This window comes from Physeter macrocephalus, chromosome 9 (genome assembly GCF_002837175.3).
Source record: "Physeter macrocephalus isolate SW-GA chromosome 9, ASM283717v5, whole genome shotgun sequence".
NCBI lineage: Eukaryota > Metazoa > Chordata > Mammalia > Artiodactyla > Physeteridae > Physeter > Physeter macrocephalus.
Window position 1 is genome coordinate 90,468,570 of NC_041222.1, and position 72,089 is coordinate 90,540,658.

Here is a 72,089-nt window from a genome sequence, read left to right on the forward strand (position 1 = left end):
AAAAGCAGAAAACAAAAACAAACTGATGAAAAAAATGGGCTTCCCTGGTGGCGCAGTGGTTGAGAATCTGCCTGCCAATGCAGGGGACACGAGTTCGAGCCCTGGTCTGGGAAGATCCCACATGCCATGGAGCAACTAGGCCCATGAGCCACAACTATTGAGCCTGCATGTCTGGAGCCTGTGCTCTGCAACAAGAGAGGCCGCGACAGTGAGAGGCCCGCGCACCGCGATGAAGAGTGGCCCCTGCTCGCTGCAACTAGAGAAAGCCCTCGCACAGAAACGAAGACCCAACACAGCCAAAAATAATAAATAAATAAATTAATTAATGTTTAAAAAAATAAGCAGAGGATCTGAATAGACATTTTTCCAAAGAAAACACACAGATGATCAATAGGCCCATGAAAAGATGCTCAACACCACTAAATATCAGGGAAATGAAAATCAAAACCACAATGAGATATCACCTTATAACTGTCAGAATGGCTATCATCCAAAAAACAAATAACATGTGTTGACAAGGATGTTGAGAAAAGTGAAACCTCATGCACTGTTGGTGAGAATATGAATCGGTGCGGCCACTATGGAATACATTATGTAGATTTCTCAAAAATTTAAAAATAGAACTACCATAGTATCCAGCAATTCCACTTTTGCATATTTATCTGAAGAAAATGAAAACACTAATTGGAAAAGATATAAGAACTCCTATGTTCATTGCAGCATTATTTACAATAGCTAAGATATGGAAGCAACCTAAGTGCACATCAATAGATGAATGGAAAAACATATATATATATATACGCACATACACATACACACACACAAATGCTGGAATATTACCCACCCATAAATAGGAATGAAATCTTGCTATTTGTGACACATGATGGACTTGAAAATAAGTGAAATAAGTCACACAGAGAAAGACAAATACTGTATGGTTTCACTTACATGTGGAATCTAAAAAACAAACAAGTGAACACATATAACTAAACAGAAACAGAGTCATAGATACAGAGAACAAATAGGTGGTTGTCAGAGGGGAGGAGGTGGGGGAAGAGAGAAATAGGTGAGGGAGATTAAGAGGTATAACTTTCAGGTAGAAAATAAATGTCACAGGTATGAAATGTACAGTGTGGGGAATAGAGTCAATAATTATGCAATATCGTTGTATGGTGACAGATGAAAACTAGACTGATCATGGTGATCATTGCGATTGCCTGAACTTGGCCTTGGGCACTGGGCTCTCAGGGTAACAAACTATCTACCCTGGGTGTCCCATACTTGGCCTTCAGCAACAGGTTGCAGAGTCAACCAGCTGCTCAACTGTGACATCCCATACTTTACCTCAAAGACAGGCTGCCAGGGCAACCAGCCATCCCTCCCGTGCATCCTGAGTGTCCTAGAATTGGCCTTGGTGTCAGGCTTCCTAGTTGACTAGCTGACCATCCAGGGTGTCCTAGGCACCTTGGACTTTGCCTTAGGTGCTGGGCTTCCAGGTCAACCAGATGTCCTTCAGGGGTACCCAGGATTTGGCCTCTGGCACCAGGCTGCCAGGTTGACCAGCTGCCCATTCTAAACATCCCAGACTTGGCCTTTGGTGCTGGGCTGCCCAGCTGACTAGCTATCTATCTTGAGCATCCTGGATTTGGCCTCACGTACTATCCTGCCACGTAAACCAGCTGTTTTGTCTGGGGAGTCCAGACTTTGCCTTCTGAGTTTGGCTGCTGGATCTACCAGTTGTCCATCCCAGAGTGTTCTGAATTTGCACTGGGCTGCTGGATTGACTAGCTGTTCATCTTGGGCATCTCTGACTTAGCCTCCAGCATCAGGCTACTGGATTGACCAGCTGTCTATTATTGATATATATACATATACATCTATAAAAAAGAAGGAAATCCTGCCATTGAAACAACATGGATGAACTATAGGGCATTATGCCAAAGCAAGTTAGAGAAAGATAAACACTGTATCATCTCAGTTATACGTGGAATCTAAAATTTAAAAAACGCAAAGCTATAGTTACAGAGAACAGATAGGTGATTGCGAGAGGCAAAGGAGTGATGAAGTACATGAAAAAAAAAGGTTGAATATTAAATTTTTAGTCAAATCTGACATTCACAATAGAAGAAAAGAGCAATATAAGTTACACCTATAGTAACTACAGTACTACTACATTATAGTAATCCTATAATGCAGGGCATCTGGGAGGAATTTGTCCTCTGTGGTTGTCACACTGGATGTCAAAGGAGGGACTTGCTAATGACATCTAGTGGATAGAGGCCAGGATGCTGCTAAATATACTACAAAGGGACAAGACAGCCTCCACAACAAAAATTATCCAGACTAAAATGTCAACAGCACCAAGGGTGAGGAATCACTGTTGTAGATTTAAAAAAAACAAAAAAACAAAATACAAAAACTCGTAATTTATAAATCGAACTTCTCAATACAATTACAATTAATTTCAATTTTAAGAGTTATTCCTATACGTTTCTTTTGAAGGAAACACTAATTCAGATTTTCCAAGCGTCTAAACTACCTACTTTTTAAAAAGAATTAAAAAAAATAAAGCTGAGATCTTTTTCCATTCTCAATTTTAATTATGTTTTTACCTCCCTCAGCCCACTCTTGACCCAAAATTAAGTATAACTTTATATGAAGATTTCTAAAGGTACACAGGAACTTCTCCCTTTCCCTTTTGTGATTATATCTTCTGAAAGGAGGGAAATGAAAAGGTTTCTGAAATGGAATGAAAGATATTTGAATCTAAACTAATAATACACAATGGTATTCCCATATATAATAAGCATTCTTTGAAAAATATTTATACATGTGATCTTACAGTGTATTCTGTGTACCACCATGTGGTAAACACATTCTTTAAAACATATAACACTACCTGGATGCATCAAATTTAGCACACATGGAAACAATTTTTATATGTGTGCCTTAACAGAGAATATATACACCAGTGTTTGGTAAACACATTCTTTCACTGTAATAAGATAAAGATAGATAGCATTTCTAGAAACATCTTTTTTTTTTTAAGTAGTTTTGTATTCAGTATTATTTATTTATTTATTTATTTTTGGCTGTGTTGGGTCTTCGTTTCTGTGCGAGGGCTTTCTCTAGTTGCGGCAAGCGGAGACCACTCTTCATCGCGGTGCGCGGGCCTCTCACTATCGCGGACTCTCTTGTTGTGGAGCACAGGCTCCAGACGCGCAGGCTCAGTACTTGTGGCTCACGGGCCTAGTTGCTCCGCGGCATGTGGGATCTTCCCAGACCAGGGCTCGAACCCGTGTCCCCTGCGTTGGCAGGCAGATTCTCAACCACTGCGCCACCAGGGAAGCCCTAGAAACATCTTTTATACACGTGTCTTTATATAGTACTACATACACAACAACTTGGGGAATACATCGTTTCAATAAAACAGCACCATTCTTATTCACATAAACAACTGTCATTCTTTGAAACATCTTTTATGCATGACTTTAAATAATATTATACTTGAACCACAGTGTGGTCAACAAAGCTTTTCCTTATAACACTTATTATTCACATATAAAACTAGTATTCTTTGAAACGTCTTTTGTACATGTGTCTTTACATAGTATATTTCATGCAGAACAGTGTGGTGACAACATAATTTCCAGGAAGTAACAATACCTGGATGAAAAAAATAAGTGTATGCATCTTAGAAACATCTCATTTACATGGTTCTTTAAGTGTATTTCATTCACCACATTGTGGTGAAATTATCTTTCATTGAAATAACACAATGCATATTCACATGTATAATTTTCTTCATTATAAACATTTTTTTATATACATGTCTTTACATAGTGTACTCCTTGTAATGTAATGTGTTAATTACATTTTCACTAAATAACAGGGTACTTGTTCACATATACAACTAGCATTCTCACACATCTTTTATACGTGTCGATAGTGTATATAATATGCAGCATTGTTCTGAACACATTGTTTCTTTGAAATAACACTACTTAGATGCTACTAAACACTAGCACACTTAGAAACATCTTTTATAATATGTTTGAGCATTATATTCATATCATGCACCATACTTTGCTGTACATATGTTATTCATCGAAACATCGCTTTAGTCACACATATACTTAGCATTCTTAGAAACATCTCTTATACGTGTGACTTTATATAGTATATTATCTGCACCACAGTGATTCAATCTCCTTACTATACTTGGTCTAGTAGTTCATATTTTTATTTTTCATGCTTCATAATTGGTAAGCTATGTGTTTCTAAATATTTATCTATTTTTTCTATATTGCCTAATTTGTTGGCATATTATTTCTTCATAGTGTTTTCATATGACCTTTAGTTTTTCTAATATATCATTACTTTGAACTAATTTCCGTGGTAATACACTGTTCTTTTTCCCATAAACAACTAGCTTTATGAGGAACATCTTTTATTTAAACGTTTCTTTAAATAATGGATTCCATGCACTACAGTTTGGTGAATACATTATGTCAGTGAAATGTCACTCTGCTCTTTCATATATATAAATAACTTTCTGAGAAACATCTCCTATACATGTGTGTTTACATAGTGTATAGCAAATATCACAGTGTGTTGAAAACATCTTTAGTGAGCTAATACTCTCCTCATTCATATATACAACTAGAATTTTTTGAAACTTATTTTATACAGGTATTTTTACATAGCATATTCCAACAACAGTATGCTGAACATATTTTTTCACTGAGAAAAAAATGCTATCATTTTATATCTTCACATATAAAACTAGCATTTTAGAGTAATCATTTATACATGTGATTTTCACAATATATTCCATGACCATTCTTCCAGTGATCACATTCTTCCACTTCACACTGACATATTCAGAAGTACAACCACAGTAACTGGAAGCATCCTTTATATATGTATCTTAATTAGAGTAACCTTAAGACCACATTGTAGTCATTCTTTCCTTCACTGAAATAACTTTACCATATTCATTTAGACAATTAGCATTCTTTGAAACAATTTTATACATGAGTTTTACCATAATGTATTACATTATTAATAGTGGTGAACACATTCTATCACTGAATTTACACCCCCTTCATATGCATAAACATTAGCATTCAAAGAAACATGGTTTCCAAACCTATAATGTTTTCCATGTACTACTTTGTGGTGAATTATTCATTCAGTAAAATAACACTATCCTTATTCACACATACAATTACCATTCTGTAAAACGTGTCTGTATATCTTTCATTATAGTGAATTTAATGTACCACAGTTTACTGAACACATTCTTTCATTGAAAGAACACTACAGAAATGCAACAAAATTCTCTTAGGACCATCTTTTATACATGTTCGTTTAGAATGTATAACACATATTGTATTTGGTGAACACATTTTTTCATTGAAATAACACGGTCCTTTATTTATATATACAACTAGGTTTCTTGAAAGATTTTCCATACATGTGACTTTTCATAGTGTATTCAATGCACCACAGTACTGTAATCATATTCTCTCACTAAAATACACAGATCTTATTCACATATACAACAAGCATTCTAAGATACGTTTTTTTAAAATAAATTATTTATTTATTTAGTTTTGGCTGCGTTGGGTCTTCATTGCTGCACATGGGCTTTCTCTAGCTGTGGTGAGAGGGGGCTACTCTTCATTGCAGTGCACGGTCTTCTCATTGCGGTGGCTTCTCTTGGTGTGGAGCATGGGCTCTAGGTGTGCGGGCTTCAGTAGTTGTGGCTCGTGGGCTCTGGAGTGCAGGCTCAGTAGTTGTGGCGCACAAACTTAGTTGCTCTGTGGCATGTGGGATCTTCCCAGACCAGGGATCGGATGTGTGCCCCATGCTTTGGCAGGGGGATTCTTAACCACTGTGCCACCAAGCTCAGTAGTTGTGGCGCACAAACTTAGTTGCTCTGTGGCATGTGGGATCTTCCCAGACCAGGGATCGGATCTGTGCCCCATGCTTTGGCAGGGGGATTCTTAACCACTGTGCCACCAAGGAAGTCCCTCTAAGATGTTTTATGCACAGGTTTTTACATACATTATACTATGCTCCCCAGTATGGTGACCACATTTTTTCACTCTAATAACACTGTCATTATTTCAAATATACAACTAGCTTTATTAGGAAAAACTCTATACATGTAAATTCATAATGTGTTTTCATGCTCCACAGAATGTTGAACTCAGTCTTGCACTAGAATAACTGTCATTTTTACAAGTACAACTGCCTTATTTGTAATCTTCTTTTTTTTTTTTTTTGTGGTACGCGGGCCTCTCACTGCTGTGGCCTCTCCCGCTGCGGAGCACAGGCTCCGGACGCGCAGGCCCAGCGGCCATGGCCCACGGGCCCAGCCGCTCCGCGGCACATGGGATCCTCCCAGACCAGGGCGCGAACCCGGCTCCCCTGCATCGGCAGGCGGACGCGCAACCACTGCGCTACCAGGGAAGCCCCTGTAATCTTCTTTTATACATGTGTCTTAGCAAGTTTTTTTTCCATGTGCCACAGTGTGATGAACTAATTATTTCACTGAAAGAAGATGGTTCCTTATTGACATATACCACTGGCACTCTATACTTTCATACCTGTGCCTTTACACAGTATATTCCATTGATCTGGGATTTTCTGCTGGGAGGATTTTGATTACTGATTTAATCTCATTACTTTTTCTTTGTCTGTTCAGACTTGCTGTTTCTCCCGGTTCAGTTTGGTAGGTTGTACGATTCTAGGAAGTTACCCATTTCTTTTAGGTTATTAAATTTGTTGCTGTATAATTATTCATAATAATCTCTTTTGATCCTATGTAATTCTGTAGTGTCAGTTATTATTTCTCTTCTTTCATTTTATTGAGTTTTCTCACTTTTTTTTCTTAGTCTAGCTAAAAGCTTTTCAATTTTATCTCTTAGAAAAATCAGCTCTTAGTTTCATTATCTTTTCTATTGTTATTCTGAACTCTATTTTATTTATTTCTGCTCTGACTTATGTCCTTCCATCTGCTACTTTGGTTTAATTTGATTTTCTTTTCTAAACATGCAACTTTGGTTGTTTATTTGCAATCTTTCTAACTTCTTACTATATGCATTTACTGCTATAAGCTTCCCTCTCAGAACTGCTATAGCAGCTCCCAGGGGTTTGGTAAGTTGTGTTCTATTTTTTATTTCAAATATCCTTTGGTTTTTCATTTGATATTTTATTTGACACACTGGTTATTCAGGAGTGTGGTGTTTAATTTTTACAATTTTCCAGCTTTCCTCAAGTTGTTGATTTCTAATTTTATACCACGGTATTAAAAAAGTCACTTGGTATTGTTACCAAAACAAACTTGGGTCCACTTGCACAATGCACTGTAAAACCAATCTACTAACACTGAGATTGTAGTGAAGGAAAGTACACTGTTTATTACACCCAGTGTGGAGCAAAGCAAGGAGAATGGGCCACTTATGCTCAAAAGAGATTCAACTCTACCAGGCCTGGAATGAGCCTGAGTTGTTTTGCTAATATATTTGCATGAGAGTGAACTCTGAACAAGGAGGGAAACATACTAATTAAGAGTTTTGCTTTGGGTCTATAGAATTTAAGAGTGTATTGTACCAACCATAAACACTGTGTATTGAAAACAGGACCATAGGTAACTGCACATGGTATTGGAGAGACACCTGAAAGCCTCTACCATTGAGGCTCAATATGTAGCAGTAATATGCCTCAATGATTAGCAAAATTTTAAAATAATACATCTCAACCAACATTCCATTTGAGGCTCCCTGATTTCAAGGGGTCATTGCATATGTTGGTGGTTTCTGATCTAAGACAAAGTATATTCTGTCACAGCACTTACAGAAATAAGATAATTAGAGCCCAAATTTGGCCTCTATAGACCCCTTGCTATGACACAGGTTTCAATGTGGTTCATATCATTACTCAGATGTGTAATTACGTTGTATACTTTTTGTTCACTGAACTGTAGATTTCTAAGTATAGTCATTGTGGGTCCTATGAATCTTCTTTAGCAATTGAACCCCTGTTATCTGACATATTTTGTGCCATTATGTTTCAAAGAAGAAAAAAAAAACAAAACAGAGTGAGAGAAGGAAAACAGGGAGCAGTATTTTATACATAATGGTAAACTTAGCTTTTCTGGTGCTCTTCAATTTCTTCCCATGGATACAAGTTTGCATCTGATATGAATTTACTACAGCCTGAACAATTTATCATTTCTTCCAGGGCATATCCGCTGTAACAAAACATCTCAGTTGTCATTTTTCTGAAAATGTCTTTATGTCAACCTCAGTTTTGAAATACAATTCCCTTGATATAGAATACTGGGTTACCTTTTTCTGATGAGAAGGATGTCATTCACAAGGTTGTTTCAAATGTGTAATGTCTTTACATTCCCTCCAGAAGCTTTCTTACATTAAAAAATCATCTCTGTTGTAATATGTTGTATTGACTCAGCCTATTGATACCTTTGTTCTCTGCCAGGAATGCCTGGGCAAGTACATTTACTGTATTGACTCAAAGTGAACCCCACAGACATTTTCCACCATCATCCCTAGGGAAAATGTTATGACTGGGCCAGCCCTTGTGGTTCTCATGATTACAGGATGCAGCTCAGCAAGAAACTATCAGGGAAATTTGAAGAACAAGATTTGTTACTCACAGGTCCTTGAGAGTACATGGCACACATGGGGCCACTCAGTGAAGTTGTGGGGAGAGAGGGAGGGAGGGACAGAGGACCAGAGTACACACCTGGGGCTCTCCATTTATTAGGATTAGTGGGGTGGGGTGTCTATGGTTTCATGGGTTCACAATTTTTGGGTGAATTTAAAGCATAGGTGTGAGAATTAGGGTATGGGAAAGAAGTGACCCAAGGGGTCGCTTATAAGCTTACCCAGAACTTTCGAGAAGGGAAATTTTATGAGTGGTTCCTTCTTTAGTACTTTTGTTAATAGCTGTGTCACACAGTTGGCAATTCCTTTATTTGAGATGTATGTCTTTGAAACTGATGCCAGGGCAATCAAAAGCTTAATGTCAGGCACTTACACTACAATCCACCCTATGATGCCAAGGCATCAGATTTAATGGTGAGGACACTAACAGCCAGGGTGGCAGATATGTCAAAAGTCAGGGGTAGGTACCAAGAAAATATGCATCTGATTTCAGTTATGATAAAAAAATCCTATAATAATTACACAAACAATGGTTGGAAATTCAGTCAGTAGCCTTTGTCCCAAACTTGAAAAGTCCAGCCATGAAAATACATCAGTGATCTTGGAGGCCCAGGGAATATGTTCAAAGATTTGTACAGTACTACTGAATATTTTAACATCTTGGGCCATCTTATATCAGTAGTTTTGAACTTGTCCTGAGTGAGTGATGAACATGCAGCAAGTGGTCCCAGGGAGCACACGAACTGCTCTTTCCTTGACAAGAAGATAAACTAAGGCCAGGTGGTTTTCTGAAACCACTGGAGCAAGAGACTCATGACTGTTGCACAAGGGACAGGGTGTCATGGAGGCTTTGTATATGTTGGGTTACGATTGCCAATAATTATTTCTTGGCACTAAATACTGAATTTTGTGTGGCCAGGGCCAGTGCACTGGTGCCCAGTCTAGTCAGTCCTAGTAGAACTGAAATGCCCAGGACTAAAGCAATGAAAATGGCTTTTCGTCAGTAGAAGGCAAGCAGAGTAGGAAACTCAGTGATTTTGTGTCCCATGGTTTATACCTCCACAGGCAGGATGAGAGAAACAATGATGCACTTAGTATGTAGCCCAGAGAAAGTCAGTCAGAGGGCTGGGAAAGAGAGTAATGTACTGGGTGAGTATCTTACTCTGTCGCATAGAGTAGAATCCAAAGTTGGCCGTTTTTACTGTAAGATATTCATTGGGGCTGAAAAGCAGGAATTTGGGCCCATTCATGGTTATCTGTGCTATAGGAGTGGTGTGATTAACAGGGTACGTGGACCAAGATTTGTTTGTTTCTGGGCACAAAATCACCAAGGTGGCTTGAAGGCTACCTCAAAATGACCCTTGGAGGAGCTGCTGGAGTAGAAAAATGGATGAGGCATCTAATTGAAGGGAAGCCCAGGGCAAAGACATTATTGTTAAGTGGAGTCGACTGAAATTGAATATGTCAGCAGGGTAAGCATTTAAGGTAGAGTACAAGTGATTGGAGGCCAAACGATACGCCTGGCAATTTCTGACTTCAAAGTATGGGCAGACCTCTCAGCATATTGGCCAAAAATATTGCTGGTGTTTGTGAAGCATCTTGCCAGTATAGGAGGAAGTGTAGTGGACGTGGTTATGAAAGTGTCAGGGGTAGTCCTGGTAGGGGATGGTGGCGGCCCGCAGAAGTCATGGCTGGGAATTCCTATGTAAGCACAGAAAATTGGAAGATCAAGGAGAACAGGTAGGGCAAGGAGTCTATATGAGTAATATTTCTAGGCAGGGAAGCCATATGATGCTGAATGCATATTTTTGACTGCCACGATAGGGAAGATAGGAGGCAAGGCTGCCCTGCACTTGAAAGAGGATGTACTCACAGTCTGACAAGCATGTTGGTATTAGGAAGGGTCAGCAGGCAAACACCAGGCAAATTCAGGAAAATAATATTCCAGTGGGTCCCCTGATTCTATTAAGGCAATATATTTAAACCACTCTTCTCACAAACGCTTAGACCCTGTTGCAGTATTTCAGAGACGTCACAGTAAACTGGGGAGCAGAGCAATCTGGGCAAGTTTCAAGGTCTCTGACACAGTGATATGCCCCTGGTGTGTCCTCTCTACTGTATGGGGCATAGTCATCTCCAGCAGTGACCTCTTGGGCTGGGGCAAATCATCTGAGATGATGTCCTCTCCAATTCTGAGTTCACCTCACTCAGGGGTAAGGTCCAAGGTCCTCTAGAATGGTGCCACCCAGGGGGCAAGTGACCCTCCAATGCGGCTATCTGGTTGGGATACTGGTCCTGGGCTGGGATAGACTAGCCTGATACAGCTTGGAAGCTTTCCTGAAGACTGACTTTCATATTTGGTGCCTCCAGCTGCTGGAACAAATTATTAACACCTCCCTGGCATCATCAGGGACACATTCCCCAAAGGAACAGGTGGCTGCCCTATCATTCCATGGTCAGTGCATCCAAGGCACATAAAGATTCTGCGCACATTTACATCCCAGGCTAAAGAAGATCTTCTGGATACTATTTAGGTGTTCTTGGGACTGACCCATGAGGGTGACGGACAAATCATGGGAGCACAGTGCCTGTAACCAGATGGGTTTTGTGTATGGTCACTCAGAGGGCCAATTAGTTTGTAACAATATTTGATATAAAGAATTGGTGGTTAAGTATCATTTAGACATCACCTCCAGAGAACCCATTTCCTGTGAAGGGATTCAGTCCCTTTGCTCCCAGATTTGGTGTCATGCTAGCCTAAACCCTTCCAACACAGCTCTCCAACATTCCCCATTTATCCACCCTGTGGTGCAGCTGTGGACAGGAGCAGTATTATTCTAATATTGTCCCTGAGTGATGGTTAGGCCCCAGGGGATCTACCAGTAACTCAGTTATCCAGACTGCATAATGCAGTAGCCATACAGAGCACCAACATTTGATGGGCTTCGATGGGGTTCCTTCTGGATGAGCTACTTGAATATCGATTAACAGCTGACTGCAGTTGCTTTTGACAAGAAAGCCATGGGATACCTCTTGCAGTGTGGGAAAGTTACATTCTCCTGTAATATGGAAAGGCGTTTGATGTCAAGTTGAGCCCTTCCTGTATGCCAAAAACCCAAAAGAAACTCAGTAGACTCAGGTTTGGTGCAGAGACTCCAGGAAGCACAGTCAGGTGTGGCCACAGACTATACTCAGAATGTGGAGTAGGTGGTTGTTGGACTTTCTGTTGGACGGCTTCCAAAGCACACTGTCGGGCCTCACCCTAATGGAAGGTGGCAAATTTGCATGTGGTTGCATAGATAGGGCAAATAACCAGTGAGAGATGAGGAATGTGTTGCCTCCAGAACCGAAAAGGCCTGAAGCCTGAATGTGTTGTGCCTGTCTGAGCGTAGTGGGTGATTCAATAGTGAGCAATGGATGTTTGGCAGTTGGGGGAATTTCTCAGCCCTTAAAGTCCCAGGTGATGCTTAGAAACGTAAAGATAACCCTGGGCATTAGATGTCCTGAGGGGCATTTTCCCAGTCACACTGGTGTAGGTGGTGTGGAAGGGTGTGCAACTCTGCCCATATCATTTCCTCAGAGGGACACCTCAGCATAATGCCATCAAAATAATGCCTCAAAAGTGCAATTTTCCAATTGCAATTTATCTAAATCCCAGGAGCACAGGTCCGTGCAATTGCAGTATTGTTTAAATATGCCATTGGGAGCCATATCAATGTGTTTAACCCCTTCAAAAGTGAAAGCAAATTGAATCTGGGATTCCTTTGAGATGGGAACTGATATATTAGCCAGGTCAGTGATGGCAAAGGACACTCCTTGGGTCCCTTGTATCTCCCCAATCTTTCTATAATACTAGAAATTGGGGTCTTAATTGGGAAAACCTGAGAACTGAGGCTTAGCTAGTCCATGGGGGGGCACCACTCTTTAGTGGCTAGCTTAAGTACCAGATAAACACTGCTATTGAAAGGGGAGGTTGGGGGCTTAATGACTCCCATTTCTGTCATAACAGGGCACAGGAATTCAGTGCCCTGTTTAAGTCAGTATTGGGGGTGCTCACCATCTTGACCTGAAGAAGAAGAGTCATTGGCAGCCAGCTGGCCACTCCCAGCAGGAAGGCCAGGAAACTGGGCTTCCTCCATGTGGCACAGATTCATGTAAGTGCATCCATGCCAATAAATAAAGAACCAAGGGGGCCACCATAAGAGGAAGCCATTTGATGTGAGTGGTCCCAATAGTTACATCTGAATGGATTTGACGGTTTTACCAGCAATTCCCTGTAAGTAGTAGGGCTCCCACACTAGGAATTTAGAGGGACTGCCTGGAATAATAGTGACATTGTTTCCAATAGGGCCAAAAAAACCCCTGCATATTTTTATTGTCCAAATTGCCCATCAGAATGGTACAGGAGTGACTGTCCCCAGCGGATGGGAAAAGCACTCAGGAGCCACCAATTTTCCAGGATAGGGGCTTAGGTGGCTGGAAGTCCTGGAGGTTAGGGAAGAACACAGAGGGAGCACTGAGGACTGAGCTGGGCCAAAGAGGTTAGAGGGGGTTTTGTGGCAAGAGGATGGATAGTAGAAAGGGGCTGTAGCTGGAGAATGCTAGTTCTATAGACTGAAATTTTGAGACTGGCTGTTCAGAGATCAAGTGGCCATGACTCCCAGCAGAGGTTTGCTGTGTATTCCCTTGAGGAGCAAAATTAGGATGGGAATTCATTGGGGAGGAAATCGGGAGCCTTTTCAATGGAGGGAAATTTGCTTTAGGGCAGTCTCTCTAGGGCAGTGGGGTAGAGGGGCATAAGCCTCAAGTATTTGGGTGTCTGGGTGCAAATCTCTCCTCCATGTCTAACGACCGGGTTCATGTCCTTCAGTGCCTTTTGAATGGTTTCAAAAGTCTCAATAAAATGGAAGAGTGCCACTCTGTAATTAGGGGGAGTGCCTTGTAAAAATCCTCTGGACTCAAGAGTTAAATGGGCCCTCTTCAGGGTTGGAAATAGAGAGGTGTTCATTTGGGTCACTATAGTCATAGAAATGGTACACCCACGGGGTTATGCCAATTTTGTGCAGCAGGAGACGGGCTTCATCTAATGTTTTCCATTCACTGAGCTTAGCAGCAATCACCATGATGAAAGCTGGGCATGGTGCCAGGCAATAAACACCCAGGTGAGGAGAGGGAGGGCTCTGGTGAGAATATCAGTGGTTCTTGCCTTCTCTTGTCCTCCCCTCCTCGTCACTAGAGGCGTTAATAACCTTATCTGCTTTTTCCTTGGTGGCAGGGGTATCTCATGAGGCGTGTTTTTTGGTTCTGCCCTCATTCGGGGAAAGCCAAGAGGGCTTAGGATGTGTTATCTCAGAGGAAATGAGCACACAGCCCAGATGGATCTTTACGGTCTTTAAGAGATACTGGCTAGTTGGTACATTTCAGCAGCTGAGAGTAACCATCCAGAGCCCATTCCAAAAACCCGCAACAGTCAATCAGCTCCCTTCTCTCCCCTCTGCTGCACCAAATTTTTAAGTTTTCAATTTAAGATATAATTTCAGATCTCAGTCTGACTTTCTGAGTTTTCTCCTGTTACCTGAACCTTATGTGTTGGTATTGGAAATTTTGTGGAGGACTTCTCGTAAGCCCTCTTAGTAAGTGGCTGCCTCCCCTTCCTGGGCGTCCCAGTGAAGCACCCAAGAATTAGGGTCTGCCTCCACTAGTGTCTTACACACAGGGTCTTCGGAAAAAGCCCTGAGGCCTCTGGAGGGTAATAACAGAGCCCTGGCCTGCTGGCGTGCTGTGCTACCAAGCCACGCCCAGGAAGTTCCTATAGGGATTTTACATTTATGGAGGAGTTACTGAATCTCCTCCGGAGTTTCAGAAGGCAATGGCACAAGATGCTCAGAACACTTACAGTTGTCCATTAAGTTTTTGTGCAACACTGTGTTAGGGACTGGACCCACTGTTTTGTCACAGGGCCCAGCAGTAAGGCCAGGTAAGAATCATGTGACTGGAGATACATGAAACAAGTCACTTGGTTTATTGCACACAATTAGCACACATCACAGATTGGTCAAAATAGTTAACGTTCAAAGGGGATAACGAAGCACACCAAGGAGAAGTCTGAGAAAGAAATGTGTCAGCACCAGCAGCAATCTCTCTGGTCCAGCAACGGGTCTTGAGACAAGCATGAGTGGGCAGTTGCTCTCTGCTCCCACAGAGGCTCCAGCAGCATCAGTCGGGAACAGCTCTCAGCAGGGTGGAGTCGGTCCTCCAGCAAAGTGCCTTCAAGTTGCTGGGTTCAGTGGTCTCATTTGAAGGAGTCTGCCGGTAGGGTATAGTAGTTACACCCCAGGGGCACTCCTCTCTCATTAGTTGCTCCTTCTGTTCTGGTGAAGTATTATTTCCTTGGATGTCATCGAATACCTAATCTATACTTTCTTTTTTAATTCAAGTATAGTTGATTTACAGTGTTGTGTTAGTTTCTGGCGTACATCAAAGTGATTCAGTTGTACATATATACACATATTCTTTTCCATTATGGTTCATTATAGATAATGAATATAGTTCCCTGTGCGATACAGTAGGACCTTGTTGTTTATCTATTCTATAGATAATAGTTTGCATCTGCTAATCCCAAACTCCCAATTCATCCCTACCCTTGGCAACCATGTCTGTTCTCTTTATCTGTGAGTCTGCTTCTTTTTCGTATATGTCATATTTGTGTCATATTTTTCATTCCATATGTAAGTGATATCATATGGTATTTGTCTTTCTTTTTGACTTATTTCACTTAGTATGATAATCTCCAGGTCCATCCATGTAGGTGCAAATGGCATCATTTCATTCTTTTTTTATGGCTGGGTAGTATTTGTTTTATATATATATATATATATATATATATATATATATATATACAACATCTTCTTTATCTACTCATCTATAGATGGACATTTATATAGGTTGTTTCCATATCTTGGCTATTGTAAATAGTGCTGCTATGAACATAGGGGTGCATGTATCTTGTAGAATTAGTGTTTTGTCTGGGTATATGCCCAGGAATAGAATTGCTGGATGATATAGCAACTCTATATTTAGCTTTTTGAGGAACCCCCATACTGTCTTCCATAGTGGCTACACTAACTTACAGGTCCACCAACAGTGTAGGAGGGTTGCGTTTTCTCCATACTCCCTTCAACATTTGTTATTTGTAAACTTTTAATGATGGCCATTCTGACAAGTGTGAGGTGGTACCTCATTTTACTTTTGATTTGCATTTCTCTGATAATTAGGGATGATGAGCATCTTTTCGTGTGCTATTGGCCACCTGTATGTCTTCTTCGGAGAAATTTCTATTTAGGTCTTCTGCCCACTTTTTGACTGGGTTGTTTGTGTTTTTGTTATTGAGTTGTATGAGCTGTTTGTATATTTTGGAAATTAAGCCCCTGTCACTTGCATCATTTGCAAATACTTCCTCCCAGTCCATAGGTTGTCTTTTTGTTCTGTTTATGGTTTTCTTTGCTGTGCAAAAGCTTGTAAGTTTGATTAGGTCCCATTTGTTTATTTTTACTTTTATTTCTATTGCCTTGGTAGAGTGACCCAGGAAAACACTGTCACGATTTATGTCACAGAATGTTTTGTCTATGTTCTGTTCCAGGAGTTTTATGGTGTCATGTCTTATAGTTAAGTCTTTAAGCCATCTTGAGATTATTTTTGTGTATGGTGTAAGAGTGTGTTCTAACTTCACTGATTTACATGCAGCTGGGCAGCTTTCCCAGCACGACTTGCTAAGGAGACTCTTTCCTCCACTGTATATTCTTGCCTCCTTTGTTGAAGATTAATTGACCATACGTGTTTGGGTTTATTTCTAAGCTCTCTTTTCTGTTCCATTGATCCATATGTCTGTCTTTGTGCTTAAAGTAACACTCTTAATTCATCACACTAAGACATCCACAGTCATATACCGGACATTTCAAAACAACCAATATGTAGGTTCACATTTGCCACTATGACTCCATTTAAAATTACTTAATATACTTAAGTCCTATGATTTCACACAAGATGAATCATGACACAAAAGAAATCACATCCCGACACCCACAGTATCCCATTAGGTTGGGGGACAAAGAGTTACAGCAGGAAGTGGGGCAGCCACTTAGAGAAAGCAAATCTTGGTTGAATTTCCCCTTTCTTGGTGCCATGAGTTTCTGTTGCAAGGATATTTCACTCATCTAGGTTAGGACACAATAGTCCTGGCACCCTACTGCCTCAGTGGTTTCAGGGGTAAGTTTCCCTCCACCTTACCTATGGGAATATCCTTTCATTGTGCCTTTGCCAGAGCTCCACCTTGGGCAGTGCTAATAGCATTATGATTCAATCCACCCTCCTTAGCTCTCCTTGGCGTGAGGTGTGGAAGACAGTTGATTATATTAACAGTTAATTAAGACCTTTATAATTAGTGGTCTAATCATTTTATTAGATCATATGGCCTTGACCATGCAGCTCTGGGAAAACTGTTCAATTATTATGGCAGTTGTGACACTTAGGGATGGGTACTGCTGACAACACATGGCAGAGGAATATGCAAAAACACAAAGCAGTGTCATGGACCTCCAGCACGTGGTTGCTGCCTTCTCAAAGGGTGTTACCCAGCGGGGTTAGCCAGTCACTAAGCCAGTCACTGATAAAGGAAACTCCCGTTGGTTAGCTGCAAGTACAATCATGCAATCCTTCTGGCTACACCAGCAGGATGTACTGGTCTCCTTCTATTGATGGTGAGGTTATTGAGTAGGAATCCCTGAGGCACTCACCTAGGATGTATTACTGGTGGTGAGAAACCACAGACACTTCTCCTACCAGAGCCAATGTTGTGGCTGGACCAGCCTGTGGTTATAATCACAGGATGCACCTGAGCAAGAAATCATTAGAGAGCTCTGAAGAACAACAGGTCCTGGAAGGTACAGGGCATACCTGAGGGCCACACAGTGAGTTAGATATATAGGCATGGAGCACGGACCTGGGGTTCTGTCTTTATTAGGGTCTGGGGGTGGGGGTGTGTCTATGGTTCTGTGAGTTCACTCTTTCTTGGCAAATTTAAAGTATAAGAGCAGGAATTAGGGTGCAGAAGGGGAGAAGCAGGGTCATTCAAATGGAGAGTCATCTAGGTTACCCAAAGCTTTCTAAAGGGAAACTTCAAGGGTTTTTTTTGTATTTCTAATGTGTTTCAGTGAAATATCTATCTAGAACTGGCTGTGCAAATCTTAATTCTATAATCCGTATATTGTCTGCCTTTGTGATTTGTATGATGGAGTCCCAAATCGTATGCTCTGACTTATCCAGCGTTGGTACATGACACACATTGGAGAGCATGGATTTGTCTCCAGACTCCATGTGCTCAAGTCTCAGGTCTCCTATGGGATATTGGGTAGGACACTTAACCTCACTTAAACCATTGTATGTTCATCTGCAAAATGTATATAATATATTGACAGCCTCATGGGGCTATTAAGAAGTGTGAAGACGTTAATCTATATAAAAGGAGTGGCAATGTGCCACTGCAAGTGTTTCACAAGTGTTAGGTGGTGGTGGTGTTACTATCATCAAATTTACATGGAAGATAAAATAGGAAGTTTTAACAGATTCAGTTCACTGGCTGTCCAGGACCCAATCCCTGCTTATTCTTTGGGGGGCAGACAAACATCTGCCCCAGAAGATATAGAGTTAAGGCCTATTAGCTGGATTAACCTGGGAATACACATCAAGCCTGTGGGCATCATAGTTTCTCTCCTGGGTTTATTCCAGCCACCCCCAAATGGTCCACTCGCCTCTAATGTTAGCATCTTTAATCCATTTTCTGCAAAACAGCCACAATGATCTTTTAAAAAATGCAATGTCTTTAGATTTCTGGGCTGCTAGTGACAGAGTACTTAGTACCCAACTGGTACTAATTCAGCCAAAAACAAGTATAATAATGAACAAAATATGTCACGCCAGTATTTTCAGTCATGCACAACCAGGCAGTTGCTTTTTGTTATGGGGGCACATTCTTGATCCATAGATATTATCTAAACTAAAGATCAGAGAGAGAAATAGGCTGAGAAACAAGTGAACACTGTATCAGTGATCTGTGAGAAAATACTAGTGATCGAATGTGTGTGGTTAAGACATGGAGAAAAATGGTAAAATATCTGAAGAAATAATTATTGAAAATTTCCAAAATTTGGTGACAAAATTACTTTTTGTATCCAAGAATCTCAAAATCAAAGCAACATAAATATGAAGAAAATATGTAGGTACACAACAGAAAAACTTCAAAACCCAAACATAAGAAGAAAAATTTTAAAGTGGCCAAAGTGTTTTCTGAGGCTAACCACTGAGGTGTGGTGGATCATCTACTCACTCATATAAAAAACAAACAAAAAAAACCAACAACAACAGCAAAAAAACTGATTTAACTGGAGAAAACTGTCTTTAAAATATTATTAAAAGTTTCTGGATATTGTCTGTAGTGCATATCGTAAAGGGAAAAACATAGATTTGAGAACATCTAAATTTTACTAAGAACAGCCAGAGTCTGAAATACGAATGCACTACTTTCCCCTTCCCCCACCCCACAGATCTTTGCTGTGGGCACGCTAATCTGAGCAAATTCAAACCAGCAAGTGGGCTCCATTCCCCCATTTCAGAATTTTGCATTTTTCCCTCAGGAGGGGCAGGACATGAAATTTCTCATTTCTGCCCACCCAGGGTTGCAGAAGCTCTTTCTTGCAGACATGGCAGTGAATATCCCCACCCAGACAGTACACATGGGACGGAAGCTCTACTCCAGGTATAGTAAGTCAAAATTATTTGAGTCCTAATAAACCTCACAGTAGCTCACAGGGTGGAGTATCCACACAGGGAAGGGCAATCCAAGAAGACTAGCCATTACAGCCCCTATCCAGCATGTTTGCAGAGCACGCATGTCATTCCAGGAGAAGCAGGATACTGCCTGAACCCAGTTCCAGAGCAGTGATGCAGAGATTTTACCTGGGAAGGAGAGGCAGTTGGAACAGCTCCTCAGTTTTGCCTTGAGGAAGTGCATCAGAGCAGGGATACTTCAAGCCTAGCAGCATTATCAAAAGCCATGGAGACTGCATGTTCATGTTTCCACTCCAACATGCAAAGAGCCTTGAAATTGTCAGTCTCATCTTCACAACAATGAAGAAAATCTAACAAATAAAGTGAACAACTACACTTCTTGGATCTATCAGACAACTGAGGTTGCTAGGGGAAAACAGTGATTAAAACTGCCCACCCTGGCCAGGCACCACAGTAACCATTTGCATGAGTTATTTTATGACAGGAGATCCTGGTAAGGAACATGGAGCTAACAAGCTACCACCAACCGGAAGTATTAGGGAAAGGTCAAAAGGAGAGAGGAGACTCCAGTTCATTATGTCCTACCAACCTCCCAGAATCAGCCTCGCTGGAATCCATCTGGACTAAGCGATGCACACGCCACCAGGAAGGGCCCTGAGTCAGAATATTTGGCTAGAGACAACCCGGAAAATAATCCTATCACCATAAAACCCGAGACTGTGAGCCACGTGGCAGAGCAGTTCTTCTGGGTTCCCTTACCCTGCTGCTCTCCGCCCAGGCGCCCCTTCCCAATAAAGTCTCTTGCTTTGTCAGCATGTGTGTCTCCTCGGACAATTCATTTCCGAGTGTTAGACTAAGAGCCCGCTCTCGGGCCCTGGAAGGGGTCCCCCCTTGCTGCAACAAGGTCACTGGGAAAACAACTGCCCCAAAAAAGGTGAATATAGAGAAACACAGCTTGCCAAGAGAAGAAGCTGCTAGAGCCAGAAACTGGTAGGTAAAATATAATCAAACTGCTGGAGCTTGAGTATGGACTAGCTTGAGATTTAGAAACTCCCGTGAGCCTATTCTTAGGGGAAATGCCACACATTCATGAGTTTTACCTCAAGGAGCCCCACCAAGTTCTCCTGATGACGGTCAGAGAAAAATCCCCTCGTGTTTCCAGCAGGGAGGGGGAAAAGGAGCCATTTTTAATATATCCAGAGCGTTCTGTTCTGTGCCTGTTCTTAAGAGAAATTACTCTGAGTTAATCTAACTGATGTGGGGGAAGGAAAACACTCAACTCCAAGCCTCCCTGTTTCTCACACCAATGGGAAACAAAAAGCTGAGAAGCACTTGAGAAGGATACATCCCAGGGGCACAGGTCAAGTAAAAGACTGATATGTAATCACAGAATCATAGAATGCTTCCCCTCCCCCCACACCTATCAACTCATCAACAGGATTCTTGCATAAAAGAGGATTACAGCTGGAAGAACTGCAAGATTCAGACTCTGAGGAGGAAATTCTAGGGAAACTCCAAGACAACCAAGAACAGAAAAACAAGCATATTAGAGGAAATTGATTTAGACACCTACAGGTATAGCAAACAGTGAACATGCAGTGAACACGCTAGCGTAAGTCCTACCAAGATAAACATAAACCCTCCCACTGAAGTCCCAATAAATTAAGTCTGCCTTTCAGCAAAAAATTACAATGTATTACAAGACAAGCAAAAATACGGTATGTAGAGACAAAGCAAGCAGGAGAACCAGACTTAAATATGACAGATTTTGGAATTATCAGACTGGAATTTTAAAATATGATTAATAGGCTAAAGGCTCTATTGCAAAAAAAAAGAACAACACGCAAATACAAATGGACATTAGGAGAACAGAGATTAAAACTGTAGGAAAGGGACTTCCCTGGTGGTCCAGGGGTAAAGAATCCTCCTTCCAATCAGGGGACGAGGGTTTGATCCTTGGTCAGGGAACTAAGACCCCACATGCCGCAGGGCAACTAAGCCTGTGTGCCACAAATAATGAGCTCGTGCGCCTCAACTAGAGCCCACATGCCGAAAACTATAGAGCCCATGCGTTCTGGAACCTCCACGCCACAACTACAGAGCCCATGTGCCCTGGAGCCTATGCTCCACAACTAGAGAAGAGAAAACCCACATGCCACAACTAGAGAGAAGCCCGCACACCACAACAAAGAGCCCATGCGCCGAAATGAAAGATCGCACGTGCCACAAACTGATGCAGCCAAAAATAAATAAATAAATTAAAAATATATATATATTTAAAAACCTCTAGGAAAGAACCTAAAGGAAAAGTTAGTAATTAAAAACACTACAGCAGGGACTTCCCTGGTGGCGCAGTGCTTGGGCATCTGCCTGCCAAAGCAAGGGACACAGGTTCAATCCCTGGTCCGGGAAGATCCTACATGCCACGGAGCAACTAAGCCAGTGTGCCACGACTACTGAGCCTGCACTCTAGAGTCCACGAGCCACAACTACTGAAGCCTGCATGCCTAGAGCCCGTGCTCTGCAACAAGAGAAGCCACTGTGATGAGAAGCCCACACACCACAACAAGGAGCAGCCCCTGCTCACCACAAATAGAGGAAGCCCGTGCGCAGCAACAAAGACCCAATGCAGCCAAAAATAAATAAATAAAAAGTAAATTTATATATTAAAAAAAAGAACACTACAGCAGAAATGAAAATACCTTTGATGGGCTACCATGTAGCCTGGACACAGTAGAGGAACAATCAATGAACTTCAAGATGGAAACAGCAAATTGAAATGCAAGAGGAAAAAAAGGAAAAAAAACGGACAGAACACCCAAGGGATGTGTGGACAGTTACAAAGGATGTAATGTATGTATAATGAGGATACCAGAAGGAGAAGGCAAAAACAAATGAAATACTTTAAATAATAATGGCTGAGTTTTTCAAAATTAGTGACAGACTCCCACCACAGATCCAGGAAGCCAGAGGATACCAAGCCATATATAAATAAAACTATCTAGGAATATGCTGTTCAAACCTCCAGCATATAGAGTATTATTTGAAAGCTACCTGAATTACCTTTAAGTGTATAGTGTACTCTGGGGCAACCACTAAAGGTTTAAAAATGATAATCGATATAACAAGAGGAAAGAAAATGTAATCACATAAAATGCACAGTTAAAATTACACAAGGCAGAAAAAGAGAAGAATGAAAAAGTACAATGAATAAATATTTTAAAACAGGGCAGATATATGTGAATTATCTGAATGTACCAATGAAAAAACAATCTCAGAGTGGATTAAAAAAAGACCCAAATATATGCTATCTATACAAAACCCCTTTGAATGTAAAAAGATATATTAAAAGTAAAGGGATGAAGGGACTTCCTGGTGGTTCAGCGGTTAAAATTCCACCTTCCAATGCAGGGGACATGGGTTTGACCCCTGGTTGGGGAACTAAGATCTCACATGCCACAGGGCAACTAAGCCTGCGCACCGCAACTACTGAGCCCGCATGCTCTGGAGCCTGTGCGCCACAACTAGAGAGAAGCCCGTGAGCCGCAATGAAGAGAACACACACCGCAACAAAGGGTCTGGTGTGCCACAACTAAGCCAAATAAATAAATAAATAAATAAATAAAATTTTAAAAGCCATTAAAAAAAAAAAACAAAAGAAAACTACAGTAGCTTTATTACTTTCAGACAAAGCTGAATTAACAAAAGGAAAATTATCAGGAATAAAGAGGAGCATTACATAATGATAAAGGGGTAGATTCAGCAGAAGACAGAACAAGCCTTAAGAGAATGTGTCTAAAAACAGATCAAAATAGGAGGCAAGAACTGGGACTTCCCTGGTGACGCAGTGGTTAAGAATCTGCCTGCCAATGTAGAGGATACGGGTTTGAGCCCTGGTCCAGGAAGATCCCACATGCTGCAGAATGACTAAGCCCATGCGGTACAACTACTGAGCCTGCTTCGCAACAAGAGAAGCCACAGCAATGAGAAGCCTGAGCACTGCAATGCTGAGTAGCCCCCACTTGCCGCAACAAGAGAGAGTCCAGGCGCAGCAACAGACCCAACACAACCAAAATTCAATAATTTAAAAAAAAAAGAACTGAAAACAATTAGTTTGAGATTTCAACCATCTTCGATTCATCAGTCGAAACACGGACACAGTTGAACTGAGCAGCACCATCAGTCAATGGGGTCTAATCAACATTTATAGAATACTTTATTCTACAACAGCAGAATACACATTTTTAAGCTCAGATGGCACTTTGATTGAGACAAACAACATTGTGGGTCACAATGCACAATTCAAAAGACAATGAAGCTAGAATTAATTAAAAAAACAGCCAGCAATATCAAAACATTTGCAGACTGAACAACACACTTCTAAATAACATGTAGATCAAAAGAGTCCCAGATAATTTTAAAATATTTTGAACTAAAGGAGAATGGAAATACAACTTCTTTTTCTCTTTACAGGGTAAATAGTGAGTACCACTGTTCACAGCAACTCAATTGAATCAGATTTGTTCTCCAAACGACTGTGCATATGACTTTTGCATAATGAATCTAATGTTCACACTAAATGCACTGGTGACCCTGAGACAATAAAATTCTTGCAGGAAACACTGTTTGTCTTCTTTCCTGAAGAGGCAATTCAGTAACAATCATCTATCTTTTATACACTGGCCAGAAAACAGTAAGAAAAAATAGGAACATGAGGTATTTTAACTATCCAAATGTATCCTCTAACATGTTTACATAATGATAGTTTTTACATAAAAAGTACATAATTCTCACTACCCTCATGTTAGATTCCAGTACAATTAAACTAAAGGTGGTCTTTGGGTAGAAAAGTTTTCCTCATCCATTACCTTCACAGGATTTTGTTCCTGCGTAAATTTTGAATACCCACTGAGTAGTCTGGTGGAAAGACTGTTCATAAGTGATTAATTTCAAGGATTTACCTCTTGTGTGAGTCCTCTAATGTCCAATGAGGGCTGAAATCTGGTTGAAACACTATCCATACACAATACACATGAGGGATTTCTGAGTTTTGTTGATTGATGGTTGATTTCTCGAAGAGAAAATTTCCATGTTTATTATATTCATTGATCTTCCCCTGAGTTCTCTGATGCTGCACTTCCAGTCAAAGTTTCCCCATATCCATTACATTCATAGTGTTTCTCAGTCTGATGTTTCCTAAGACCTGACTTCTGGCTAAAAGCTTTCCTATGTTCATCATGTTAATGGGATTTCCCCATGTGACTTCTCTGATGTGTTCTTAGGCCTGGGTTGCTGCTTTAAGTTTTCTAAAGTTTACTACGTTGATAGGGTTTCTCCCACGTGGGGACTGTCTGATGTACTCTGAGGTTTAGTTTATATGGGAAAACTTTCTCACGTTCATTACTAATAGGATTTTTCCCCAGTGTGAGTTCTCTGAAGTCTTTAGGACCGGCATCTAGCTAAAAGCTTTCTCACATTCAACCCATTCATTGGGTTTCTCCTCTGTGAATTCGCTGATGCAGAGGTAGATGAGAATTTTCACAGAAGGATTTTCCACACTTACTACACTGCTAAGGTTTCTGTTCTGTGTGAATTTTGATGCCGAGTGAGGTGAGACTTCCTAGAGAGACATTTTCCACATTTATTACACTCATAGGGTTTCTCCCCTGTGTGATTTCTCTGATGTCTTTTTAGGGTTGACTTATGGCTAAAAGCTTTCCCACATTCACTACATTCATAAGGTTTCTCCCCTGTATGAGTTCTCTGATGTTCTCTGAGGTTTGACATGTGGGTAAAAGTTTTCTTACATTCATTACATGCATAAGGTCTCTCCCCACTATGAGTTCTCTGATGTCCAGTGAGGTATGACTTCCTATAGAAAAATATTCCACACTCATTACATTCATAGGGTTTCTCCCCTGTGTGAATTCTCTGATGCACAACGAGGTATGATTTCCTACAGATAGATTTTCCACACTCACTACATTCATAGCGTTTTGCCCCTGTGTGACTACTCTGATGCTCAGTGAGGTGAAACTTTGTATAGAACACTTTTCCACATTTATTACACTCATAGGGTTTCTCACCTGTGTGACTTCTCTGATGTCTTTTTATGGTTGACTTATGGCTAAAAGCTTTCCCACACTCACTACATTCATAAGGTTTCTCCCCTGTATGAGTTCTCCGATGATCTCTGAGGTGTGATGTGTGGGTAAAAGTTTTCTCACATTCATTACATGCATAAGGTCTCTCCCCACTATGAGTTCTCTGATGTCCAATAAGGTAATACTTCCTAGAGAAGGATTTTCCACATTCTTCACATCCATAGGGTTTCACCCTTATTTGAGTTCTCTGATGTACACTAAAGGTAGTCTGAGTGGGCAAGGTTTGCCAAAATATGGTATCATGACAGAAGCTCCCTTTTGTGTCACATTTCTGGGGAATGGTAAGGGCTGCATCAGGGCTTAAGTTACCTCCAATTTCAAAGGTCTTTATTTCTGAGTGAGTGCTCTGATGTTCTCTGCAGTGTAACTTCTGGTGGAAAGTTTTCTCAACTGTGTCTTTATTCTGAAGTTGAGCAAAAAAGTCTTCCTGCAAGTATTTTCCTTGATTTGCCAGACTTTTCTCTAAGAGGTTACCAAGTTTGCTGTCTTATAAAATAAAGAAAATAAAAATGTCTTATGAACATTAAACACATTTCTTATAGGATGCAGCCTTTATATACATGTGCAATATTGTATTTATTTGCTTTCTAGGCACCAAGTCTCCCTGAAATAAACATTCCAAATGTTTATACTATTCCTATACTTCTTGAGAAAAAAGGACAACAAAATTATGATGATTATTACTATATAGTTGGCATTTTAAAAATAAGGAAATGTAAGGTAAATAGATAATAGGACTCTCAAAAGTGGTTCACTCAGGAAATCTGAAAATGAGAGACTGGGATGACTGATTATGAGCAGTAGGTAGAATTGTAAGAAAAATCAGTTAATAAGGGTTTTCAAATGATAGATCAAAGAAGGAATTGGACTAAGGAAGAATAACAATGTCCAGGTCCTTATACTTCCAACTAGAGATTACAGTGGGAGGTCTACAAGCTTCCAGCTGGAGTCCCCCCTTTTCTATTCTAAACACATCAACACTAAAATACATTTATAATTGCACTTATTTTCTCCTGATTATAGAAACAATTCTATAGCTCAAGCTCAAGTCCTCCTGGAGTTATTCACAGAAATACGAATGTACAAGAAGTGTAAAAGTGATGAGAGGTAAAACCATAATTTGACCTAGAATGAATTCACTTCTATATGCTGGCTCTAATGCCTTAGTTTACTATACCAGGGTTGTTCAACAACAAACCTCTCTTGAACATCAAATCATAAGTTTCCACTTTCACTATGATTACTCACTCTCCTGAAACTAGTCTTAACCATGACTAATCTCTATATAAGCATTCCACCTACTTCTCAACATATTTAGTTTCTGAGATCCTTAAATAGCATGTTTCAACCTGTTTCCAAAAGCCTATTTAGAAATACCCTTTTTATTCATTTCACATAAAAGTTTCTTTCATATGTGTGACTGATCTTACCTAGGCTATTTTAACCTTTGATGTAAAATGCCAGCCCTATGCTAAAACCTAATGTGGCACTGAACACACTACTCTAACTACAACAGAAAACAGGAATTAAGTGGCATCATTCTGGAAAACAACTTTTTTTTTTAACAACTCCAGGCACATTAGATATTCTAGCTACCATTTCACAATTCCATATTTTCCAATCTAGCCTGTCCAGGCTATTTGTCTCCTATCAGTGGTTCCTTAACTACAATAATATTTTTCAGTTTTAACATTTATCTTCTACTCACAATCCTTTCTCTAAGTAACTCTATATCCCAACTTAAGGATTAAAGATTAATCTAGATATCTTTTGAGGCAATACTATTCTCTAAACTTGACCAAGAAAATACCTTCTTAGAGCTTCCCAACACTAATTTACACTCTCACAATAAGTACTGCCTATACCATTCATCTTAACAATGAATAGATGGAGAGCACACATGCACATTGAGGCACACACATTTTTAAGCAAATTATTATCACTTAAATCAGGATTCATCTTAAAATTAATGGCATGTTGACAGTTTTTTAGCTACCCCTAAAATAATGGTTTCTCTTTCAAATGATACCTTCTTAGAGCCTATAAAATATTTTTCATGCAGCTTTGTGCTTCTAAATCTGAAAAAGAACTCTCATTCTCTGATTATTTTTGCACTCCTCTGTGATATGATATAAATTAGTAGTCCCTAAAAATGCAGTATGGAACTTCGCTGGTGGTGCAGTGGTTAAGAATCTGCCTCCCAATGCAGGGGACAGGGGTTTGAGCCCTGGTCCGGGAAGATCCCCCATGCTGCAGAGCAACTAAGCCTGTGCACAACTACTGAGCCTGCATTCTAGAGCCCGTGAGCCACAACTACTGAAGCCCGTGTACCTACAGCCTGTGCTCTGCAACAAGAGAAGTCCGTGCACCACAATGAAGTGTAGCCCCCACCCACCGCAACTAGAGAAAGCCTGCACACAGCAACAAAGACCCAGCGCGGCCAAGGTAAATAAATAAATTTTAAATATATATATATATATATTTTTTAAATGTATGTTTCAGAGCTACCCAGACCACTCTCAGTTACACTGGCTTAGTCAAAGAAATTTGACTGCTGCGTCAATAAGTATGAAATACCTCTCTCCAACCTTATGGTCAATCCAATGTAACTACACGATATTAATTATATATAATGTCCCAGAAGAGGCAGGAATAAAGTAGGCAATATTCTTTTCTGGTGCATTATAATACACCAAATAATTTACCCACACACATTCATTTTAAGTACATCTTAATTTTTGTATGTGTGTATGTTTTAACATTCTGTTCCAAATAACAAGATACTATTCAGTTTGTTGTATCTGACCATTATATATATGGCATTTTCCTACCAATAGACTTGTGCTGCTTGATTTCATATGCATAATTTTCATTTTAGCTTCATAGACCATGGTTGTCCTGCAGTGTGTAATATTCCATTGTATTATTATATCATGATTTAACTTTAAGTTCACATGTAAATTAGTATTGAGGTTCCTTCCAAAACTGGGCTTTTTACAAATGTTGTATGAAGAGTGTCTTATTTTGTCTCCCAGTGAAAATGTATAGGAAACTCTAGAAGATAAACCTGGGAGTGAAACTACTGAGTCATGGGGAACAGGTATGTTAAAATGTAAAGAAAATGCTAACCTGTTTTCCCAAACAGTTATACCAATTAATACTGCTCCTGCCTTGTCGATGATTCCCTGAATATCATCATACTCTTGGAATCATAAAACTTCTCCATGTTTGAAAATTGAGTGGGAAGAACATCATACTACAGTGTAATCTGATCTGAATCTGTGCTTCCCAGAGTAAGCATTTTTTTTCATCTATGCCATTCATCCCCTTCTTTGAGAAATGCCTCTTTATGGACTTTGACTCTTTTTTAAATGCGTTGCTTGCCTTTTTACTAACAATTTTAGTAGTTTAATATTTAACATACATTTGCGTCCCAAGTTTTTGTCTTAGGTACTGAATCAGAAAATAAAATATTTTAAATATCTGCTCTCAGAGAGCTTATATTCCAGTGGAAAGAGACAGAGGGAAAAATTGGTACTTCACAATAGTATATTAGGTGTTGAGTGGTTGGGAGAAAAATGAAACAGAAAAAAGGAGGAAATAAGATTATTTGACACAGGAGTGACATTTAAAATATGATAGTCATGGAAGGCCATACTAAGGACATATCTGTCTTAAGATCTGAATTCCTTATATATTATACAAATAAATTCTTTCTGAGGTATATTTATAACAAATATCATTTCCCACTGTTTGATTTGTCTCCTCATGGTTATAAAAATATGAAACTTAGCATAAATATAGATACAACTATTCTGTCCATGATAAGAAATAGTACAGAGTGACCACCCATGGAATTATCATTCTCATAAAGAAACAGAATATGACTGGATCAGAAAAACATCAGGTCTTTCTTAAGCACAAGTTTCTGCATCATTACACATCACATCACTCATAAAATTTATAGTAATTAATTACTCTCATTTCTGTGCTGTTTTACAACTCTCTTTTAGAGGCCTTAAGAATTTGGACGTTTAGAAAAAATATATTCAATATCGGAAAAGTAAGATGCAACAAAAGTAATGAGATGTAATCCTGATGTTTTTCACATCTTGAAAAGCTAGGAAGCCAAATATATAACTTACAGCTGACAAATCAAGTAACAGTCACAATGATATTGAAGAGGTAAAAACTAAGAGAGATTATAAAAGAAACTAAAGTTGGGTGTTAAAATATGGGAAGGAAGAGAAAGTAAGCATTTTAATTTCATAACTGGTTACACATCAGGTGATTACTAGACATTGTCTAAATAAATGGATCATTAAGCAATTTCATGAGATTATAAATTTTTACAGTCACACCTTAAGCCAAAGTACAACCTAACTACGTTATTAGGAAAAAAACACACTTATTCTAAAAAGAAAAGAAAGCAGGGCTATTACTGAAGAGTTTCTGTAACATTATACACAGAAACAGCATTTAGAAGTAACTGCCAATCAATATGAATGGGCTAATGTCAACTATTAAAAGAAAATGCTATTAGACTGTATTTGAGACATACCTAAAATTAATTTGGAAAATCAGAAATACAAAGTGGTAAATTAAGAAAACATATAAAAATAATTCAGGATTCAATCTCAGTCAAGGCTGAATTCAATTTTTCAACGTTAAATTCAAGGTTTAGCATAATGCCAAAAAAAATCTCATGAGTATTTTTTGAAATTTGATCAGCTCCTTATTAAAACATGTCATAAAGGTGCTGTAATCAATATGAAATGGTCTAGTGTAGAGATATTAAAGAGGTCACAGAAACAACAGAGAAACCAGGACCAAATACATGATTTACTGACTCTTGACTTCTAAGGTAACAATGCATAAAACTGAAGAAAATTCCCCATGTGAATGACTGCTAAATTGCATGTTTGAATGCAAATGTTTATATCATTTATATTTAAAATAATCATCTACGTATTTGGGTTTGTACTGTATCTTGAAGCTTACTATTTGTAAGGTGAGAAAATCAATGTGCTAACATTCCATCCCTTTTCTTACACACTCATTTACATCATATTTGGTATACTCTTTACACACTTCAAGATATAAGTCCTCATAAAGAAAAGTGTTTAAACTATTTCACAATGTCCACCTCTAACTGACCATTTTGGATCTAACTTCCCCTGCAGTTGTGTCTAAAGTACTCAACTCACCTGCATGGCTCTTGTTTAGAAATTCTTCCTCTAATAACAATGGATCATCTTGCTCCAACTTGATGATTACATCCGGTTTTGTAAAATAATACCCTGTAAATGGGAAATAATATGGCATTTAGATCAGCTGAACTGGCTTTAATGCACATGAACGTGAAGGAAGGAATAGTTATAGGAATAGCAAAGTGATGGTGCTCATTTGACCTTTCCTTTGGAGAGGAAACTACAATGTAATTTTTTTCTGAATCTGAAAAGTAATTGATCTCATTAAAGCCCTGAATCATAAGACTACAATACACTGAGTCTACATGTACAGAGGTTTAAATAAGGCTCTGCACAGGAACTTCCAATCATGACCATGATGGTGTAAGAGGAATAATGGTATTTGCCAAACAACTGGAAACCATACAAAATCAATAAAATAATGACCTTTAGGGATTACACATGAGACAATGGCACTGGAAAACAAGGACCTCTGAGAGAAGGGAAAGAAACAGAATTTCTAGGTTAGGGTACAGAAAGAAGACACCAAATCACAGCCTGCTGAACTACAGAACTCAAAGTTCAGAGTTCAGGAAAGCCAAAACAATTAGAATTTCTGGAGTAAAATATTTCAGAGGAAAGAGGTATGCTGAGAGAGAGGCAGGAAGCTCTAACAGAAAGGTCACCTTGAGTAAAATTTGTACATTCATATAAGAAAGCTTCCAACAATGGAGGAAAAAGAACCCAAACACAATAGGTGGAAAAATTCCCAAGCATACACACAGACAGGATGTTTAGAAAGTGGAAAGATCTTCTACTATGTGAGGTATTAGATGCTCTGTATCCAAGAGTATTATTGTCTACTAGTGCAACCAAGTTAGTCTTAAAGAATGCTCTAGACCTGAAATAACAAGCAAATACTGAGTTAATTTAAATGATTTACTTGAATTAAATTATATTAGAAGCAAGCACTGAAAGGATTAAAATTATTCTCAAGTAATTTACTACTCCCCCCAAAAAATGCCCCAAAGAATTTAAACAAATATCACAAAATCTAGCAGCCAACAATGCAAAAGTCACAATACGTAGCACACTATCAAAAATGACCAAGTATGGGGCGGGGAGCAGGAGACAAGATGGCTGAGTAGAAGAACTTGAGCTCACCTCCTCTCATGAAAACATCAAAATCACAACTGCAATCAACCATTGACAAAAAAGACTTGAACCTACCAAACAAGATATTCTACACCCAAAGACAAAGAAGAAGCCAAAATGAGACGGTAGGAGGGGAGCTTCTGTGATATAATCAAATCCCATGCTCACTAGGTAGGTGGCCTACAAACTGGAAAATAATTATTTCGCAGAGGTTCTCCCACAGGAGTGAGAATTCTGATCCCCACGTCAGGCACCCAAGGCTGTGAGTCTGGCATCAGGAGGAGGCGCTTTCAGAGCATTTGGCTTTGAACACTAGCGGGGCTTGAGTGCAGGAGCTCCAAAGGACTGGGGGAAACAGACTCCATTCTTGGAGGTCACACACAAGGTTTCATGTGCACTAGGAACCAGGGCAAAGCAGTGACTCCATAGGAGCCTGTGCCAGACATAGCTGTGGGTCTTGGAGGATTTCTTGGAGAAGTGGGGGCTGGCCATGGCTGTCTGTGGGGTCAAGTACACTGCTGGCGGAGGCCTCAAGAAATAATCATCACCATGAGCTCTTAGGGAGATCGTCATCTTGGCACCGACAGCTGGCCCCAACCAACAGCCTACAGGCTCCAGTGCAGGGATGCCTCAGGCCAAACAACCAACAAGGTGGGAACACAACCTCACCCACCAGCAGACAAGCTGCCTAAAGTCTTCCTAACCCCACAGCTGCCTCTAAACAAACCCCCTGACAAGGCCCTGCCCACCAGAGGGACAAGACACAGCTCTACCCACCAGTGGGCAGGCACCAGTCTCTCCAACCAGGAAGCCTACACAAGTCTCTGGACCAACCTCACTAACCAGGGGGCAGACACCAGAAGCAAAAGGAACTACAGTCCTGCAAACTGAGGAACGGAGACCACAAACACAGAAAGTTAGATAAAATAAGACGGCAGAGAATTATGGCCCAGATGAAGGAACAAGATAAAACCACAGAATAATAACTAAGTGAAATAGAGATAGCCAACATAACTGAAAAAGAATACAGAGTAATGAGAGTAAAGATGATCCAAGATCTTGGGAAAAGAATGAGGCACAGATGAAGAAGATAGAAGAAATGTTTAATAATGCACTAGAAGCTTTGAGAAGAGAGTAGAACAATATAATAACTGAAATATAAATACATGAGAAGGAATCAATAGCAGGAAAAATGAGGTAGACTAACAAATAAGTGAGCTGGAAGACAGATTGTTGGAAATCACTGCTGCGGAACAGATAAAGAAAAATGAATGCAAAGAAACAAGAACAGTCTAAGAGACCTCTGGGACAACATTATATGCACCAATATTCGCATTATAGGGGTTCCAGAAGAAGAGAGAGAGAAAGGGCCTGAGAAAATATTTGAAGAGATAATAACTGAAAATTTCCCTAACATGGGAAAGGAAACAGTCACCCAAGTCCAGGAACTGCAGAGGCCCAGTCAGGATAAACCCAAGGAGGAACACACTGAGACACACATTAATCAAAGTGACAAAAATTAAAGACAATGAGAAAATATTAACAGCAACAAAGATAAGCAACAAATAACATAAAACAAAATTCCCATAAAGTTATGAGCTGATTTTTCAGCAGAAACTCTGCAGGCCAGAAGGGAGTGGTATGATATACTGAAAGCGATGAAAGGGAAGAATCTACAACCAAGAATCCTCTACCCAGCAAGGCTCTTGTTCAGATTCAATGGAGAAATCAAAAGCTTTACAGACAAGCAAAACCTGAGAGAATTCAGCACCACCAAACCACCTTTACAACAAATGCTAAAGGAACTTCTCCAGATGAAAAGAAAAAGTCACAACTAGAAACAAGAAAATTATTAATGGAAAAGTTCACTGGTAAAGGCAAACAGAGTAAAGGTTGGAAATCATACACACAGAAATGATATCAAAGCCAGCAACTGTGAGAAGAGGATGGTACAAATGTAGGATATTGGAAATGCATTTGAAATTAAAAGACCAGCAGCTTAAAACAATCTTGTTTATATACAGACTTCTATATCAAAACCTCATGGTAACCATAAACCGAAAATCTACAATATATACACGCACACAAACAAAGAAAAAGCAAGGCGAACACAACTCTAAAGATAGTCATCAAATCACCAGAGAAGAGAAAAGAGGAAGGGAAGAAAAAAGCCCCGCAAATACAAATTCAAAACAATTAACAAAATGGCAATAAGAACATACATATAGATATGCTCCACCCAACAGACTTACAGGCTGGCTGAATGGATACAAAAACAAGACCCATATATATGCTGTCTACAAAAAACCCACTGCAGACCTAAGGACACATACAGACTGAAAGTGAAGGAATGGAAAAACATATTCTAAGCAAATGGAAATCGAAAGAAAGCTGGAGTACCAATCTTCTTATCAGACAAAATAGACTTTAAAATAAAGACTGTTACAAAACACAAATAAGAACAATGAATAATGATCAAGGGATTAATCCAAGAAGAAGATATAAAAATTGTAAATATATATGCCCCCAACATAGGAGCAACTTGATATATAAGGTAAATACTAACAACCATAAAAGGAGAAATCAACAGTAACACATAATAGTGGGAGATTTTAGTGCCACTATTATTAAACCCCACCTTCATCAAAGGACAGATCATCCACACAGAAAATCACTAAGGAAACACAAGTCTTTTATGACTTAGTTGATATTTATAGGACATTCCATCTGACAGCAGCAGAATACACATTCTTCTCAAGTGCACACAGAACAATCTCCAGGATAGATCACATCTTGGGTCACAAATCAAGCCTCTGTAAATTTAAGAAGATTTACATCATAGCAAGCATCTCCTCCAACCACAGTGCTATGAGATTAGAAATCCACTACAAAGAAGAAAACTGTAAAAAACACAAACACATGGAGGATAAACAATATATTACTAAACAACCAATGGATCACTGAAGAAATCAAAGAGGAAATAAAAAAATACTTAGACACAAATGAAAACGAAAACACGACAATCTGAAACGTGGGAGGCAGCAAAAGCAGTTCTAAGGGGGAAGTTCATAGCAATATAACCTTACCACAGGAAAGAAGAAAAATCTCAAATATTAACAAGCTAACCTTACACCAAAAGCAACTAGAGGAAGAAGAACAAACAAATTCCAAAGGTAGCATAAGGAAAGAAATAATAAAGATTAGAGCAGAAATAAATGAAATAGAGATTGAGAAAACAACAGAAAAGGTCAATGAAACTAAAAGCTGGTTCTTTGAAAAGATAAAAAATTGGTAAACCTTTAGCCAGACTCATCAAGAAAAAAAGGGAGATGGCTCAAATCAATAAAATTAGAAAAAAAAAGGAGTTACAACTCACACCATAGAAACACAAAGGATCTATAAGAGACTACTACAAGCAACTATATGCCAGTAATATGGACAACCTAGAAGTAACAGACAAATTCTTAGAAAGGTACAATCTCCCAAGACTGAACCAGGAAGAAATAGAAAATATAAACAGACCAATCACAAGTACTGAAATTGAAACTGTGATTTTAAAATTTCCAAGAAACAAAAGTCCAGGACCAGATGGCTTCACAGGCGAATTCCATCAAGATTTAGAGAAGAGGTAATACCTATCCTTCTGGAACTCTTCCAAAAAATTGCAGAGGAAGGAATACTCCCAAACTTATTCTATGAGGACACCATCACCCTGATACCAAAACGAGACAAAGACACCACAAAAAAGAAAATTAGTGGCCAATATCACTGATGAACATAGATGCAAAAATACTCAACAAAATCCTAAAAACCCGAATTCAACAATATATTAAAAGAATCATACACAAGGACCAAGTGGGATTTATCCCAGGGATGCAAGAATTCTTCAATATGCACAAATCAATCAGTATGATACACCACATTAACAAACGGAAGAATAAAAACTGTATCATCATCTCAACAGAAGCAGAAAAAGCTTTCGACAAAATTCAGCACCCATTTATTATAAAAACTCTCCACATGTGGGCATAGAGGAAACCTACCTCAACATAATAAAGGCCATATATGACAAGCCCACAGCTAACATCATTCTCAACCATGAAAAGTTGAAAGCATTTCCTCTAAGATCATGAACAAGACAAGGATGTCCACTCTTACCACTTTTATTCACTTTTATACTTTTGGAAGTCCTAGCCATCGCAATCAGAGAAGAAAAAGAAACAAAAGGAATCCAAATTGGAAAAGAAGAAGTAAAACTGTCACTGTTCACAAATGACACAATATTATACACAGGAAATCCTAAAGATGCTACAAGAAAACTACTACAGCTAATCAGTGAATTTGGTTAAGGTTGCAGGATACAAAATTGAAGCACAGAAATCTCTTGCATTCCTATACACTAACAGTGAAAGATCAGAAAGAGAAGTTAAGGAAACAATCCCATTTACCATCACATCAAATAGAATAAAATACCTAGGAATAAACCTACCAAAGGAAGCAAAAGACCTGTACTCTGAAAACTATAAGACGCCAATGAAAGAAACTGAAGATGACACAGATGGGAATATATACCATGCTCTTGGATTGGAAGAAACAATATTATCAAAATGTCTATTCTACCCAAGGCAATCTACAGACCCAATGCAATCCGTATCAAATTATCAATGGCATTTTTCACAAAACTAGAAGAAAAATATTGAAAATTTGTATGGAGACAAAAAAGACCCTGAATAGCCAAAGCAATCTTGAGAAAGAAAAATGGAGCCGGAGGAATCAGGCTCCCTGACTTCAGACTATCCTACAAAGCTACAGTCATGGTACTGGCACAAAAACAGAAATATAGATCAATGGAACAGGATAGAAAGCCCAGAAATAAAACCACACAACTATGGTCAATTAATCTACAACAATGGAGGCCAGAACATACAATGGACAAAAGACAACCTCTTCAATAAATGGTGCTGGAAAAACTGGACAGCAACATGTAAAAAGAATGACACTAGAACATTCTCTAACACCATAGACAAAAATAAACTCAAAATGGATTAAAGACCTAAATGTAAGGCCAGATACTATAAAACTTAGAGGAAAACACAGGCAGACACTCTTTGGCATAAATCGCAGCAACATCTATTTAGATCCACCTCCTAGAGTAATAAAAATAAAAACAGAAATAAACAAATGGGACCTAATTAAACTTAAAACCTTTTGCACAGCACAGGAAACCATAAACAAAACAAAAAGACAACCTACAGAATGAGATAAAATATTTGCAAAGAAAGCAACTGACAAAAGATTAATCTCCAAAATATATAGTTCATGCAGCTCAAAATTTAAAAAAAAAAAACCACAAAACAAAACAATAAATGGGCAAAAGATGTAAACAGACATTTCTCCAAAGAAGACACAGATGGCCAAAAAGCACAGGAAAAGATGCTCAACATCTCTCATTATTAGAGAAATGCAAATCAAAACTACAATGATGTATCACCTCACACCAGTCAGACTGGCAATCATCAAAAAGTCTATGAACAATAAATGCTGGAGAGGGTGTGGAGAAAAGGGAACCCTCCTCCATTATCGGTGGTAATGTAATTTGGTACAAGCACTATGGAGAACAGTATGGAGGTTTCTTGAAAACCTAAAAATACAACTACCATATGACCCAGAAATCCCACTCTTGGGCATATAACCGGAGAAAACCATAATTTAAAAAGATACATGCATCCCAGTGTTCACTGCAGCAATATTTACAGTAGCCAAGACAAGGAAGCAACCTAAGTGTCCATCAACAGAGGAATGGATAAAGACGTGGTACATATCTATAGTGGAATATTACTCAGCCATAAAAAAGAATAAAAGAATGCCATTTGCAACAAAAAGAATAAAATAATGCCATTTGCAGATGGACCTAGAGATTATCACACTAAGTGAAGTCAGACAGAGAAAGATAAATATAACATGATATCCTTACATGTGGAATCTAAAAAAATGATGTAAGTGAACTTATTTACAAAACAGAAACAGACTCATAATTTGAAAACAAATTTATGGTTACCAAAGGGGAAAGGTGGGGGAGGGACTAGTTAGGAGTTTGGGATTAACATATACACACTACTATATATAAAATAAACAAGGATATACTTTATAGTACAGGGAACTCTACTCAATATTCTATAATAATCTATATGGAAAAAGAATCTGAAAAAGAATGCTTATATGAATATGTAAAACTAAATCATTCTGCTGTACCCTGAAACTACTACAACATTATAAATCAACTATACCCCAGTATAAAATTAAAATTAAATTTAAAAACAATGACCAAGTATGAAAAGAAGGAAAACATGATTCATGACCAGGAAACAAGTCAATCAATGGGCCAGAAGAAAAATGTCATCTGAGATTAAATTTGCTTCCAAGGACCTCAAAGCTGCTATTCTAATACACTCCATAGGTTAAAGATAGAGAAAAACATGAACATGTTAAGAAAACAGAGTTAAAAAAAAAGTCCAAAACTGAACTTCAAGGCAGGACAATATACTCCCTGGAGGGGGAAAAACACTAAAAGACTCCAAAGGGTTTTGTTATAAGGATTACCAATATTTACATCAGATATAAAAACTGACATAGATCTCTTTAATAAGACATGTAAGTTCTCATGTGCTTTTGCATTCATTTTGTTATGTTCCAATCATACAGTTATTTGGAAACTGCATTGTTTGCTTGTGAATGGTGCAAAAGGCTAACACCTTAGTGTCATTATGGCAACTTTTGACCTCAAAGGCACTCTGAAAAGGTCACTGGGACTCCCAAGTCAAAGGGCCATATGGTCCTGATAGACCTGCCATACTCAGTGCCTCCAGGAATTCCTCATTAATTTCAAAGGGCACCCGGCCAACTGAGCACTCTATTACTCTAGTGGTTCTTAAGTTGTGGTTCTGGGGTGACATATGAGAATCTGCATTTCTAACAAATTTTCCCAGATGATTCAAAAGTCTTTAATATTAGAATAGCAAACATTTCTGTTCCCCTGTGATTTATTCTAAATGGCAGCTTTTAAAAAAAAGTCAGTATGCCCAAACATGAGATTTTCAAACTGTTCATGCTTATCTTACAAATTCAGTACATTATTCTTACTAACTTTCTCTGCTAAATAAAGGACCCAAAATTAAGTATTAACTTTCACCTGCCCCAATCAAGTTAGGTTCCTCTTGTCTCCCCAAACCAGTGTCTGGAATCCTGAGCAAACTTAAAGTGCTAGTACTTATCCAAAAATATAATGACTCTTTTAGACAAATGAATAAATAAAACCCATTGCCAGCTGACCAGATCTAAAAGAAAAGTTAAGTCAACTGGATTTTAAAAAATTATACCAAGTGTATATATGAATCTACACAAAAGAAATAAAGAGAAATGTAAATGGACAATATATAAATAAAACACATTGTTCTCGTTTTTAAAATATATTAAAGTGCAAATAACATCTTATAAGAAGAAAACAATGTATTATGTGGATTACAAGATATGTAGAAGTAAAATAAATGACAACAAGAACACACGGATTAAAGACAGAAAAGGAAAATATTCTGTAATAACACAGTTGAAGTAACAAGATATTATTTGAAGGCAGACTGACACTTTAGAGATGTATATTTAGAAACCACTAAAAATACAAACAAGTATATCTCAGAAGCCAAAAGTGGTTAAAGGAGATTCATTAAAAGTAAGTAGTTAAGGGAATTCTCTGGTGGTCCAGTGCTTAGGCCTTGTGCTTTCACTGCTGAGGGCCCAGGTTCAATCCCTGGTCAGGGAACTGAGATCCTGCACGCCACACAGTGCAGCCAAAGAAAAAAAAAAAGGGTGGGGGTGGGGGGGGAACGAGTTAATCACAGAAAAGGCAGGAAAAAGGGGGGAAAAATAGACAAAAAACTAGAAGGTAAACAGCAAGAAGGTTTCAAATTCAACCACAAAAATAACATTAAATATAAGTGATATGAACATTTTGCTAAAACACAAAAATTGTCAGAGCTAATAAAAAGTAAAACAAACATACTGTCACTTAGAAACTGACTGTGAATGTAAAGACACAGGCTAGAAATAAAAGGACAGAAAAACTATATATCACATGAAGCACACAATAAGCAAATGATAGTCTGACTGACTATACAGTACCAAACAAAATTCAGGAAAAGAAATACTACCAGGAATAAAAATAAACAATGCAAAATGCTAAAAGGGAAAATTCATCAGGAGGATGTAATAATCCTAAGTGCTTTGCCACTTAAAAACAGAGCTTCAAAATGCCGGAAGCAAATCTTGTTAAAAAAGAAGATAACACAAAAATTATACTTAGATACTCACATTCCTTTCTCAATATTTAATAAAACAAGTAGATAAGATAGTAAAAGTATATAGAAGCCTTCAGCAATACGATCAGCCCACTGGAACTAATCCCCATCGAGAAAAAGTACTCTTTTCAGTCACATATGGAACATTCCCCAGGATCATATGTTAAGCCCTAAGACAAATTTCAATACATTGAATAAGATTGAACCATGCATGAAATATTATCCAGAGTGACACACAAACAAAGGATATAAAAATTATAACAATAAGAAATTATGAAACAAATAGCTGGAAAGTAAACAAATTCTACAAAACCAATGGATCAAGCAAGAAATCACAGGACATTTAAAAAAATATCTTAGATTAAATGAAAATAAAAACACAACATCAAAACTTGTGTGATGCAGCTAAAGCAGTTTTCAAACGAAAGTAGAGAGCCTTATGCTTATATTAAAAAAGCAAAACCTGGATTTCCCTGGTGGCGCAGTGGTTAAGAATTCGCCTGTCAATGCAGGGGACGGGTTCGAGCCCCGCTGGTCCAGGCAGATCCCACACACTGCAGAGCAACTAAGCCCACGTGCCACAACTACTGAGCCTACACTCTAGAGCCTGTGAGCCACAACCACTGGGCCCACAAGCCGCAACTACTGAAGCCTGCGTGCCTAGAGCCCAAGCTCCGCAACAAGAGAAGCCACCGCAATGAGAAGCCCGCACACCGCAACGAGAAGCCCACACAACACAACGAAGAGTAGGCCCCACTTACTGCAACTAGAGGAAGGCTGCGTGCAGCAACGAAGACTCAATGCAGCCAAAAATAAATTAATTAAAAATAAATTAAAAAAAATAATAATAAAGCAAAAACCAAGTCTCAATTCATGAGCTTAAAGTTTATCATAAAACAGCAAAGAAAGGAAGGGCAAGGTAAACCAAATCAGTATAGAAAATCCTAAGGTATCCAGAAGTAAATAAACTTCTGAAAGCTAATAACCATGTTCATCAAGGTTGCAGAATACAAGATAAATATGCAAAACTCAGCTGTATTTCTATGCACTAGCAATGAGCAATCCAAATATGAAATAAAGAAAACAATTCCACTTACAATAGCATCAAACAGAATAAAATACTTAGAATAGCTTTAACAAAAGTATAAACCTTGCCCATTTAAAGCAACAAAATATCATTGCAATAAATTTTAAAAGGCCTAAATAAATGGAAAGACAGATAATCTCAATGTTCATGGATCAGAAGAATTAAAGTTGTCAAGATGGCAATACTCCAGGAGTTGAGCTACAGATTCAGTCGAACCCTCTCAAAATCTCTGCTCTACTCTTTTACAGAAATTGACAAACCAATCCTAAAATTATGGAAATGCAAGTTACCCAGAATAGCTAAAACAACCTTGATAAAAAAAAAACTTGGAGGGCTCACACTATTCAATTTCAATTACTCTGTTATGGAAAACACTCCTGTTTCTCATCTATATTACTGTCTCTACTCACAAAATACTTCTGTATTCTCAATACTACTTCACTGCTGGTCACTGAATGTGTAGAGGTTTTTCCCACTACCAGGCAACTCTGCAATACAAGCAAGGTGTTCTACATTCAATTCAGTTCTGACATATCTACTTGGAGTTTGCATCAGATCCCACAGGCTAGGGGTTCAGTCCCGCAAGATTGCCTCTCCTCACACTTTAGATGTCAATTACAAGTCCAGGTTGCTACCTGTGCTTCTGACCAGCTAGCTATAAATGGGAGGTTCCCACATCCTTGTCCTCAGGTTTAATTTGCTAGAATGGCACACAGAACTCAGGAAAACAGTTTACTTACTATTAATAGATCGCCATGTTTATTACAAAGCATACAACTCAGAAACAGTCAGATGAAAAAGCTGCATAGGGCAAAGCTTCCATGTCCTGTCCAGGAGCATCAACCTCCCACCACCTACAAGTGTTCAGCAACAACAAAGCTCTCTGAACCCTAGAGTTCAGAATTTTTTGTGGAGATTTCATTATGTAGGAATAATTGTTATTAGTAATTAAGTCAATCCCTGGAGGTCAGGGGGTGGGCCCGAATGTCCCAACCCTCAAATCACTTGATTGGTATTCCTGGCAAGAAGCCTACATCCTCAGGGGGGTTCCAAATGCTACCTCATTAACATGAACTATGGCATGTTTGAAAGGGCCTTGTTACGAATAACAAAAGACACCTCAATCTCTCTTACCACTTAGGAAATCGCAAGGGATTTAGAACTCTGTGCCAGGAACAGGGATGAAGACCAAATCTTCTTCCTTATTATAAATCACAATATCATACTATACTATTAAGCTAGTACTGGTGTAAGAATAAACATTATAAGAATAAAATTAGAGACCAACGGAATAGAAGTGAGAGGACAGAAATAAACCCTTACATCTATGGACAACTGAATTTCAACAAGGGTGCTACAGTTCAATCAGAAAAATATAGTCTTTTCAACAAATGATGTTGGAAAACACTTCACTATTCACATGCAAAAGAATGAAGTTGTAACACATACCATCTCTAAAAATTAACTCAAAATGAATAACAGACCTAAATGTAGAGAAAAAAATAAAATATACAGAAAAAAATAGGAGTAAATGTTTTTGACTTTGAGTTAGGCAAAGTTTTCTGAGATTTGACAAAAAAGAGGAAAAGAGAAAATAGGCCACCTGGATATTATCAAAATAAAAAACTTTTGCGATTCAAACAGCTCCATGTAGAAAGTGAAAAGACAACTCACAGAATGGAGGAAAATATTTACAAAACATATAACTGATAAAGAGACTTGTATCCAGATTATATTAAAAAATCTTAAAAGTCAACAATGAAGACAAATAACCCAACTTATAAACAGAGAATGGGATGTGAACAGACATTTCTCCAAGGAATATATACAAACAGCCAATAAGCAATTAACACATTAAAAATGCTCAAAATTAGAGAAATACAACTCATAACTATAATGAAATCCCACTTCACACTCCACTTTTTTAGGAGGGCTAAAAAAAAAAAAACAGACAGTAACAATTATTCAGGGACATGTGGAAAAACAGGAACGCTCATTCATTGCTGGTGGGGTGGTAAAAAAAAGTGCCACTGCTTTGAAAAATTCTTTTGGCAGTTCCTAAAATTGTTAAACAGAGTTATCATATCAACCAGTAATTCTACGCTAAGTATATACAAAGTAGAATGGAAAACTGTGTGCACACAAAAACACAACTGGTCTAGCAGTATTATTCATTAACAGTCAAAATGGAAACAACCCAAAGCCCATCAACGGAAAGACAAAATGTGATATATCCATAAAATCAAATATTACTTAACCAGAAATTGAATTTGATTATGGATACATATTATAACACTGATGAACCTTAAAAAGATCATGCTAAGTAGAAGAAGCTGCTCAGAAAAAGCTATATATTTTGTGATTCTACTTATATGAAACCTCCAAAATAGGCAAATCTCTATAGACACAGAGTAGATTAGTAGATTAGGGTTTCTTCTTGGGGTGATGAAAATATACTAAAATTAAATAGTGGTGATAGTTCCATATCTCTGTGAACATATTAAAAAATACTGAATCGTGTAAATTAAAAGGGTGAACTTTTGGTACACGAATTCTACCTCAATCAAGTTGTTATTTAAAAAAAATTCCAAAAAAGAAAATTCCAGGTCCAGATTGCTTCTGTAATGAATTCTAGTATGAACTTTTAAGAAAGAAATGATATTAATTTTACAGCACTAGGAATAGAAAGAAAAGAAATAGGTGACAATGAGCAACTATTTAAGGCCTATGACTAACATCATACTTAGTTGTAAATAATAAATAAATTCTTCGCATTAAATCCTGGCCTGTTCCAAAAAGAAATTAAAATGTATACAGATTAGAAAAATATAAAAATATCTTTATTTACAAATCATATTATTTAATATATAAAATAGTCTAAGGAATCTTCAAGACATCTAGTAGAAGTAACAAGTGACGTTAGCAAAACAGAGATAAACAACATCAATGAACATAAATTATATTTCTACTTAAATCCAAAAAACAATTGGAAATTGAAGTTTTTAAAAGTATCATTACAGATAGCATCAAAAGATTTAAGGATACATCTTACAAAAAAGGCTGAAGACATGTAAGTGAAAACTGTAACACACTGCAAAGGAACATTAAAAGCTAAGGAAAAGGAAGGACATTGTTCACACATCAGAAAATTCAATATTATTCGATGTAAATTTTCCCCCAAATCTTCTAAACGTTCAACACAATCCTTATAAAACACCACTAGGGTTTCCAGAAAAAATAAAACTTTTTTAAATTTATAGGGAAAGAAAAAGAAACTGTAATAGCCAAAAGAAAAAGTTAAGAGGACTTATTCCTTCTGATGTGAAAACTTACTGCACAGATTAATCAAAAGAGCGCATGATTAGTGCACTAGTCAAATAGTGCATACCTATTAAGATAGGTATTTAGATCAATAAACCAGAATGATATTCAGAGAGAGGCCTATGCATATAAGTACAATTTATTTCAAAAGGTGCCAAGGCAACTGAATAGGAAAAGGATAACCAGTGAGCCAAGCAGACCTTTAGCTGAAAAAATGAAGCACGATCTATATTTCACACCATTTACACAGATTAACTGGAAAAAGTCAAAGACTTAAATGTAAAACCTAAACCAAAGACATTTCTTGAAAAAAATAGAGGAGAAAATCTGAATGACCTTTGTTAGGCAAATTATTAAATAGGGGGTGGGGGGAATAGAATAGGAAAGTAAAGGAAATGATAGATTGGACTTCATCAACATGAAAACCTTTTGCCCAACTGTTTCACAACTAAAAAGATCAACCACAGATTAGGAGAAAAAATTTTCAACATGTGTATCTTATAAAAGTCTTCTATCAAGATTGTATAAAGAACTCTTTCAACTGAATTATAACCCGAAAAACTCAACAAAACAAATGGGCTATGGATCTGAACTTACTTCTTTAAAAGCTATGTGAATGAACAAATAGCATACAAAAGTTGTTCATCATCATTAGTCAAAGAGAAATGATAAATGAAACCCAAGTAGATAAAACAGACCTCCACTCAAAGGATAAAAACTCATCGGGTTTACAACACAAAATGATGGTGAATATTTGGAGCAACTAGAATTACTATAAGTTGCTAATGCCCACGTAAATGACACATGCACTTTAAAAACATTTGGCAGTTGTTGTTTTCTTCTTCATATACAGGCATACATCAGAGACACTGCAGGTGTGGTTGCAGATCACAGCAATACAGTGAATATCACAATAAAGTGAGTCGCACAAATTGTTTGGTTTCCCAGTACATAGAAAAGCTGTGTTTACACACAGAGTAGACTAATAAGTTTGCAACAGCATTATGTCTTAAAAAACAATGTACATATCTTAATTTACAAAAACACTTTATTGCTAAAAAATGCTAACCATCATTGAGCCTTCCGTGCATGGTAATCTTGCTGGTGGAGGGTTTGCCTCAGTGTTGATGCTGCAGACTATTAATGGTGGTGGTTACTGAAGGCTGGGGTGGCTGTGGCAGTTTCTTAAAACAAGACAACAATGAAGTTGGTCACATCAATTGACTCTTCCTTTCATGAATTATTTCTCCGTAATATGCAAAGTGAATTGACAGCATTTTACAGACAGTAAAACTTCTTTCAAAACTAGTCAATCCTCTCAAATCCTGCCACTACTTTATTAACTAAATGTGTAATATTCTAAATCCTTTGTTGTCATTTGAAGGATCTTCAGAGTGTCTTCACCAGTAGATTCCATCTCAAGAAACCACTTTCTTTGCTCCTTCAAGAAGCAACTCCTCATCCATTAAATTTTTATCATGGGACTGCAGCAGTTCAGTCACATCTTCAGGATCCGCTTCTAATTCTGAGTCTTCTGCTTCTTCCACCACATCTGCAGTTACTTCCTACACTCAAGTTTGGAACCCCTCAAAGTCATCCATAATGACTGGAATCACCTTCTTCCAAACTCCTGTTCAGGCTGATATTGTAAACTCTTCCCATGAATCACAGTGTTCTTAATGCGTCTAGAATGGTCAATCCTTTCCAGAAGGTTCTCAATTGACTCTGCCCAGACCCACAGAGGAATCAATATCTATGGCAGCCACAGCTTTACAAAATATATTTTTTAAATAATAAGACTTGAAAGTCAAAACAACTCAACACATGGGCTGCAGAATGGATGTTGTGTTAGCAAGCATAAATATACTAATCACATTGTACATCTCCATCAGAGCTCTTGAGGTGCATAGTCAATGAGCATGTTTTGAAAGAAATCTTTTTTCTGAGCAGCAGGTCTAACAATAGGCTTAAAATACTCAGTAATCATGTTGTCAACATATGTGCTGTCATCCAGGCTTTGTTGTTCCATTTCCAGAGCATAGGCAAAGTAAATTCATCATAATTCCTAAGGCCCCTAGAACTTCTGGAATGGTAAATGAGCCCTGGATTCAAATTAAAGTCACCAGCTGCATTAGCTCACAACAAGAGATTCAGTCTAGCCCTTGAAGCTTTGAAGGCAGGCATTGACTTCTCCTCTCTACGTATGAAAGTCCTAGATGGCATCTTTTCCAATAGAAGAGTATTTCATCTACATTAAAACTCTGTTGTGTCATGTAGCCACCTTCATTAATCATCTTAGCTAGATCTTCTGGATAACTTGCTGCAGTTTTTCCATCAGCACTTGCTGCTCCCCCTTGCACGTTCATCTTATAGAGATGGCTTCTTTCCTTAACCCCCATGAACCAACCTATAACAGATTCAACCTCTTCTGCAGGTTCCTTGCCTCTCTCAGCCTTTACAGAATTGAAGAGAGCTAGGATCTTGCCCTGGATTACACTTTGGCTTAAGGGAATGTTGTTTGACCTTTTATCCAGGACACTAAAATATTATCCATATCAGTAATCAGGCTGTTTCACTTTCTAATCATTCATGTGGTTCACTCGAGTTATCACTTTAATTTTCCTTCAAGAACTTTTCTTTTGCATTCACAACTTGGCTAACTGGTGCAATCAGCCTAGCTTTCAGTATATCTCGGCTTTCAACATGCCTTCCTCACTAATAATTTCTATTTTTTAATTTAAAGTAAGTGGCATGTAACTCTTCCTTTCATTTGAACATTTACAAGCCATTGTAGGGTTATTAATTGGCCTAATTTCAATATTATTATGTCTCAGGAAATAAGAGGCCTGAAGAGAAAGAGAGAGATGGGGGAATGGCCAGTCAGCGGAGCAGTCAAAACACACACATATTTATCAATCAAGTTTGCCATCTCATACGGATGCAATTCATGGTGCCCCAAAACAATTACAACGGATCACCATAACAAATATAATAATGAAAGAGTTTGAAACGTTGTGAGAATTACCAAAACATGACACAGAGACACAAAGTAAGCAAATGCTGTTTGAAAACTGGCAGCAATAGACATGGTTGGACCCAAGGGGCTGCCACAAACTTTCCATTTGTAAAAAAAAGTAACAGCTGAGAAGCCTAATAAAGTAAAGCACAATAAAACCAGGTATTCCTGTAGGTATAAATACTTGCCATTAAGACCCAGGAAACAACAACTAGGGTCTTTACACAAAGGTATGAAAACACAGCCACACACAGACTTGGACTTAAATATTCATAGGACCGTTACTTATGATAGCACCAAAGCAAAGAGGACCTCATGTCTTATCAACAACACGCCATAGAACGAAACATTCCTCATCACTATAAAGAATAAATACAGACACACACAACAATATCCATGAATCTCCAAAGAATTATGCTAAGGGAAAGAAGCCATACAGACAGTATATAAAATGTGATTCCATTTATATGAATTTTCAAAAAAGGCAAAAGTATTGAAATAGAAAGAGGATCAGTGATTATCATAAAATGGGTGGGAAGAGAGGACTGTCTGAGAAAGGCCATAAGGAAAATTTTCACATGATAGAAATATCTGTTTGATTTTGGTGGTATAGCCGTACACATTTTTCAAAAGTCACTGAATTATACATAGAAACTTGTTGAATTTTATTTTCTGTTAATTATACCTCAACATAGATGATTTCTTAAAAAACAGGAGAAGAAACAGAAAAGCAAATACACTGTAGGCAGTGGCATGATAAAGTAGGCTCACCCAATGAGACAAGGTGGCTGTAGTTCTCCAGCATCACATCTCTGTACAGGGTTCTCTCAGCAGAGCTCATACACTGCCACTCCTCCAGGGTGAACTCCACAGTCACGTCCTTGAATGACACTGATGTCTGTGAAAGCACATTTCTCATCAATCTGAAGAATTCAAAATTAGGTGACATGGATAATACCTTTGGAATGTAAGATGAAAACTGAAATTCTTTCACATTATGAAAAATCACAAGTATCTGACAGTACACACATTATCTGTGATGTCCTAGGGAAGCAGGCATTTTCATAGTTTTGGCTCTGCCTTTAAATTCCATCCAAAATTTGATCACTTCAAAGTACAACTGCTAACATCACCATTTCTTGAAAGGATTACTGAAAGTCCTGCTACATCATTTATTTCCACCACTGTCTCACTAGAGTCCACCCTCAGAGTTATTATTAAATTATAAGTCAGGTCATGTCTTTTCTCAGCTCAAAATTCTCTAAACAACCTAGTAAACAGAGATAAATATTGAATTCATAGATTAGGAGATTCAGTATGATGGAGATTGCCAGTTCTCCACAAAGAAATCTACAGATTCGATGAAATCATAATCAAAAGCTTACCAGGATTTTTACAATCACAAGTTAATTCTAATATTTACATAGAAAGCAAACAACCTAGAATATGAAAACAGTTTTGAAAAAGAACAAAGTCAGAGGACTGATATTACTTGATTTCAAGACATACCATAGAGCTTAAGACAAAGAAAGTGTGTGATATTAATGAAAATGAAACACAGAGATCAAAAGAAAAAGTCTAAAAATGATATATACAAACATAATGCACACACACATTAATTTAGGTGTCTGGGCAATTCAATGGAGAAAGTATATTCTGACACAAATCATGTTAGACTAAAAAACTCCATTAGACAAAAAATAATAACAATAACCTTGATTCATACTTTGCACCACAAAAAATAATTAATTCAAACTGATCAAGACCTCAATGAATATGCTTTCTGTTTAGATTTTAGAGTCACGTGACTATATCACCTATCTAAAAAAGAAATTGACAGCTGGTGTAGTGAAGTTGGAACCAGCAAAATGGTTGAGTGCACGCTCCCTCAACTCAGTATTTAGAATATACTACCAGTACAAATTTCCAAGCCCAACAGCAGACTCTGAAATTCTAGATTTATGACAGGGCCAACCCGTTAACACATTTGGTTGTTTTCTGATCAGCATTCCCTGTGTTAAGTAGAAAGTTTAAATATATGAAAACAGAAATTATTGATGTAACAACAAATATAAGAGAAAACTATCAACAAGGTCATGAAAATACACTGTAAAAACAGACAAAAATGTACAATTTTCTCTGAAAATAATAAAAAAATAGAAAACCAGACTAGATCCATGACTGTTTAAATAAAGTGACTCAGTAATCTACATCAATACACAAAAAGCAGATGTACTCACAAAGTCCAGTTTTAGAGGTGAGTTTCAGGAAGTCTATAACAGATGACTTTCTCATATGAAATACACAGAGAGAGAGAGAGAGAAAGGATAAAAGGGAGGGGAAAGGGAAAGGAGAGGAGAGGAGAAAAAGAGTAGAAAGGGCCCCAAAGACTAATATAACCAAGATACCACAGTTAGTCAGGGACATAAGAAAACAAAATTATAGGCTAATGTAGTGTGTGAATACAGAATAAAAGTTCAAATATTATAAGAGCAAAAAGATGTCAGTTACAAATTTAAAACAAAAAAGGCTCACACCCATTATCAAGTAGAGTCTATACAAGAATTCAAGAGTAAGTTAACATTCTAAAATCCATTTAAGCTACCTGCTACCTCTCATATTTGGAGATTAAAAAAAATAAGCTATAGCTTTACTCCAACAGATACAAAAAGGTATTCGATATAATTCAGGGTACATTCATGACCCAAGTAAAACTGATTATAAAAGGGAAATAACTTACACTGATAAAAGATGTGTAACACAATCTGAGAGCAATCTGAAATCAAGAGTTGAATCTATCATACCACTAACAGGGGGATGAATAAAGAGCTCACCTCAGATGTGTTCATTTTCAGCAGGTCTTGGGAGAGTGTAGAGGACGGTGAAGATTCAGCTGGGGGGGACAGAAAGAGGAAAGGGTCAGAACACCTGGCCTGACTTATAGTTCCTACATTCACTCCCCAATCACCTCAGCAGCCCAGCTGAGGGGCAGCCTCCATAAGGACTCACTTTGGCCTTTGAAAAGGAAAGGGAAGTACCCTGTGGAAGCACCACTTGTCCATTTTCCAGTTTGAAATGATCATGGGGCTTAAACCTACCACTTCTCAGTTGGTAAAAATAATTTTTTTTACTAATTTAAACAATACAAACAAAAAACTAACAGACTAAAATACACCAAAGGACGACATGCTTCATTAAAATTAACAGTAGAAGAAAAGACACAGCCTGCATCCTTACTTTGTTTGCCTAGCAAAATTGTTTACCCCTGGAGTTAGAAAATCCACAGGAAGCCCAGTAAAAAGGATGGCAAGCTTTAAGACAATTTTTAAAAACATTATTGAAGTGGGCTGCAGTTTCTCAAAAGGGACTCTTGATAAGTTTCTTCTGATGACTGAACGGTATGAACGACTGTTCGACTCCTGGCTCTCTCACAATCCGGGTGAGCCTGGAGAAGTCAGCGGCGCTCTCAAACTCAGGACCACCTCACCACCCTGAGACTCAGATCTGCTTTTTGCTTAACGTGTGTTTAATGCAGATGCTCATACCGCTATCACGAGATAATTGGGAGCCTTATGTAAACCACCCAATGAAAAGAACGAAGTGTCTTCTAAATAACAACATCTATTAACACTTTTTCGGCGGTCAGTACCTGGCACTTTGCTCTTTTTCCAAATGATCCATATCGAATTCTCAGAACAACGCCATGAAGCAGGCATTATTCGTAGCCTCCTTTGCAGACCTGACTCGTCCCCAGGTTACTTCTCCCGCCCACAGTACAGGTGACACAGCTGTAACTGACCGGGTCTCTCCCGCTCCAGAGCAGGGCTGCCCAGCACACCCTCCGCCCGCGCTTTCTGGCCCGCTTTCACCGCCAGCGTGACCACCGCGCTTTCCCTCCCACTGTCCGCCCCGGCGTCCCCCGCGTCAGATGCAGGCGGGGCCGGCCATTCCGTCCACTGAACGGTATGAACGACTGTTCGACTCCTGGCTCTCTCACAATCCGGGTGAGCCTGGAGAAGTCAGCGGCGCTCTCAAACTCAGGACCACCTCACCACCCTGAGACTCAGATCTGCTTTTTGCTTAACGTGTGTTTAATGCAGATGCTCATACCGCTATCACGAGATAATTGGGAGCCTTATGTAAACCACCCAATGAAAAGAACGAAGTGTCTTCTAAATAACAACATCTATTAACACTTTTTCGGCGGTCAGTACCTGGCACTTTGCTCTTTTTCCAAATGATCCATATCGAATTCTCAGAACAACGCCATGAAGCAGGCATTATTCGTAGCCTCCTTTGCAGACCTGACTCGTCCCCAGGTTACTTCTCCCGCCCACAGTACAGGTGACACAGCTGTAACTGACCGGGTCTCTCCCGCTCCAGAGCAGGGCTGCCCAGCACACCCTCCGCCCGCGCTTTCTGGCCCGCTTTCACCGCCAGCGTGACCACCGCGCTTTCCCTCCCACTGTCCGCCCCGGCGTCCCCCCGTCAGATGCAGGCCGGGCCGTGCATTCCATCCCCACACGCACAGTCCCCGCTCCTAACGGGTCTCAGCTCCACCTGCCCCCCAGACCACAAGGCCCGAACCGGGATCGCCCCACCCACCATCCCAGGGCCGAGATCCAGGCCAGACCCGGGCACTGCAGTCCCGCCTGGGCCGGAGGGCGGCCCGAGACGTACTACTTCCGCCCCCGCCACAAGAACGCCGCTCTCAGCAAAGCTCCAGGCCACGCGAAGTCCCCGTCCCCGCCGTGCAGATCCCGCACCTGCAAGGGCCGAAGCTCCAGGTTCTTCACACCACGAGGCCTGTGAAGGCGGAAGGGATGAGGCGGGGCCTATGTTGCACCCGCGCAGAGGAAGCCCCAGAAACCAGGAGGTCTGTGGAGGGAGAAAGACTACATTTCCCGTCGCTCCCCGCGCCCTGGGGTGTCTTGAACAGAGCAACCAATTTATTGCAGCAGAGTAGAAATACGAGGGAAATGCTTGTTCCGTGGTCCTGGGTTCTCCGAGACCCCGGATCGGGTGCTTCTCCGCACTCTGGTTCTTGGACTATCTCCATAGCTGGCCTGTGTGGGTGTACCAAGGCAAGCAGGTAAAGGTCATGACTGATATCAGATTCTCCAGATTGCTAGATCCTGATAGTCCCGAGAAAATATCCTCCTAATGGAATAGAATTTTCCGTCTTTGCATTAATTAACCTACTTGGCATCAAGGGGGCGTCCTTTGTGAAGGACAAATAGCATATTTTCTCAAAAGTGAGTTCACTGGTTTAGTCATAATGTGACAGACTTCTTTTTCATTTACTGCAATTTTGAAACCAAGCAGGACGCTACAGGGCTCTTCTGGATACAAAAGCCTTTCCCTGTCCCTTGCATCTTTGTAGGAAAAAGGTTTCAGCTCCTAGACCATCGCTGAATTCCAAAGGACAGATTCAAACAGTTACTAACCAGGGAAGGAAGGGAATGCAGAAGAAAAGAGAAGCAGTCAAGAAACAATAGTGCAGCTATAAAACAGGGACCTGCTTCCTCCTCAAGGGATTATACATAAAAATCTTTGAGTTTTGTTGCAGGATCTAAAGCCCCCTCTCTGCAGGAGGATGGTAACTTCAGGTTGAGCACAATATTCCTGAAGAGCACCCAGTCACCTCATCACCAACCAAAGTAGATACCTTGCAGGCTCCACCCCCAAATATGCCTATAAAACTCTTACCCCAAAATCATCTAGGAGTTCAGGTCTTTTGAGCATGAGCCACCCGTTCATTCTCCTTGCTTGACCACTGCAGTAAATCTTTACCTGCTCCAAACATCAATGTTTTGGTCTGTTTGGCCTTACTGTGCATCAGGTACATGAACTTGCATTCGGCAATGATTTCTATGTAAAAATGCCTGATCTTCTAACGCTAAATCTAAATGTGACAGTATAATGCACTGATAGCCCAACCGTGTTTGTTTTATGCAAACCAGATGGCCCTCCTCATGACATAGGCCTAGGAAAATACTCAATATACTCTGCAAGTATTTTTTTCATACACCACCAATTCTGACCTGAGCAAGGCTGTTGAAAAATCATTATTCTTTCAACATTTTATGGAGTATTTCCTGTGTTCTTTAATGTATATAAATATATTTCAACATTTTGTTTTAAATTATACAAAAACACAAGATCAGTTGCATCAAAAGAGTAGTGCTTGATGGGATAATTGGAGGAAGTTCCCACTCTCCATCTCCTTCCCAAACATAACCAATGTTAATTAGCCTCAACTTTATTCAGTGCAGTACACCACACAAATACATTTTTCAAATACAAGCTTTTCTTTTTTCTACTTATTTACAGCTTATTTTGACAATTAATTAAAGTGTAATCATATCATCAGGTCAAACTATTTAGAACTACATTGCTGGTCTGCACCCTGCACTCCTGCAAGAAAAGATATCTTTACAAAAGTGAAATAGTGACATTATCCTGTCTGCCACAAATATAATCCTGGCCACTATATATCCTCTCTCTTCTTTAAATCTCTTATGCAGGTTAATACTTTTCTTCATATAGACTTACATATAGGTAAACATTTATTAAGTTCTTTCAATTTGAATCTTATTACAGTAAATAAAACACTCTCACATATGGTATAACAAGTATTTATTTGCACATAGGAGAGATGCTTGTTTTGATATATTAACAATATTTTCTCCTTCATTCTCTAATTTATTTTTAAACTAATTTTAATATTAATGGTCTTGGATTTTCATGCACATAATGACAAGTTACTCATTTTCAATTTTATCATAATTTGTCCTATATTATGGGCTGAATTGTGCCCATCTTCCAAATTAATATGTTGAAGCCCTAAGCCTGAGTAACCTACTATGTAACTATATTCAGAGCTAGGGCCTTCAGAGAAGTAATTAAGTTAAAATGAGGCTGTTAAGGTAAGCTCTAATCCAATCCAACTGGTGTTCTTATAAGAAGCTTTAGATACACAAGGAGACACAAGGAATGCATACCTACAGAAGAAAGACCATGTGAAGACACAATAAGAAGGCAACACTAAAAAAGTCCCAGAGATCTAAAGCACAATATAGTGAATATAAACAACAATATTGTATTATAATCATCAAACTTGCTAAGAGACTAGATCTTAATTATTCCAATCACCAAAAAAAAAACATAATCATGTGACATGATCAAGATACTAATTGTCACTACAAGAGCAATCATACTACAATACATAAACCTATCAAGTCAACATGTTTTACAACTTAAATTTACATAATGTTATATGTCAAATATGTTTCAATTTAAAAAAGGAGACAACCACCTGCAAGCCAAGGAGAGATTCCACAGAAGACACCAAAATTAAGGACACCTTGATTAGGAACGTCTAGACGCTCGAACTGTAAGAAAATATATTTCTGTTGCTTGAGCCCTCAGTCTGCACCATTTTGTTATGGCAGACCTAGCAAACTAATACAGCTCTCTAATGAATTAAAAGTAATAAGTACAAAAAGGCTGGTGGAGCTTTATTAAATAAGTCATAATTGAATTTAAGTAAAGATTACTAATGGAGATAAAGTATATATACATCTCATCTCATATATTATACATATTATATATGAAATATCTTTTCTGTGTATTCATAAAACCTGCTGTGTGACACCTATTATTCTAGATGCTGTGTTGACAGTAGGGAAAAAGAAATAAAAATCCCTTTACTCTGCTCTTGGTTTTCTGTTCAGGATTAGTCTATTAGCTGGAGTCACAGCAAGAGAGCAAGAGAGTATGGTACTAACCTGGGAGAAAGTCCTGACCAAATTGGTGCTGCTCCCTTAGGTTGAGGTGCTTGGTCATGGGTGGCCCTTTGTTCAGGACAAGATAGTCCAAAGAAGAGCCTTGCTCTCATCTCACTTAACAAATCTTAATGGCAAAACACAAAAAGATCAAACCATTTACAAATAACATAAATACATCTCAGAACCAAGCTCAAGAATATTTATTTGACTACAAAATATCCACCACCCAACGAGTCTCTAATACAATTAAAAATGACCAGATTTGTAAAGATTCAAGAAAATGTGATCCATGCGGAGCAAAATAAACCAATCAAAATTGTTGCTAATCATATACTGGTGTTAGAATTAGGAGAAGGGTTTTAAAACAGTTGTCACTGTATTCTGTACATTCAAAAAGTTAAGTGGAGGCATGGGAGATAAAAGATTCAAACTGAACTTCTAGATGTAGATGAAAACTACAATGCTTGATATAAAAAATACAATTGATGGGATCAACAGCACATTATGAATTTCTAGGGAAAAGACATAAGAAAAAAAAACAGAGAAAAAAATTAACAATGAACAGCAAATGGTAGAAAAACTTCAAGTGACCAGGTAAATATGCAATTGGAGTTCCTGTAGGAGTGTGAGGGATATGGGAGACAAAATTTAGAGAAATAATGCTTGAAAACTTTTCAAACTGTAAATCCATACATCCATGAAGTTTATGTCAAGCATAAGAAACATAAAGCTACACCAAATTATATCATAATCAAATTGCTCAAAACCAGTGATAAATATAAAATATTAAAAGCAGCTGGAGGCTTCCCTGGTGGCGCAGTGGTTAAGAATCCACCAGCCAATGCAGGGGACACAGGCTTGATCCCTGGTCCGGGATGATCCCACACGCTGCGGAGCAACTAAGCTTGTGTGCCACAACTACTGAGCCTGCGCTCTAGAGCCCGCGAGCCAAAACTACTGAGCCCACAGTGCTGCAGCTACTGAAGCCCACACACCTAGAACCTGTGCTCTGCAGCAAAAGAAGCCACCACAACGAGAAGCCTGTGCACCGCAATGAAGAGTAGCCGCTCCTCGCCACAACTAGAGAAAGCCCGTGCACAGCAACAAAGACCCAACGCAGCCAAAAATAAATAAAATAAAATTAACTAATTTTTTAAAAAAGCTTTAAAAAATAAAAGCAGCTGGAGAAAAAAATAATTTGTACAAGGAAGCTAAGATAAAGATGACAAATTTCTTGTCAGAAAGCAAGAAAAAAAAGAAAGAAAAAAGGGACTAAAAAAATAACCTGTCAACCTGGAAGTTGGGGAGAACAGCAAAATCTTTCAAAATGATGAAAAAATAAAGTTTTTTAAAAATACCTCTTGGGGCTTCCCTGGTGGCACAGTGGTTGAGAATCTGTCTGCCAATGTAGGGGACACGGGTTCGAGCCCTGGTCTGGGAGGATCCCACATGCCGTGGAGCAACTAGGCCCGTGAGCCACAACTACTGAGCCCGCGCATCTGGAGCCTGTGCTCCGCAATAAGAGAGGCCGCGATAGTGAGAGGCCCGCGCACTGCGACGAAGAGTGGCCCCTGCTTGCCGCAACTGGAGAAAGCCCTCGCACAGAAACAAAGACCCAACACAGCCAAAAATAAATAAATAAAAGTTTTTAAAAAAATACCTCTTGATTTTATTTTTTAAAGAATTTATGTTTCGGGCTTCCCTGGTGGCGCAGTGGTTGAGAGTCTGCTTGCCGATGCAGGGGACACGGGTTCGTGCCCCGGTCCGGGAGGATCCCACATGGTGCGGAGCAGCTGGGCCCGTGAGCCATGGCCACTGAGCCTGTGCATCCGGAGCCTGTGCTCCGCAACGGGAGAGGCCACAACAGTGAGAGGCCCGCGTACCAAAAAAAAAAAAAAAAAAAAAAGAATTTATGTTTCATTTGTATTTGCTTTTTGAATTTAATCACAGCTACTCTCAGGGGCCCTTTTTCCTGAGCATTATTAGCTAGAAAGTAGGGTGAAACCAAATCACAGATTAGACATCCCTCTGTAAAAAATAACAATTAAAATAATCATTTTATCTGAGTATTCTGACAAAAGTCAGGGAAAGAACCTGACATAGGATTTAGTCACCTCCATATATCTGTACAACCACTCAAGACTATAACAGTGTTGCACCCTCAGGGAGATTTCAAGGAAAAGAAGGGGGTAACCTAAACTAGAATTATCAGGGCAGAACCTAAATTTCAAAATAGGTCCATATAACCCCATATTCTTTTTATCCTGATCATTATGCAGGCGGTGCATGGAGGAAATTAATCCTTTCTGAAGAGAGCTGAATTCAGTGACCAAACTGCTTTACTAAGGTTAATTTTTTAAGACCTGCAGATCTTAGATTTGCATTCTCTGGAGAACTGGATTATTGGTGGACCCGTATAATAAATTACATAGCTCCAAGGAGAAGCTAGAGCGAGACTCATTAAAAAATTAGTTATTTAAAACATCAAGTTATTTAAAACATCAAGTGTACCTATGTATGCATTATGTGAGTCCCAGATGAAGAAGAGAGAAAAGAGCAGAGAGATTACTTGAAGGATGAGGGCCAAAAATCTCCCAAATTAGAGAAAAGGAGGTATGTACAAATTTAAGAAACTCAGTCATCTACCAAGAGGATAAACCCAAAGAGGCCTACACTGAGATACATTAAAATTAAACTGTTGAAAGACAAAGACAAAGAGAGAATCTTGAAAGTAGTAGGAAAAAAGTGACTTGTCATGAACAAGGTATCCATCCTCATTAAGATTATCAACCAATTTCTCAGCAGAAATCTTGGAGGCCAGAAGGCATTGGATGCTATATAGAAAGTATTGAAAAGGGAAAAAAAATCTTATCAACTGAGAATTTTATATCCAGTTGAGAGTTTTATATCCAGGAAAAAAAAGTCTTTATAAATGTGTAAGATATTAACATATTCCCTGTTAAACAAAAGCTGAGGGAATTCATGATCACTAGACTACCCTAAAAAATGCTGATGGGACTCCTCCAGATTATAATGAAAGGACACTAGGGAGTAATTTGAAACCATATGAACATATAACAATCTCCAGTAAAGGTATACCCATGAGAAAATTCTTTAAAATTATAATTTTTTTTATAACTTTACTTTTTATTTTCTACAGGATTTTAAAGAAAAATGGTGAATGTCATTATAAAACTGTGCTAATGAGTACAGAAAATATAAAGATGTAACTTAAGACATCAGTAACATAAAGTGCAGGGAGATGGAATTATAAAGGGTTAGTTTTGTGTGCAGTTACATTTATATTGTTTCAATTCAAAATAGAGTACTATAACTTTAGGATGTTACATGTAACCCTTATGGTAACCACAAAGAAAATATCTGTAAAAGGAGTTAGAAGGCAGCTGACACATGTGACTACAAACAATTAACTAAACACAACGGAAGGTAGTCATAGACAAAATGAGTTACCACAAAAAGCCATAAGAATTACAGAAAACAATTAATTACTTTATTTATGGAAAAATAACAAAAGAATTATTTCTTAACAGTAATTAAATATAAGTGGATTAAAATTCTGAAGCACAAGGCATAGTTTTGCACAGCTGATTTTTACAAAAAGGATATACTATATACAGCAGACTCACTTTAGATCTAAGGACACACATAAGTTAAAAGTGAAAGGATGGAAAAGATACCCTATGCAAATAGTAACCAAAAGAGCTGCATAGCTATATATTAATATCAGACAAAATAGATGTTAAATCTAAAACTGGTAAAAGAGAAAAATAAGAACATTATGTATCAGTAAAAGAAATATTTCACTGAGAATATATAATAACTATAGATATGTACACGACAAACCTCAGCGCTCCAAAGTATACAAGGCAAATGTCGACAAAATTGAAGGGAGATATAGACACGTCCACAGTTAGAGAGCAAGATTTCAATACCCCATATTCAATAATAGAACAACCAGCCAGAGGATCAATAAGGAAATAGAAAAATTGAACAACAATATAAAACAATTAGACCTAAAAGACATATACAGAACACTCCACCCAGAAAGCACAGAACACACACTTTTCTTCAAGTGCATATTGAACATTTTGTGTGATACATCATATGTTAGCTTACAAAAAGAACCCAAAAAAAGCGAAGAAAGCCTTTGTGAACTATAGGAAACCATTACAAGTAATAATCTATGCATAACTGAGGTCCCAGAGTATGAGAAAAAGAAAGGGGTAGAAAGTATATTTAAGGAAATAATGGCTGAGAACTTTCCATCTCTGCAGAGAGATTTGGACATCCAAGTTTACAAAGCTCATAAGTCCCCAAACAGATCCAACCCAGAGGGATCTTCTCCAACAAGCATTGTGATAAAACTGCCTAAAATCAAAGGCAAAGAGAAAGTTTTAAAAGCAACAAGGGAAAAAAAAGCATCACATGCAGTGGAAACCAACCCCCCATAAAACTATCAGCAGATACCTCAAAATAAACTTTGCAGGGTATGAGAGAGTAGGATGATAAATTCAACATGCTGAAAGAAAAAAAAAAAATTAACCAAAAATAGTTTACCTGAAAAGTTGTCTTTCAAAAATGGAGTGATAAAGACTCTCAGACAAGGAAAATCTAATGGAATACACAACTGGTAGACCTACACTGCTTACATTGCCAAAGGGAGTTCTTCAAGGTTAAATGAAAAAACACTAAGAACATTAAAACAAAAAATACAAAACACATTGGTAAGGCAAGTATATAGTGAAATAGGAATACAACAATGCATAAATATGATGGTGTGTTAATTAATCATACAAAGGTTAAAGGACAGAAGCATTAAAAATAACTACACTTACATGCTAATTTGCTATAGATAAACAATATAAAAATACATAAACTGTGACATCAAATCATAAACTGTTGGGGGGAGTGAGTAAAAGGGTAGAATTTCGTATGTGAATAGTTAGGTTGTCGCAGCCTAAAATAGACTGTTATATGTATAAGATGTTCATGGCTTATCAGCTTCACAGTAACCACAAAGCAAAGACCTACAGTAGATACACAAGAGAAAAAGGAAAGAAAACCAAACATTCCTCTACAGGAAATCATCAGTTCACAAAGAAAGGAAAAGGAAGACTACAAAACCGCCAGAAAAAATTAACAAGATGTCGTTAGTAAGTTCTTACATATAAATAAATACTCTAAATGTAAATAGATTAACATTTCCAATTAAAGCACAGAGTGATTGAACGAATTTTTAAAAAGACTAACTGTATTCCACCTAAAGAGATTTTTTTTTCAGCTTTCATGAAAAATAAAAATGAGGAGATGGAAAAAATATATTTCATAAAAATGAAAACCAAAAATGAGCAAGGGTAGGCAGTCGCGGGCAGCCATCTCCCTGCGATGGCGGCGGAGCAGGGCCGGCTGCTGCCGCGGCCAGAAAGACAGCAGTGGTGGCGGTAGTGGTGGGTATAAAGGGGCCCTGTGACCGGGAGCCATCCTCGGGCCAAGGCACCATGAGCCAAGGCCCATCCCCCGCCAAAGGGGAGAGCAGCGAGCCCGCGAAGCAAAGGTCCCCAACACTAAGCGGATTTATCCGGGCTGTGGTGAAAGCTGTGCATCGACTTGACCTCATCCTTTGCAACAAAACCGCTTATCAAGAAGTGTTCAAACCAGAGAACATTAGCCCGAGGAGCAAGCTGCGTGATCTCTGCGTCAAGCACCCGGTGGACTACGGGAGGAAGGCTGAGGAGCTGCTGTGGAGAAAGGTATGCTACGAAGTTATCCAACTTATCAAGACTAACAAAAAGCGTATCCACAGCCGGAGCGCCTTAAAATGCCTACAGGACACACCTGGTCGCTGGGATTGGCTTCTACCAGCATCTCCTTCTCTATATCCAGTCCCACTACCAGCTAGAACTGCAATGCTGCATCGACTGGACCCATGTCACCGACCCGCTCATAGGATGCAGGAAGCCAGTGTCTGCTTCAGGGAAGGAGATGGATTGGGCACAGACGGCATGCCACCAATGGCTAGTGTACCTGGGGGATTTTCCTGATATCAGAATGAATTAGCTGGCATAAACTCTGAGCTGCTAGCTGAGAGATTTTACTACCAAGCCCTGTCAGTGGCTCCCCAGATTGGAATGCCTTCAACCAGCTGGGCACCCTTTCAGGCAGCAAGTACTATAATGTGGAAGCCATGTATTGCTACCTGTGCTGCATCTAGTCGGATGTGTCCTTTGAGGGGGCCTATGGGAATCTCAAGCGGCTGCGTGACAAGGCAGCCGAAATGTACCACAGCTGAAGCAGTGCGAGACTAGGAAACTCTCTCCCAACAAGAAGCGATGTAAAGACATTAAGAGGCTGCTGGTGAGCTGTATGTATCTGCAAAGCCTCCTGCAGCCCAAAAGCAGCTCCCTGGACTCAAGGCTCATGTCACTCTGCCAGTCAGTCCTGAAGGACTTCAGCCTCTGTCTCTTCTACCTGCCCTCCCCACCCAACCTCAGCCTGGCCAGTGAGGATGAGGAGGAGTATGAGAGTGGATATGATTTCCTCCCAGACCTTCTCATCTTTCAAATGGGCATCATCTGCCTTATGGGTGTGCACAGCTTGAAGAGAGCTGGATGCAAGCAGTACCTGCAGCTATTGCCTTCACCCTGGCCCTCTTCTCCCACCTCGTCAATCATGTCAACATAGGGCTGCAAGCTGAGTTGGAAGAGGACGAGACTCCTGTCCCGGCATTCCAGAGCAATGGCACAGATGAACCAGAGTCCAAGGGACGCTTGGAGAAGGAGGGTCTTGAGCCTCCTCCTGCAGCACCTCAAGAGGGCGAAGCCAGAAAGAACCAGAAGTTCTCCTGCTTCTCCTGCTTCTGCCGCCCACTCACAGCTGGTGATGACAGTGACATGAGTGAAGGCTTTGACTAGGACTTGAGCCTTGACTCAGCCCAGGCCAGCGAGGGCTCTTACAGTGGCTCTGACAAGAGTCTTGAAGGTGGGGGAACGGCCATTAATGCCAAGACAGATTCCAAAACGAAGAGCCAGGAGTCCAGATCAGACCTGGAAGATAAGGAGGATGAGGAAGGGACATGGTACCTAGCCCTGGAGCCACCTCGGGCCAGGTCAGAGGCTCCTGAATCCTTCAATGGCCCACTGGACCCCAGCGAGGACAGCATTGCCAGCAATCTACAAGCTATGTCCACCCAGATGTTCCAGACTAAACGCTGCTTCCAACTGGCCCCCACCTTCAGCAACCTGCTTCTCCAGCACACCACCGAAGCTCCCACCTTGGCCAGCCCCAGGCCCTGTGTCAGTGGGGATGTGGACAAGCCCTCAGAGCCAGCCTCTGAAGAGGGCTCTGCGTCGGAGGGAAGTGAGTCCAACAGTGGGCGCGCCTGTTGGAATGAGCGCAGCGTCCAGGAGAAGCTGCAAGTCCTCATGGCCGAAGGCCAGCTTCCTGCTGTGAAAGCCTTCCTGGACTGGCTGCGAACCAACCGCAGCCTCATCATTGTATGTGCGCAGAGCTCTCTAAGTCTGTGGAACTGCCTGTCTGTGTTGCTGAATCTGTTGCCAGCTGCTGGAGAACTCCAAGAGTCTGGCCTGGTCCTGTGTCCCAAGGTCCAGGATCTTCTTGAAGGTTGTGAACCGCCTGACCTCCCGTCTAGCCTGCTGCTCCCAGAGGACATGGCACTTCACAGTCTGCCTCCCCTCCAGGCTGCCCACAGATGCTTTAACTTTGACACGGATCAGCTCTTGCTCAGCACCTTAGAGGAGACAGTCGTGCACATCTGCTGCATCCACAGCTTTGGCCACTTCATTGCCCGCCTGCATAGCAGCATCCTACATTTCAACCCAGAGGTCAGCACCTTTGTCAGCATCTCCCCGTCTGGGCAAGAGAGCCTGCTGCAGCAGGCCCGGGCCCAGTTCCACATGGCACAGGAGGAAGCTCGCGGAATGGGCTAATGAGAGACATGGCCCAGCTATGACTTCAGCTTGAGGTCTCTCAGCTGGAAGGGAGCCTGCAGCAGCCCAAGGCCCCGTCAGCAATGTCTCTCTACCTCGTCCCCGAAACGCAAGCCCTCTGCCACCACCTCCCCATCATCCGCCAGCTGGCCACCAGTGGCCTCTTCGTTGTCATCATCCCAATGACAGTGATTGATGGCCTAGATTTGCTGAAGAAGGAACACCCAGGGGCTCAGGATGGAATCCAATACCTGGAGGCAGAGTTTAAAAAAGGGAACAGGAACACTGGCTGCCAGAAAGAGGTGGGGAAGAGCTTCGAGTGGCATAAGCTGAAGAGGCAGGATGCAGATGCCTGGACGCTCTATAAGATTCTGGACAGCTGCAAACAGCTGACTCTGGCCCAGAGGGCAGGTGAGGAGGACCCGAGTGGCATGGTGACCATCATCACAGGCCTTCCACTGGACAACCCCAGCATGCTCTCAGGCCCTATGCAGGCAGCCTTGCAGGCCGCTGCACATGCCAGTGTGGACATCAAGAATGTTCTGGACTTCTACAAGCAGTGGAAGGAGATTGGTTGAGACCGACCCCCAGGCCCTGCAGCGGGCTGACTCCACATCTCTCCTGCCCTCCCTGGCAGCCAGGACCACCACCTGTAGTCACCCCACCACACGCAGACTCACACATGTACACAGGAAGGAAGCCCAGCTGCACACAGGCTGCAGGAAGGGCCCAGGAGCCAGCTGGGAGGGTGGGGTCCCCCTGTTTCCAAGATAACATCAGGAAAGCAAGGAAAGTACTTGGAGCAGGAGAGGCCTGTGGGCCCCTGGCCAGCCTTCCTGCCTCAGCCCCCCTGCCTTCCCCAGGGGCAGGTGGTAGGCACGGGTGTCTTCGTTTCATTGGAGTAGTTCCCGGACCGCTGAGGGGAAGGGACAGCAGAAGGGGCCCTTCTTCCTCACCCAAGGCATAGAGTGGTTGGTGCCAGGAGTTTGGGCCCTCCGGCCTTGTGGGTAGAGTTGGGTAACACCAGATGTCTGGGTGGTTCTCTGCAGACCCTTCCTCTCCTCGAGGCCCACCCATCCCCCTCTCATCTCCCTTTTCAAGAGCTGGGCAGCTCTGGAGCCTTGGGGACTCTTAAGAAAGAGGGGCCTGGAGCTGCCTGCACCAATAGCAGGGCAGGGCTTAGATCCATCCTGCTGCAGGGGCTGCACACCCATTGCCCCACTTCTCTTTTCTGTCTCCCTTCATCTGGCTTCCAGTGCAGGGAGCAGGCCCATGACGGCTTCAGGCAGTCAGGCCTGTATGCCAGTGAGGGCTCCTGTGCCCACCAGCCCCATGGTCACTGTGCTTTGTGCTCTGGGCTGCTGTGCTGGGACAGAGTAGGATGCCAGTAAGAAGACCGGGGGGCGACGTTTGAGGCCACCACCCCCCTTACTCTCTAGGGAGGGGCCTGTGTTTGGATGGGCAGCAGAAAGGAAACGTCCCTTGAAGCTGCCGGGCCAGGGGCCCTCTGCCCTGATAGGCTTCCCTACTTTTGTCCTTCCCCAGGACTAAAGGCCTGGAGGAGCTGAGCACAGGGCTAGCTTTTGGAGTGTCGAGGTGAATGTGGGAGCAGAGATGATGAGTGAAACAGCAAGGGCAGGGCTGTGTGTGTGGGAGGCTTTGGCCAGGATTGTCTCAGTCCCTCCCCCTCAGGCTGCACATATAGCTCGGACTGGGCGTTGAAGGTGGGGATCTCAGCTCTGCTGTTCCCCCCAGCCCCAGTGCTAGCCTAGCTTCCCAGGCTGTTCTCAGAGGGTAGCAGGCATCCCGCCTCCTTCCTCTAAGACGGTAAGTCTGGGGCAACCTGGGGGCAGTGTGATCACCCCCATTTCCAGTCCCTGGCAGAGACTGAGACTAAAGCATCACTTGATAAAGACCCACCCCCACCTGAAACCTAAAACAAAAACAGAAACAAAACCACAAAAACAAAAATGAGCAAGGGTAGCTATACTTATAACAGAAAAAATAGACTTTACGCCTAAAATTTAACATGAGACACAGAAAGTCATTATATAATACTGAAGGGTCAATTCAGCAAGGGGATTTAACACTTGTAAACTTTATGCAACTGACATTGGCACACCTAAATATATTAAGTCAATACTAACAGATCTGAAGGGAGAAATTGGACAGCAATACAATAATAGTATGAATTTCATTACCACATTTTTGACAACAGATATATGATCCATACAGAAAATCAATAAAGAAAGAGCACACTTATGCTATACTTAGACTAAATGGACCTAACAGATATACATAGAGCATTCAGTCCAACACCAACAGGATAGACATTTTCTCAAGGATACATGAAATGTTCTTCAGGAAAAAGCATGTGATAGGTTACAAAGCAAGCCTTAGCAAAATTAAAATATTTAAATCATGTTAAGTACTATTTTTTTGTACCACAATGATATGAAACTAGAGATCAATAACAGGAGGAAACCTGGAAATGTTCAAATATGTATAAATTTTTAAAACACATACTCCTGAATAAACAATGGATCAAAAAAATAATAAAAAGAGATGTAAAAAACACTCTGACATACATAAAAACAGAAATACAACATGGCAAAACTAATGGAATTCAGCAAAAGTGCTCCTAACAGAGAAGTTTATAGTGAAAAGTGCCTACATTAAGGATAAAAAGAGATCTCAAGTAAACAATGTAACTTTTCACCTCAAGGAATTAGAATAAAGAAAACAAGCAAACCCAAGTTTAGCAGAAGAAAATTATGAAGATCAGAGCAAAAATAAGTGAAAATCAGATAAACAATAGACAAATCAACAAATGAAGAGCTAGCTTAAAAATAATAAGGAAAATCAACAAAACTTCAGCTAAACTAACACCAGGAATAAGAGCAGACTTTGTAACTGATACCACAGAAATACAAAGGATTATAGGAGACTGCTATAGGCATTTATATGCTAATAAATAGGATTACCTAGAAGAAATGGATAAATTCCAAGAAACATACAAGCTACCAAGACTGAATTAGGATGAAAGAGAAAATTTGACCAGACCTATAATGAGTAATGAGATTGACTCACTATTCAAAAACCTCCCAACAAGAAAAGTCCAGGAGCAGATGGCTTTCCAGGTGAATTCTACCAAGCATTTAGAGAAGAAGTAGTGCCAGTCTTTCCAAATTCTTCCAAAATATTGTAGAGGAGAAAACATTCCCAAACTCATTTTTTTGAGGTCAGAATTACCCTGCTTCCAAAACCTGATAAGGACATGGCTAGAAACAAAAATCACAAACCAATATTCCTGATGAATATAGATGCAAATCATCCACAAAATACTAGTAATCCAAATCAGTCACACAATAAAAGGAACACACACCCTGATAAAGTGGGATTTATCCCTGGATGCAAGGATGATACAAAATATACAAATTAATAAATGTGATACACCACTTTAATCGAAAGTTAAAAATCATACGATCATCTCAATAAATTCAGAAAAAGAATTGGACAAAATTAAAAATTCTTTCATGATAAAAACTCTCAACAAGTGGACATAGAAGGAATATCCCACAAAATAATAAAGGTCATATATGACAAACCCACTGCTAACATCTTACTCCACAGAAAAAGTTTGAAATCTTTTCCTCTGGAAAAGAGAAGAATGCCACTTTCACCTGTCCTCTCAACAATGTATTGGTAGTTCTGGCCAGAGCAATTAGAAGAGAAAAAGAAGGAACAGGCATCCAAACTGGAAGGGAAGAAGTAAAATTGGCTTTTGCAGATGACATATTATTATATATGTAGAATATCCTAAATACTCCTATGCAAAAAACATTTAGAACTCATAAACAAATTTAATGAAGTAACAAGATACAGAATACAGAAAACAATGTAGCTGCATTTCATTACATTAGGAAAATACTATCTGAAAAAGAAATAAAGAAAATAATCCCATTACAATAGCATCAAAAATAATAATATACTTAGGAATAAATTTAACCAAGGAGGCAAAAATCTGTACACTGAGAACTATAGAACTTTGATGAAAGAAACTGAAAAGTCATAAATAAACAGAAAGATACATTCATGTATTGGAAGAATTGGTTTGTTTTTTTTTAACATCTTTATTGGAGTATAATTGCTTTACAATGGTGTGTTAGTTTCTGCTATATAACAAAGTGAATCAGCTATACATATACATATATCCCCATATCTCCTCCCTCTTGTGTCTCCCTCCCACCCTCCCTATCCCACCCCTCTATATGTTCACAAGGCACCGAGCTGATCTCCCTGTGCTATGCATCTGCTTCCCGCTAGCTATCTATTTTACATTTGGTAGTATTTATAAGTCCATTCCACTCTCTCACTTCGTCCCAACTTACCCTTCCCCCTCCCCATGTCCTCAAGTCCATGCTCTACGTCTGCGTCTTTATTCCTGTACTTCCTCTAGGTTCTTCAGAACCTTTTTTTTAGATTCCATATACATGTGTTAGCATACGGTATTTGTTTTTCTCTTTCTGACTTACTTCACTGTGTATGTCAGACTCTAGGTCCATCCACCTCACTACAAATAACTCAATTTCGTTTCTTTTTGTGGCTGAGTAATATTCCATTGTATATATGTGCCCCATCTTCTTTCTCATTCCTAAGAATTGTTATTGTTATACTATCCCTACAATACAAAGGCATCTATAGATTCAGTGCAACCTCTATCAAAGAGTCAATTACATTTTTCACAGAAATATAAAATTGCTAAAATTAATCTGGAACCACAACAGACCCCCAATAGACAAAGTAATTCAGAGAAATAAGTTTTTAAAAGCTGGAGGCTTCACAGTTTCTGATTTCAAACTCTATTAAAATGCAATACTAATCAAAACAGAATGAGGGCTTCCCTGGTGGCGCAGTGGTTGCGCGTCCGCCTGCCGATGCAGGGGGGCCGGGTTCGCGCCCCGGTCTGGGAAGATCCCACATGCCGCGGAGCGGCTGGGCCCGTGAGCCATGGCCGCTGAGCCTGCGCGTCCGGAGCCTGTGCTCCGCAACGGGAGAGGCCGCAGCAGAGGGAGGCCCGCATACCACAAAAAAAAAAAAAAAAAAAAAAAAAAAAAAAAAAAAAAAAAACAGAATGGTACTGGCATAAAAATGCACATGTAGATAATGAAACAGAATTGAGAGCACAGGAAAAAAACTCATGTGTATATGGCTTACTAATATTTGAGAAGGGAACTGTGACTATATAATGGGGAAAAGGTAGTCTCTTCAGTACATAGTATTTGAAAAACTGGATATTCACATGCAAAATAATGACACTGGATCCTTTTCTTAAATCACTCAAAAATTAACTTCAAATGGATTAAGACTTAAATGTAAGACCTTAAACCATAAAACTCCTCAGAGAAAATATAGGGAAAAGCTTCTTGACATTGGTCTTGGCCATGATTTTATGTATACAACACCAAAGCACAAAGACAATAGCCAAAATAAACAAGTGGAACTACATCAAACTTCTGCACAGCTTCTACACACAACAAAGGAAATAAGAAAATGAAAGGCAACTGACAGAATGGGTGCAAATATTTGCAAGCCACATCTAATACGGGGTTAATTCTAATATATATAAGAAACTCATACAGCTCAATATCAAATAATAATAGTGATAATGATAATAAATAAATAATCTGGTTAAAAAATGGATAAAAGACCTGGATAGACATTTTTTTTCACAAAGAAGACATACAAATGGCCAACAGATACATGAAAATTTGCTCAATGTCAGTATTCATCACTGAAATGAAAATCAAAACCTCAAAGAAATATCACCTCACACCTGGTTAGAAGGGCTATTATAAAAATGACAGGAGATAACAAGTGTTGGCAACAATGTGGAGAAAAGGGAACTTTTGTACTGCTGGTTGGAAAGTAAATTGGTGCACCCACTGGAAAACAGTATGAAGTTTCCCCTAAAAATTAAAAATAGAATTACCATGTGATCTAGCAGTTCCTCTCTGGGTGTCCATTCTTAACAAATGAAGTCACTCTCTCAAAGAGATGTCTGCTCCTCCATGTTCTTTAAGCATTATTTACAGTAGTCAAATTATGAAAATAACCTAAGTGTCCACTGATCAATAAATGAATAAAGAAGATTATGCGTGTGTGTATATATATATATATATATATATAATGGAATATATTTCAACCATATAAATGTCTGCCATTTGCAACAACATTGATGGACCTTGAGGGCATTATGCTAAGTGAAATAAGTCAGACAAAGAAAGATGCATACTGTAGCACCTAACTTATGCATGAAATCTAAGAAACCCTAAGTCATAGAAACAGAGAGTAGGTGGTATTTGTCAGGGAAAGGAAAGGAATATGGGTGGGAGAGGCTAAGATGGTCAAAGGGAACAAACTTCCAGTTTTTAGATGAATAAGCTCTAGGTTGTAATATACAGCAATGTGACTATAGTTAACAATACTATATACTTGAAATATGCTAAGAGGGTAGATGTTACAAGTTATCATCATGCAAAACAGAGATAACTATGTGAGGTGATAGACATGTTAACTAAACTTATTGTGGTAATCATTTCACCATATATACATATATGAAATCTCCACACTGTACACCTTAAAGTACACAATGTTATTTGGCAATTAAATCTCAATAATCTGCAAAAAATAGTGAACAATGTTTTCTCAGTGAAGGAATTGTTCACCACATTGTTCTATATGGAAAGTAGGGGCTTTTCTTGTTTGGGTTTTGGTTTTGGTTTTTGGTTTTTGGTTTTTGTTTGTTTGTTTGTTTCCAGAGTTTGGCTTTATTTTGCAGTATGGAAATTATTGGAAGCACTATGAGACAGACATCATTGAAGCAGAGGCTCTGTCAAATCAATACTGCATTGCAGCTTGGTCTGTTGCAGAAGCCACACCTGGGTTGGAAAGAAGCTTTGTATATATATATATATATATATATTTAAACATGACATAGCATTTTTAAAAAATTTTTATTTATTTTATCTTTGGCTGCGCTGGGTCTTCGTTGCTGCGCGCGGGCTTTTCTCTAGTTGTGTCGAGTGGGGGGCTACTCTTTGTTGCGGTGTGTGTGCTTCTCATTGCACAGCAGGGGCTCTAGGCACGCGGGCTTCAGTAGTTGTGGCACGCAGGCTCAGTAGTTGTGGCACGCGGGCTCTAGAGCTCAGGATCAGTAATTGTGGCGCACGGGCTTAGTTGCTCCACTGTATGTGGGATCTTCCTGGACCAGGGATCGAATCCGTGTCCCCTGCATTGTCAGACGGATTCTTAACCACTGCACCACCAGGGAAGCCCTGTAGATATATTTAAACAAATATTTCTAACAAAGTTCATATGAGCTCCTATGAGGACTGTATTATTTTAAAGAATAAATGTGTTCATCAGCTCACTCTATATATAAATTGCTGTTTAGATACACGTATATATATAAATGTTTCACAGTACTACTTTCATGTGAATTTGAAAAAATATTTCAGTGAATGATTGTCCATCCAATTGTCTGCATTTAAATCACTATTAAAGACACGTTTGAAAAAATTTCATGTAACATTACTAGTGTGCAAATTTTAGAACAGTATTATTTCAATGAATATTTGCCACATTGGTCTGCATGGTAAACATTAGAGACAAATGTTATGAACATGTTTCTAAAAGGGCCACTTCGTCGAGAAGGTGTGAGAAAGGTTATTTCAGTGAATGAATGTGTTTGCCACACTGGACTGCCTATATGTGCATTGTTTAAGTGCACATTTATAAAAGATGCTTCTTACAGTATTTCCTCTGTGAGAAGTTGAGAATAATGTTACTTCAGTGAATGAATGTGTTCCCCATTTGTAATGATTATAAAATAGTGTGTTTAAAGAGCCATGTATAAAAGATGTATCTAAGAGTGCTATTTCACCTCTAGTTGATAGAGTTATTTCAAGCAATAGATGTATTTACCACGTGTAATAGATGTAAAATGGTTTTATAGACACAGGTATAAAAGATGTTTCTAAGAGTGCCCCTTACTTGTGAAGTTGAGAACAGTGTTTTATCAAGGAATAGATATGTTCACCACAATGTATTGCTTGCAAAGCAGTGTTTAAAGATACATGTATAAAAGATGTTTCTAAAAGTACTATTTGCATGGGAAGTTGAAAACGGTGTTATCCAGGTATAAATGCATTCACAACAATGCTCTCCATGTAAATCATGTTTTAAAACAAGTGTAAGAATTGTATATAATAGTGCTACTTGCATGGAAAATTGAGATGAGTCTTATTTTAGGAATAGATGGGTTCATCATACTGTACTACATAAAAACAAAGCTAAAAAAAGTTTAAAAGAGGTTTGAGAATGCTACTTGGTGTTCATATTTGAAAACGGTGTTATCTCAAGGACAGATGAGTTCACCACACTGTAATGCTTGTAAACTGTGTTGAGAGAGAAATTATAAAAGATGTTCCTAAGAGTGCTACTTGC

The 72,089-nt window shown here is 39.3% G+C and overlaps 1 protein-coding gene and 1 pseudogene across 1 annotated transcript; one reads left to right on the top strand and one right to left on the bottom strand.

Moving 5' to 3' along the window:
* Window positions 1–22,753: 22,753 nt before the first annotated feature.
* On the bottom strand, window positions 22,754–52,883 carry LOC102976092 (zinc finger protein 25-like). Its single transcript, XM_028493483.2, has 6 exons — window positions 52,623–52,883; window positions 52,430–52,532; window positions 50,659–50,717; window positions 48,596–48,722; window positions 30,913–31,005; window positions 22,754–26,191 (listed from the first exon to the last, which is right to left on the bottom strand). The coding sequence occupies exons 1-6, from the start codon at window positions 52,881–52,883 to the stop codon at window positions 25,104–25,106; spliced, it is 1,731 nt and encodes a 576-aa protein (XP_028349284.1). The 3' UTR covers window positions 22,754–25,103.
* An 8,250-nt stretch (window positions 52,884–61,133) lies between these two features.
* Window positions 61,134–64,442, top strand: LOC102976378 (nonsense-mediated mRNA decay factor SMG5-like; annotated as a pseudogene).
* The last annotated feature ends 7,647 nt before the right edge of the window (window positions 64,443–72,089 follow it).

Coding starts and splice junctions, on each gene's coding strand:
- LOC102976092 (XM_028493483.2), bottom strand. CDS start 52,883: ATGGAGATAGTCCAAGAACCAGAGTGCGGAGAAGCACCCGATCCGGGG. Junction 48,723..50,658: donor TGAAAATGAACACATCTGAG/GTGAGCTCTTTA, acceptor GTGCTTTCACAG/ACATCAGTGTCATTCAAGGA. Junction 26,192..30,912: donor TCTAAACAAGAGCCATGCAG/GTGAGTTGAGTA, acceptor TTATTTTATAAG/ACAGCAAACTTGGTAACCTC.